Source organism: Choristoneura fumiferana, chromosome 18 (assembly GCF_025370935.1).
Source record: "Choristoneura fumiferana chromosome 18, NRCan_CFum_1, whole genome shotgun sequence".
Lineage (NCBI taxonomy): Eukaryota > Metazoa > Arthropoda > Insecta > Lepidoptera > Tortricidae > Choristoneura > Choristoneura fumiferana.
Window position 1 is genome coordinate 12,739,726 of NC_133489.1, and position 60,948 is coordinate 12,800,673.

At 37.5% G+C, this 60,948-nt stretch overlaps 5 protein-coding genes across 12 annotated transcripts in view; 4 read left to right on the top strand and 1 right to left on the bottom strand.

The window, feature by feature from the left end:
* LOC141438134 (uncharacterized) overlaps positions 1–4,807 on the top strand; it is a 25,083-nt gene extending 20,276 nt beyond the window's left edge. For all 7 annotated transcript variants that reach the window (XM_074101850.1, XM_074101846.1, XM_074101847.1 and 4 more), the window contains one exon: positions 1,126–4,807. In XM_074101850.1, the coding sequence (XP_073957951.1) occupies positions 1,126–1,355 (230 nt within the window). In that variant the 3' untranslated portion in view covers positions 1,356–4,807. The remainder of the gene's footprint in view (positions 1–1,125) is intronic.
* A 2,261-nt stretch (positions 4,808–7,068) lies between these two features.
* Positions 7,069–22,683, top strand: Ars2 (arsenic resistance protein 2). Of its 2 annotated transcripts, none has more exons than XM_074101606.1 (16): positions 7,069–7,380; positions 8,282–8,533; positions 9,901–10,086; positions 11,016–11,082; positions 11,275–11,473; positions 11,775–11,863; positions 12,313–12,466; positions 12,705–13,057; positions 13,271–13,411; positions 14,076–14,282; positions 15,413–15,700; positions 15,941–16,054; positions 16,149–16,292; positions 16,945–17,072; positions 17,561–17,668; positions 22,395–22,683. In XM_074101606.1, the coding sequence occupies exons 1-16, from the start codon at positions 7,241–7,243 to the stop codon at positions 22,471–22,473; spliced, it is 2,649 nt and encodes an 882-aa protein (XP_073957707.1). In that variant the 5' UTR covers positions 7,069–7,240; the 3' UTR covers positions 22,474–22,683. The 2 variants fall into 2 exon arrangements, with proteins under 2 accessions (XP_073957707.1, XP_073957708.1); XM_074101607.1 differs by lacking the exon at positions 22,395–22,683 and adding an exon at positions 20,618–21,581.
* A 5,362-nt stretch (positions 22,684–28,045) lies between these two features.
* On the top strand, positions 28,046–33,377 carry LOC141437729 (uncharacterized). Its single transcript, XM_074101219.1, has 3 exons — positions 28,046–28,186; positions 28,436–31,783; positions 32,846–33,377. The coding sequence occupies exons 1-3, from the start codon at positions 28,087–28,089 to the stop codon at positions 32,860–32,862; spliced, it is 3,465 nt and encodes a 1,154-aa protein (XP_073957320.1). The 5' UTR covers positions 28,046–28,086; the 3' UTR covers positions 32,863–33,377.
* An 11,735-nt stretch (positions 33,378–45,112) lies between these two features.
* On the top strand, positions 45,113–47,007 carry LOC141437788 (uncharacterized). Its single transcript, XM_074101300.1, has 2 exons — positions 45,113–45,219; positions 45,959–47,007. The coding sequence occupies exons 1-2, from the start codon at positions 45,180–45,182 to the stop codon at positions 46,498–46,500; spliced, it is 582 nt and encodes a 193-aa protein (XP_073957401.1). The 5' UTR covers positions 45,113–45,179; the 3' UTR covers positions 46,501–47,007.
* On the bottom strand, positions 46,529–60,247 carry LOC141437536 (uncharacterized). The gene is made up of 4 exons (XM_074100967.1): positions 60,137–60,247; positions 56,947–57,170; positions 55,686–55,765; positions 46,529–48,977 (listed from the first exon to the last, which is right to left on the bottom strand). The coding sequence occupies exons 1-4, from the start codon at positions 60,189–60,191 to the stop codon at positions 48,851–48,853; spliced, it is 486 nt and encodes a 161-aa protein (XP_073957068.1). The 5' UTR covers positions 60,192–60,247; the 3' UTR covers positions 46,529–48,850.
* Positions 60,248–60,948: the final 701 nt, after the last annotated feature.

A 60,948-nucleotide genomic window follows, 5' to 3' on the forward strand; every position in this document is an offset into this window, starting at 1 on the left:
ATACACACTGACATATTTCCGCCACATTGCAAAAAGTACGAGTATCTAGTAGCTTGGTATTTAATTCCAGAAACAATTTAGCATCTGCGAAACGAAATAAAGACGCGTGGTTTGCTAACTGTGACCTTTAGACTGCGTTTAAAAGGTTAAACGTGGCTTAAGTCACATTTTTTTTACTAAATAAATGTTTTTTTGTTGCGCAGTATCAAAGCTAAAGAATCTCATCTATGCCTAGGGAGAGAGATGTTCAACAATCACAGATATTTCATATGTTTTCCTACTAAGCGTCTGATTTATTATATCTTAAAAGTTGGTACCTAGTTCGGTAGCCGCATTTGACGAAATATGAAGTACCTAAATCACAGTGACCCCCATTTGGTCCCCCGTAACTGGGTTATGAATGTATTCAATTAGACTCAAACCTAACGGGAGTTTCTACTTAGTAAATCTATGTTAAAATAAATTATTACGTGATTATTACTTTTGACCTGACCACACTTTTATAAATGTTAAGATTACTTATTATTCACAGCTGTGTTATTAAGGCTTATCTCAGTACCTAATTGGGTGCTTAATTTGGGAGTAATTAAGGTTAATCAATTTGTAGATCCGTCGATATTCCGTAAATTAATTACGTCATACATAATGGATTCCTTGGTGATTAAGTACAGTCAATGTCATAAATAAGTGTTCATTTATGTACCTTGTCGCTTTCAGTCGTTAGGTACACAATTTCGTATAGCTTTTCAAACATGATGTTAAAGTGACAAGGTACAAAAGTGATCACTTATTTATGACGTTGACTGTACCTAAGTGACACAAGAAGAAATTGTTTACGAAATTATTTAAAATACTTTAAAATTACAGTATCTAACATATTTTAAAAAATAACTTACATTAGTAAATACCTACCTACCCAAGTAATAAAGTGAAGAAAATCTGGATAATAATTACCTACCTACTTGCTTCATTATATTTGCATATGGTAGGGTAGGCTCTACCACACATAATAACATAAAGCACATTGTACCAAGGTATCTATTTAGTTATTTGTTAGTAACTAAGTTATATAAATATTTTAACAATAGTTCACGTAATGAAAAACAAACGTACTTACTTCTACAGAATGCCCAGAAGATCAGTTTACCTGCACAGACGGCGAGTGCATAATCGGGCTTCGGTTCTGCGACGGCTTCGCCGACTGCCTGGACGGCAGCGACGAGCCTCGCGGTTGTGATGGCGGCTGCGGGAAGCACGAGCTGCAGTGCGGCAACCGCCGCTGCGTGCCGGCCGCAGTACGCTGCGACGGCCACGACAACTGCGGCGACGCCACTGATGAAATTAACTGTTCCTAAATGTCTATACTCGGGTTTTTTGTACATTAGAAATGAGGTAAACAATTTTGGCATGCCTAATGAAAAACGTTTTTCTACTTTAGTTCTCTTAAAAAACCGGATAAGTGCGTGCCGGACCACGCGTAACGTAGAGGGTACTAATATGTCGCAAATATTCAATACCTACCCTACCTAGGCTACCTACCTATTAAGTTTTGATTGACTCATTTACCACTTTAACGAGTTAAATTCGCTTGGCTATGTCGGTGACCCTCGTTCTTTTATGTAGGTATATCCTCATTTCTGATTCCATCCATCTCGTACAGAAACCCCGAGCACATTTAGCTTAGCCCTCTCCATAGCTCGCTGTCTCGCTGAGCTATGAGCCTACCTTAAGCCGAGTTTAGACTTCAAAAAAAATCGTGCAATTTGCATTACATTGCAGCGCTCGATTGACCACTACAAACTCGTTAGCTTTACGGCCTCGCAATGTAATGCAACTTGCACGATTTTTCTTGCAAGTCTAAACTCTGCTTAAGGCCTAAGTATTATAGTGAAGAACCTCGTCTCGAATTCATAATAATATGTCCACTGGCAACACACTGGTTGAAGACTTTCGCCCAAAAGACGTTGCGGAGTTTCCCAAACGAAACCGAGGTATTCGATGTTTATAGACGAGGGTGCCTGCATGTGGCAAGCTTGGTCGTGTAAGAAATTTGGCAATGTTGCAGGTTTTCTATGCAACTGTGAAAAACTGGACATAAGTATAAAGTAGAGAATCTACCGTACAATATATGCGTAGCTGTAAGCCTGGAGCGCAGTGTTTGACTGCTTTGTGGGAAAATTAGGAGTAGGACCAGCTAGTCCTGGCAGTAGCAATGTAAGGCAAACCTCATTCTGGCATCCCTAAAAATCAATCCGATAAGGTACCTAATCAAAATTGCCTATTCTACAAACAAATATGTACGAGCAGTATGGTCATAGTGATGAATCATTTTGTAGGCCTTAAATATCTTAATTCAGATTTTGACTACGTAGGTATGTCTGAATTAGAATCAATGGTTTCAAGAGTTTTATTCATTCATGGTTATTTTCTTTCATTTTCATTTATTTTTTTACAATGTACAAATGTTTGCGCCCTCGTGTGTCCCCCCATTAAGTACATAATTGTGACAGATATTTTTTATCTGTAAAATATGTCTATTCTATTTTTTTACCTACCTACCATAATTCATTGCTGCCATGATTCGCTGGTCAGACTAGTCGAGGTGGCTAACTCCCACCTTACTTGCAACCTAGATGTATTCCATCTACTAACCTAGGCTTGGGAGGAGCCTTCCGGCCCAGTCCGACCCTGGTACAGCGTTCAAGCTTGTCTGAACATTCAACAATACAAGCAATTACGCACGTCTTATAATTTATAACCCTTGAGTACTGAAACACCCTCACACACAAACATCACGCCTGTATTCCCAAATGGGGTAGGCAGAGCACACGAAACGTTACCGCTTCGGAGCCACTTTTAGCAATTTTATAGGTTTTATGTTTGACAAAAACGGTACAATAGTGACAGGTTGCTAGCCTGTCGCCTACGGACAGTGTTGAGTACTGAGGAGGTTGATATAAGGATATGACATGCATTTAAATACTACTCACCTTTCTTTTTTGTTTTAAAGTGTGTAGTGTTGAAAGGATACTTACCTAGTAGTTTTGTTAAACACGTACTAGGTCGACGAACGTTTGCGGTGGTTCAATAAATACTTATAGAGTTCTCAAATATAAATTTGTCACTGAAAGACTTGTTTTAATATCGTTATTGAAGAACACGCTTGATAATTATTATTTTAACACTTTTTATGCTAAAGACACTGATACGAGCAAAATAAAGTTATACACAGTTCTCGCGGAATGCGATATATATGTCGGCGGCCGATTGTAAAATCCGCCGGATCACGAAATTCCTAGGCATATCATGAAATGGCGCCATTTCATGATATGCCTAAAAGTTGGCCAGGCATATCACAATGTGCCTGGGAAACAATACGGCAGATCGATTAGAGCAACACATTCGTCGATATTCCTAGCTCTATACCGGGCACATCGTGATATGCCGAAAAAAAAAAATTTAGGTACGACGAGCGAAGCGAGGAGTGGTTAGTGGGTGGTTCTACTCGCAAGGGAATTTTCCGCGTCTCACCTTATTTTGTATAGTTTTTGTAGGCAAATTATATTGATTTACGATCGAAACTGTAGGTACAACTAAATCATCTTGCTCGCTAATCCTGCCGTGATCCAGCAGTGCTTGCTTGCTTGTTGTGTTTCGGCGTGGAGAGTAAGACAGCCGGTGAAATTACTGGCACTTAGGTATCCCATCTTAGGCCTCTAGGTTGACAACGCATCTGCAATACCCCTGGTGTTGCAGATATTTATGGGCGGTGGTGATCTCTTACCATCAGGAGACCCACTTGCTCGTTTGTCATCGAGTCGAATAAAAAAAAACTAAATGGTTTCTAGTATGACACTAAAAATTTGCTCACTCCTAAATATATATCTTTAAAAAATCGTACTTTAAAGTGCCAAATTCTCAGTCTCCTGGCATGTTGAATATTTATGTACGTAATATCTGCACTAAAGATTACTTACTTATTCTGTGACTAAAGTACCTAGAAATGTATAATATATATTAGTTTAAATGTACTTGTCTAATTAATTTTACCTTAAATGCGATATTTATTAAAAAAAAGTTCATTATAAGTATATAATATATACTATATAATATATGTATATATTTTTTGCCGCTCAGCAGAGCGGCAAAAAATCTGGCCCTCAAATTTATGCAAAATTGGTAGTTTTGTATAAAGGGAGGGCCAAATTTTGTGCCGCTGATTATACGAGGATTTTGTCTCGGTTTTTACCTTGCCTCAGTCTCCTGCCACATCTACATAAACACGTTAAAATCAGTTTGAATTACCGCGTCTAGCGCGTTGCTCTTCGGTCCGAATGAAAGATCGAAGTGAAGTTAGCTTACAACCACCACTCGCGCCCGTCTCGGCTCGCGATTGGCTTTGTCGCTTCGGCGAGTTGTGTGAGTGAGGTGTTGCTGGGGCCAGTCAGCTTAACAGCTGGCACATAATTATTTAAATCACGTTGTTTTCTACGAGTATATACTTTTTTTTGCATTCATAGGTCGTAAATTCGTTATATTAGAGTACATAATTGCATAATTTCAATATTAAATGTTGCATTGACGAGTTATTGGCTAAAAACTTAAAATAATCTCAGCCTGTTCTCAAGTCACCTGGAAACAATAGAAACCTTAGAGAATACAGAAAAAAATAAAAATTATTTTACTATGCTTGTAATAAGTACTAATTAGTGTCGTTTTAATGTGTACTTTACGACTTTTTCATTTTGTGATTATTTTGTGAAATGTGATCAAGGTCTTACAATAGAAATGTTCCATGGAAGACACTATTTTAATGCTATTAAACTATTTTTATTAATAAAACATATATTTATTTAATTAATTACAAAACGGCTTTTAAGTTCTTTTGTATCCATCAAAGGTATCCATACTCAAGTATCCTATTAATAGGCAAATAGTTAAACGTTGCGTTTTGAACGATATGACGGATGTTCCTTAGCTAATTCATGAAATGGCGCCATTTCACGATACAAGTATGGCTAGGAATTATTCGTGATTTGGCGGATTTTACGATATCGGCCGCCGACATACTATGCTATATATAGATATAGCAATAGTAATTGAATTCTCCGTTGACGACGTCGTGGGCAACATCTATATAATAGTGACAAATAATTGACCTAAGGGCTACTACGAAACTCGAAGTTCCTATCGCACCGTCCCTCTCGCTCGCGTATTATACAGCTTAAGTGTCAGAGGGACCGCACGACACGAACTTCGAGTTTCAAGTTTCGTAGTAGCCCTGCTGATTATTATAATAGAAAATGCGAGGAGGGCAGAAAAAGTTTAAGAAAAATACAACGAGAAAACACGAATCTAATCGAGAAACATATCCATACCTAGACGAAAATATGTAGAATCTTAAACTATAGTACATTGTTGTAGAGGCTGAAAAGTAAGCAATCATAAATAGATGAACGAGTTAGTTAAGTTAAATTCACCAAACATATTTAATTTATTCGACTCGAACGGAAATAATTATTGAATGTTAATTCAATTAACCAACATGACAAAAAAATAACTGGCAGCTTTCCACAAAAATTTTAGTGCCCTTGCAAGAACAAACTACATTATATTGTTTAATCTGTGGTATTTGTTCAGTGTCATTTTATGTAGGGTTGCCAGACGTATGAGGATTCTCGCACTTACATGCTAATTATGAAACTTTCCAACGCAAAGTAAAAGACATGGGGATGGACACTGTCTGTGATTCACAGTGACTGGAAAAACAATTAAAAGCTGGAGTTTTCAAACCATTGAAATATAATGTATATCCTGTATTATTTATTTATTTATCAATAATCCATTATTACAGCATTACAGTTAGAAAACTAATGCACTATAAAATTCAAATTATACACAAAAAATACAAAAATACATAAGAAAAACATACAAAAAAAAAATAAAAAATGCTAATTAGAGATTTTTGAACGTCGTCTTCGTCACTACCCTAAAACGACAGAACACCACACACTCCGGCCAGAAGTCGGAGCGCAGGAACATCTGCTGGTGCTTGGCAGGCACTTGGAGTCTAAATGAGCTGAAATTGCTAGCCCCTTGAGACATCGAGCGGGATGATGAACATTATTCTCTAGCTGGGCTCCCTGTAACCGGCGCTGTACCGCCTCGCGGACGTGCTCGAACACCTTCTCAGGCGTCGTCTTCTTGTCCATTATGGTGTGTAATAAAGAATATTTGTATTGTATTGTATAGAATAGAATATTATTAATTTTATGCTCGGGTTTATGATATTTTTTCTTTGTTTTTAAGACCGAAAACAAGCCTTAGGTAATAGTAATAGTCAGTGTCATATGACAGCCGGATGAACATAAAGCACATGTTTTTAATTCCTTTACAAAATTACATTGTACTGGAAAATAGTCAAACATTAAATAAAAAAATGACAAACTGCAATAAATAAAAATATCTTTCTACACCTACAAGTAAAATAACGCTTTAAAATGATTTTAATTACAAAATAGCAATTATTCATTATTCTAGTTACTTAGTAGATATTCGTCATTCAAATGAGCTCGCTATCGTCCTCATAGTATTTTGCATTTCCTTGAGTGCTAAATTAACTTTAAAGGCATTCAGTCGGCTGTTTTAGGGCTTGGTGAGTGGAGTGGACTCATCTAGATAATATTATTATGTAAGGCTCAAGTAGGGTTGCTAACCGTACTATAACCATGTACCTGCTATATTTTGACTCCTATGTGCTAACTATTATGCTGTTGGAAAAATATAGTAGGTACGCAGAAATGCTATATTTCGGTCAGTCCCTACACATACGAATACGATTAAGATTGGACATTATTATTATAGGTTAGGTACTAGTTTTCATTTCTGTTCAATATTTTCAGTTTTGTTAACGTACTACGTATATGTCTTTCAGTGAACCATAATGTTTATATCTTGGGCTGGAAAAAGTTGGCAGCCCCAGGCCTGAGGCTGAGTAAAAATCAAAGAGTATTTAACTAAAAATGTAGCGAAATACATATGCAAACATTATACGAGAAATCGGCAATTTATTTGGTACAGTCTGGCAACTCTAATCTGAGATGCAATATTTCCTTCGATTTTAGCACTTGCTTGAAGTTGCTTTGCTTGACAAGAAGCGTTGATTCAGTCAGCAGCAGGATTAGTTTATCTAAGCAAGTTGTTTTTAGGTAGTTGTATAACAACACTGGTGTATTAAATCATGGCGGACAGTGACGACGAGTATGATCGTAAGAGGCGCGATAAGTTTCGCGGTGAAAGAGGAACTGCTGAGGGAAGTAGCTACCGAAGCAGCGATCGGCGGGAAGAAAGAGGTCGCGGCCGCGAAGAGTGGTCTGAGAGGTAATATCCGTGTTAGAGGATGTGACACTTGTTACCATCATGTTACCATCTCACCATATCCTTACTTTTCAGATCCCAACCTCAAAATCATGAGCCTCCTAGAGTTCCTACCCAAACCCATAAACCCACCAAGCGTTGCTCAAACGTTCTAGTTATAAGGTACTTTTTTGGCGCATTTAGTATTTTCTACCAGTGCCAAGTTTACAGTTTTTAGTTGTTTACAATAATATCTACACCTGCTTATGTAAAAGAAAGGCTCAACCAAAGAAAAATTTACTTAGCAGTTCCGGTATCTAAACATTTTAATGTAATTAATGATAAATGTTATTTTTAATTAAATTTACATCTCAGTAGGTAAGCAATTAGCTAATAATAAGAACAATTAGGTACTAATTATATTTCCATTCACATTGAAATTTAAATTATTTACTATCCACCTGTCTGTACACAAAAGGATTTATTGCAATTAATCTGTAGAAATATATGAATTTTTAAATGTACAGTCCAAACCATTTATAACAACACTAGCTTTTGCCTGCGGTTCCGCCCGCGTGGTATTCAGTTATCGCGCGCTGTTCCCTCGGGAACTGTGCATTTTTCAGGATGAAAAACTCTCTGTGCCAAAAAACACGTCGATCTGTCGCTCCGTTACGGCATGAAAGACAGACAAACACACAGACATACAAATACACTTTCGCATTTATAAAATTATATATAGTATAGTATATAGTATGGAAACAGCAATATTTGGTTGTTATAACCAGTGTTACTTTGGTATATAAGATCATGTTGAGATTTTTTTTGGTTGTTATATCCAATATGTTCTTATAGCTGGTGTGACTATAAATGGTTTTGACTGTAATTAATATTAGTTTACTAATTGTGATTCTTGTATCAAAAGAGCTCGTGGAGGTCGATCTGGCCCAGACTACAGGGATTACCGTGGGGGAGCCAGCGCAACTAGAGGCTATTCACCAATCAGGGGTGAGGGACCACCGAACAAACGTGTCCGCCCTGACTGGCCTATGGAAGACAGGAGATATGGAGGAATGCCACATGACACGTATGGTTCTTATGGGTGGGCGCATGATCATTTTGGGCCTCACCCTGCTCACCAAGGATATGGCCAGCCCATGCCACCAGTACCAGCAAGGTAACTGAAATGATCTTTATGACTTGAGTGTTAGTAGTAGCATGGAGTGAACATTTTTATCAGGCAATCTGGTAAAAGAGTGAGAAATGGACCAAATTTATTTCCTTTTTTCTTTTTCTATTATTTGTAAAAAATGTCATGAATAAATGTTTTTCTTTCTTTCTTTCTTTCTTTCAAATGTGAATTAGGTATGGCTTTGGGTACAACTCCTCAGAGGTAGTGCATACAAGCATTGCTTTACTTGTCATCACTGTTGACAACTCTTTACAACTACACATTACTGGTATTGAGCTCATACACTTTTCCTCTTATGGCTATGTTAAAAGAAACAAGTGTTAATCTTATCACAACAATATCTACCTCGGAGATAAATATTAACCTATATTCTGCTTATGATGAATTATGTAACATTTTACTTTATCTTGAGCTTCATCTTATGGACAGAGACTATAAGCAGTAGAACCATATTCACATCATTGGCCTATATCTGGCTTTCTTCTTTCCTATTTTTTTCTCTTTCCCACATTATTTATAATCTGCCCTATAGTAGTCTGCCAATAAGAAGTCAATCCTGACACCTGTCATCCTGGTACGGACGGTTCCCTAACTTATGTATCCACTATTTCGTACTAGTTGCATAGAAAAGTGGATACTTATGTTAGGGCACCAACTGTATTAAATATGTAAATGTTTTTGTTTTTTGACATTATTATATGGGAGTGACAAGTGGCAGGATTGACTTCTTAGCGGCGGACTACTATAATTATAATAGTCTTTTGTCTTGTGGCACCAAGGCAGTCTATTCTGGGTTGTTGTGTGGGTTAGTTTTTATTCTAATATCAGTTTGGTTGGTCATACTGGGCCATTTAGATAGTAGGGCTCCCTCTGCTTTTTTCTATTCTCTGGCAAGCCTTATCCTTTCCTGACCCCATTGGCTTTGAAGCCTTTTCTGATTACAAGTTCTTGATTCTTTGCATTACAATTACGTGGCCATACCATCTAAAACAGCTTTAAATGAGTGTTTCTGTTATGGGGGCAACTTTATAACTCCCACTGACTGTCTAGTCACTGCTCTCTGGACCATCATAACATTTTTATTCCTGCTGTATGAAACTGTATTCCATATACAAAATTGTGACCTGCTCAAAAATTCCTAGTAATGGGTTCCAACTGTTGAACTTTAAGTTACTTGGGTCTACTTACTTGTTTTCTTTTCTTCCTTTCTATATATTTTTAATTTTTTTATTTCATTCTTTTTTGATGTTCATATGAAAATGGGCTCATTATTAGCTTTCATTTGATACCCAATTGGACTTATCAATTGCAAAAAAACAGGTCAAAATACCATATCTATATTATATTAACAGGGATGCTGTGCTCCCCATTGGCCCCACTGATGGCCCACCCACTATGATGACTTTTAAGGCGTTTCTGGCAGCCCAAGATGACTCGATTACAGTGGACGAAGCTAGCCTCAAGTACAATGAGTACAAGCTAGAGTTCCGAAGGCAACAGCTCAATGAGTTCTTTGTTGCTCACAAGGATGAAGAATGGTATGTCTCGTTTATTGTTCATCTTTTAAGTCTACAACTGAATTGGATGCAAAGAACCTTTTAGAATCACTTGTTGAAACCTTTTTGCATTTCTAGATCTGTCAATGTAAAAATATACTGTGCAATCATAAAAACATACTTTGCAGCATGTCTATGAGTCACTAGCAAATCTGCTGAGATTGTATTAATGATGTTTGTTTTTTATTTGTTTGCTAGCAATTAAAAGATTCTAAGCGTTAACACTTTTGTCTTTGCTAAGGCAATCAATTTACCATCCAGCAGCTGACCCAGATCAGTTAAGGCTTAGAATTTTTTAAGAGCCTTCTGCAAATGTTAACTTTAACTTTTTTCCCTACAGTCAACCGCGTAAACGCGTGGAATTGCTGGACAACGTTAAGAAAACTTTTTTGAAACTTTATACAAATGATAAAATCGTGTGTGTAGCTAGTTGATCTCGCGTTGACCTGTAGCGCGCAATGCTACAGGTTTCGTTTCAGTAGGGTATTAGGGCTAAAATATTCCACAGGTGTGGAACAGGTGAGACTGAAGATATTTTTTAAATTATTACTAAGCTCTTTAGTTACAATCATGGCCTGGATGAGCAAAACAGGTGTACTACAGTACAGAGGTATATTTTTTGAACATGACTTTCCTCCTAACTAACATTGTGTTTAGTTATTATATTTTGTCATTAGATATGACTGGTATTGTATGTATATGTATCTTAATTTACATTTAGTTAGTTGGACTGTCATTTAATTTAATGTTTTTGTGTAAGTTAAGTAGAAGTGAAATTGTAGTGAAAAATAAATTAAAATTTCCATTCGCTTCTACAAGGCTTAATTTGTGTATACGACGAGACTAGCAGATACATAGTCATGTTGTATATGCTCTAGTTTTATAACATGATGAAGTTTTTTTTTTATTAGGTTCAAGATCAAATATCATCCTGAAGAATCAGTAAAACGGAAAGAGGAGCAACTATGTGCTCTCAAAGTAAGCATGGAATAATATTTTAATTATTTTTGCTTTTGAAAACAGCTTGTATTTGTCATTTATTATTTTATTACTATCAATAATTACAGAAATTAATTTTTGTACACAGTAAAGCCTAAAAAAAAGAAAATTAAATCAAAAATCAATAACTAAGTTTTTTGATCTAACTTAATAGCAATTATTGTATTTTAGAACCGTCTCAATGTGTTCCTCGAGTTACTGGATGCGGGGGAACTGGACAAGGTGTCTGTGGATGTTGACAAGACAGATAAATTAATCCGGCTGCTGGATACAGTGGTCATTAAACTAGAAGGCGGCTCTGAAGAGGACATCAAAGCATTGGATCAGCCCCCACCACAAGAAATTGTACATTTAAATAATGATAAATCAGGTACAGTTAGTACTTTACCTATATCTATAATTTAACCGATACATATTTAACAGCTCTTGCCTGAAGCTTTGCCTGTGCTCAGCGGTTACTTTCACATTTCTGAAGTAAAAAGTGGTTACCCCTATATGTAAAAAAGCAAAAATATAAATTTGTTATTTTAGGATAACTTCAGAAGGTTACACTTTTAGGTTCAAACTCTTTGTAATATTCCAGTGTATTATCCCCTAAAGTTCCTACAGAGGTATTCCAGACAGCCTTTTTAGTATGAACAAAAAACTAAAAATCAAAATATTTCTTGCAGACAAGCGCGACGAGCAACCGGTCGTTATTGATGTTGACGCTGTGAAAGTCAAAGAAGAGAAGGACGACTCTGAGATAACAGAAGACAAGGTTTTTAATTCCACACCAAAACTTGCAAAATTTCACGTCACTGCAACAATCTAAATGCAGTGGCGGGGTAACTGTGGGGTGGAAGGGGTAGCCCGCCCCTCAAAGAGTCCATAAATTTTCTTCATCAAGATCAAAACCTGGACAAGGCTAATTATATCCCTAAAATATGCTTACATAAAATCGTATCGTATCGTTATTGTTCAAAGGTTAACTGGAAGAGATCCCTTTGAGGGATAAGTTCGCCTTTGTACATCTTATTATGCTGTGTTCTGTTATTTTCATGTGTTTTTATGTACAATAAAGAGTTTTACAATACAATACATCAACTATTAAGACTGGGGGTTCCTCGTTCAGCCGCCCTGGGCTCTGAACGACCTTAGTGCGCCACTGTATAAATGTTAGATGATTTAGATAGCTTGGATTCTAAATATATATTTATTTATTTTTAGGATAAGAAGGCGGAATCACCAAAACCGATCGCGCCGCTCTCGATGGAGATCGACCCGAATCTCCGCCAGCTGCAGGAACAAGCCAAACTGTTTTCGCGCTTCAACTCGGCGCCCGGCACGGAGCCGGATACTGAAGCTCCAGAGAAAGAACCCCGTAAGTTCTAACGATAGTGTTATTCTGTGGTTGTGTCTATTTGGTGTTATTATAGTTGTCAACAAAGAAACTGTCGTTTTTAACTAGACTAGCGTGAAATAAACCAATAAAAACAGTTTAATAGAATTATGCAGTTCCACGGCGAATAGCGAAAGTCGTCTAATTGTTTTTAAATACATATATGTATTTCGGAGAAGAAAATAATATGAATATATAAATTGAAATTATTACTTTCCAGCGCCACCAGGTTCTTCATCGAGCTCTTCTTCGTCCAGTTCTTCCTCGTCTAGTTCCGATGAAGATGGCGAAACGGCGCCAAGACGTAAATCTAAATCTAAATCGAAGTCCAAAACGCCAGACAAATCACCGAAGCGGCAGGAAAAATCTAAATCGCCGAGCCTCGACAAACCAGAAAACGGTTTAATAGAAACTATTAAAGAGAAAGACAAGGATTATAAGAGTGGAGATGAAAAAGCGGAGTCGGTGTCCGATGTCGTCGTTGAAAAAAAAGAGTCGAGAGCTCTTCATAAAACTACTTCTATTTTCTTAAGAAATCTCGCGCCCAGTATTACTAAAGCGGAAGTAGAGGCTGTAAGTTGCCTTTTCGTTATTTCAATGTTTAGAATTCCCATGCGAATATCACTTCTTATAATTTTGTATATTTTGCCACTAAAAGTGGCCGAAACGTAGTTTAATAAATCTTTTGTTACTAATCTGTTACAAAAAGCCCTCCTTTGCTAACTCTGCGCCAAACTTACTGAAGTTCTCATAAGGTATACTAAATCACTGGTGTTTACTTTGCAGATGTGCAAACGCTATGGCGGCTTCTTGCGCGTGGCACTCGCCGACCCGCTGCCCGAGAGGCGCTGGTTCCGCCGCGGTTGGGTCACCTTCCGGCGCGAGGTCAACATCAAAGATATCTGCTGGAACCTTAATAATATCAGGGTAAGATTTACTTTACATGACGCTTTGTTTTGGTCTGTCAAGACTGCCTTTAACCCTTTTCCAGGCCCCGCGAATCTAGGTACGCTACCACAAAATAAACCATAGTTTTATATTGTTTACCTATGGTGGATTAAATTAATAAGTTAATAACGAATCATATTTTTAACGACTTCAATTGATTTTGTACCATATTTACATTTTAGCACAGTCTAATATTTGTGTACATTTATGTGGTCGCTATATGCACTACGCCTGGAAAAGGGTTAATTTCTAATAGTAACTTTTATTTGACAGGAGAATTACTAAATTATATTCGATCTGAGCAAATTTTTATTCAGTTTCACTGCTTTATTTCAAATGGCCTTTCCCGTTTAATTTTTTTTACAGGGTTCAAAAAATCATAAGTGTTGTACTAGAAGATTTGAATGTAATCGGCTAGAATACCATTAAAAACATTATCAGTTTGATGATGTACCGCTAGCTTCCGTCAAGATGGAATTTATTTTGATTTTCGCTACTTCCGTATTAAAGTTTTCAACTTCTAGACTTTCAAACTGTTTAAATCGGAGAGATTTTTTACCTTATTTCTATTGTTAAAAAGACGGAAGTATCAATCCTCTTCTCTATACACTCTTTTTAAAAACAAATGATAATCTTTTACCAGCTTCGCGAGTGTGAGCTCGGCGCGATCGTGAATCGAGACTTGCAGCGGCGCATCCGAGCCGTCGCGGGCGTGACTCTGGAGAGGCCCGTACTGCGAGCCGACGCTCGGCTCGCCGCCCGGCTCGCGCACTTGCTCGACACTCGCACCAAGCTGTGGGACGCGCCCGCTGAAGACGGGGACAAGCCGGAAAACCAGACTACACCAGACGTAAGTGTTTTCAGGCTGCAAATAGAGAATTTGAGAAAACATACTGATGTACTTGATCATTGACGTATGATGAATTAATGAGCATTCTAGCTGAAGACTCACAAAATAAACAGGAGCGTTCTAGCATAGTAAAAGAGAACAAAGTAGGTTCACTACGAAGAAAGTACATCGCGCGGCTTAAATGTGTGCGCGCCGGCACGCACGCACCCGCCGCACGCACACACTGATAATTTAAGGAGGATTATCTTTTCTTTAGTCAAGGCTGCTCCGCCGTCGGCGCCGTACGTTTCGCTTTTAGCTCGCTTCGCGAGATGATCACCTTTTACGTTTGCGTACTCATACTTACATATTTTTTGTATTAGGTATAGTTGTAAATTAGTATTATATAAGTGCAGTGTGATAGTTTCGTGCAAGGACACATGAAAAAATAATAGATACCTTCCTACCTACAAACAATATAGTTATAGTATTATGTGTAGGAAACATGGGTATAGTATGTACACAGTAGCCATCACCACTTTGGCGAATTTATAAATAATCTTTTTAAATTTTGTATAATAATAATAATGATAGAGCGTCAAAGAATCTGGTTTCTCTAGACACAGATATTAGACAATTTTAAGTTAACTTACATACTAAAATTGTTTGCCGGTAGGTAATTAATTAATCTAAAATAGACATCGACAACCCTAAGCGTCCGTGCCGGAGTGGGCAGTTAAGTCTCCTAAAGCGTCGCAGTGTGCCTACTTGTTCTCTTTTACTATGGTCCTAGCGAACATTCTAGCTGCCGCGCTAAAGATATCGGCAGTAAGTCTGATTTTGCCCAACATTAAAATTGAACTTACTGCTTAGTCAGGTTTTGCCAAAAATACAAAAATCAGACTTACTGCCGATATCGATCGCGCGGCATCTAAAGAAACGACGGTAAATTTGCTTTGAGGTTTTGCCGAGCTGAGTAATTCTGTCTTTTTTCCGACGCCGTCTCTCTGCCCACACCTCCCGCATCAGTCATTGACAGTTTAAAAAAAAATACTTCCCTTTTTAAAATTATCCACACAGTGACAAGAGAGCTAAAGCGATTTTTTTTTTGTGAAGTGTATCGTAATTAACAATCCGTGTTATTCCAACAGAACTTCAGCCTCACATCAAAGAATCCGGTTCTGCACAAAATCACCGAACACTTGATCGAGGAAGCGTCGACCGAGGAAGAAGAGCTACTAGGCGTGGACGCGGCAGCCGAAACGAACGCGCACGAGCAACCAGACCCGGAATTAGTACGTGTACTGGACCGGCTGGTCTTGTACTTACGTGTTGTCCACTCTGTGGACTATTACAACCATTGCGAGTATCCGTATGAAGATGAGATGCCGAACCGCTGCGGCATTATGCATGCGCGCTCTGGACCGCCCGCTAATAAGGTAATTTGTTACCATAATACTGAGTTTTATGATAAAACTGACTATTGCCCGCGACTTCGTTTCCAAAGCTTTTTTAGTTACCATGGTCATTGAAAAGCTGAAGATCGACGGTTTTTCCGAGCTCAATAAGGGAATCATAGCAAGCTTATCGCCGAATAACATCAAAATACATCCCAATAATGTTGGGTTTTGTCATTTAACTGTACATGTTGATTCTAATGTGATGTTATGTTTATACAGCCAACACAACAAGAGGTGCAAGATTATATCAAGTCCTTTGAGGGGAAAATGTCTGCGTTCCTCCAAGATGTAAAGCCGCTCACAGATGAAGAATTGCAGAAACTTGGAATTAAGGTAATTAATTTCAAACTGCTTTCTCTGACTGAGCTCTGAACCTAATCACAGACCTAGTGTTAAAAAATGAGTAATACTCTTTTTGTCTGTTCAGGATCCTGACGCAGAAGTGGAGAAATTTGTCCAAGCCAATACTCAGGAGCTATCAAAAGACAAGTGGCTTTGCCCACTTAGCGGGAAGAAGTTCAAGGGACCGGATTTCATTAGGAAACACATCTTCAACAAGCATGCCGAGAAGGTACGCCTCGTTACAAATGAATATCGAAACCATATAAATAACCGATTCATTTAATTAGATCAGGTCACAAATGTGTTGTAATAATGGCACTTGGCACAGCCGACCGCGCCTTAAAAATACGTGACAAAATAAAAATACTTGTCCTATATTTTGTGATAATCTAACTGATCTGTTATATATTTATAAATTAAATTAAATTAAATTCACTCAGAAAACTACCCTATTATAATTTAATTTCAAAATAAGATAATTAATTATTGCTAGCTAACAGAGACATTAATTCAATTTGTTTGAAAAAGACAGGTGTACGTACAGACGCGAACAGGGATGGTTGAGCCACTTGACACTTCGTAATTTGGCTGTGTAGTGCTATTCTGGTTTATAAATGACTAATGACAACATTTACTTCGAGTATGTATAACACGGCTAAATCATGAACAGTCGTGAGTGACTCAACAATCCCGGTTCTCGATACATCGTGAGGGAGGATAGCCAAATACGATATCGCTGGAGTGCAACATTCAAACTTCGTATCTTGCCGTCCCGCTGACGCTAATATTATTTAGTACGAGGGTGAGAGGAATGGTGCGATACGAACTTCGAATTTCGTAGTAGCCCCTCAGTAGTACCTAATGCTGTATGATGTCTTTAGGTGGAGGAGGTGCGCCGCGAGGTTTCGTACTTCAATGCGTACGTGCGCGATGTGCGCCGCCCGCAGCAGCCCGAGCCGCCCGCGCGCGCCCCGCCTGCGCCTCACCAGCCCGCGCCGCAGCCCGCCCCGTTAGTACTGCCACTGTAGACAGTACACTCGAAGGCATAAATATCTATACAGCCATAGCGTCAAATGTGTATACATCGACTTTATGGTGTATAGTTATTTTAGACGTCTTGGTATCGTACATATATTTATTACCTTGACTGTACACTACACACACAAGACACTACACTACACTAGAGTATCTATACCAGGAGTGGCCAACCAATCGTTCAAAGTCTATCCGCCGAGAGTTGAAAGGTCGGAATAGCGACTGTCGCTTATCAATTATCGCATATTGTATGACGAGTGCCACTTGTCGCAGCGCGTACTGAGTGCTCAGCAAAATTACCTGAAGAACGATGAGAACGATATGCGCTGCTACACTACTCACGCCATACTAGTGTCTCTTACTCAGTGTCTCTATATCCTCATTCTCGCCTAACTTCGGTCAGCTTCGCGAGTAGGACGCTTTACGTTCGTATTCGTTTTATAACCAGCTTCCTGTTGACAGGTACGGCGGCGGCCCCGGCGGCGGCCCGGCGGCGCGCGGCTGGGGCTGGGGCGGCTGGGCCCCGCCCGCGCCCTACGCCCCGCGGCACCCGCGCTTCTCTAGACCCAGGTGACTTACCGTTACTATTTTGCTTCTCTTTTCAACCTCCTCATAGCCCACACCAGTGTTTTTCAACTGTGTCGCGATCTTCTGCGGGGTCGCGGGACCTCCTTAGGGGAATCCCAGTAAAATTCATATACGCGAGCTGTGACAGTGTTGTATTGCATAGTCAATATTCACAGTATAACGCAAAAAAACACAAATGATTAAAGTCGGTCGTCAAATATTTTTTTCACACCAAATGAGAATTTCTGTGACAGGCTAGTATCGTGAGGTACCGTCAACCAAATAAGTGGTCTATCAATTTTTAAACAAGTTCCTATTAAATGAATATGTCGCTAAAGTCGAACTTTCAAGTTGACAGACACGTCTATTGGCATTATTATTTTATGACATGCAAACGATTATCAACGGTTTGACAATGTTGACACTTGTGTTATGTTTGTGATTCCCGATTGGTTTAATAACTAAATGAGTCAATCGCAAGCAAGATTGTACATGTCAAACAGACCTCTCGATACTAACGCTAGGATGCGATTTGTAGCATTCGAACATGGCGAATGTAGACGATATCTAATTTTGGTATTTCTGCTTCTTTGGCTAGTTGAAGTATAATTTTGATAGTGTTTTATGCGGCGATTAACCTTAACACTGAACAGTGATCACAAAATTCTATATTGCTCTCGTGTCTGACATTTTTAATGCGCAAGTTGTCTCCGCGTGGTTTCTGGAATTTTACTATCAAGTTGCAAAAACTACAGTCACCGTACAACGTGAAGAAGAAGAATATATTTATCTTTAATTTAACTGACATTGGCCCAAGCCTTAAGGCCGCCATTGAGGGGAATAATAATAATAATAATAATACTAACGCTAGCGATATTTCGGCTGTCAAGAAACTCTCATTTGGTCGCACCACGATAAAGGTTGAAGAACACTGTCCTTCATATTCTAATGAACAAATCTACGAACGCGGCTCTTTGTGAACCAATTAAAAGTCTACTAAATCAAACCAAATAAATATATGTGCGAGGCGTATGCCAGCCAGGCTTATGGTCCAAGGTCGTAGGTCGTAGGTACTCGTAGGTTCACAGATTATACCGTTCGTAGATGTGAAAATCTAATGCCAATACATTTATTTTACTCATGTCTACCATGCTAAAATACTGTCATACATCACTTTATTTCGCTTAATCCGCACATATCAGACAACTACCGGGCTTTTGACACTCTTCGATAGGATACTAGCCCTTGCTTTACTTGTACCTGCTATTAGTATTCGCATGTTTTCAAAACCATACAAATTTATATGTGTTTACAAACACAATCAACTATTTTACCGACACTTTGGGCGTCTCCTGCGTTACTAAAATTGTCTCTGGCGTTACCAAAAAATCGTACTTCCAACAAGATATTTCGCGGTTTAACAGGTTGAACTTACGTAGGATGGCATGTATTCATGTACACCATCTATTAAATTACAGAAGAAGCATGTTTACTTACAAAAATCTGCAATTGTTTGAAAAATGTCGCGGACAGATTAGTGTCGGTAAAAAAGTTGATTGGCCCTGTGTTAGTTGAGCTTAAAAATTTAGGTTCACGATTACTTCGACCACATTCCTATTCATCTATTACCATAAGGCTCACTGTCGTGATCGTCTACTTCCTATTTTTAGGGTTCCGTACCCGAAGGGTAACAGAGGGAACCTATTAATGTCCGTTCACTGTCTGTCTGTCCCAGGGCTATATCTCAAAAACCGCAATAGATAGACAGTTGAAATGTTACATATGTATTTCTATTGCGGCTAAACAAATAATAAAAATCAAATTCAAAATGAATGGGTCCCAAACAACCAATATAAAATGATCTCACACTGCGTACATTTTACGTAGAAACAGGGATGTGAGCGAATTAAGAATTGGTCACATTACAATTACAAGAATTAGAAAGGGGACCTAATTGGAATGTGGAGGAGTTTATCCTGAGCCAAAATTTGTTTATTTCGTACCTACTCCGTCTACTCTACCTGCGACGCGCCAATCTTTTCTGATTATATTGACATGAATTTAAAATGACGTTATGTTTAAGTACAGGCTACATTAACTTATATATAACTCGTTTATCAACGGATGTTTAATTGTATTACACTCGTTAAAACGTCGTTAGAGCATCAATCCGTGTCATCAATGCGGAAGCTCGCAAGTTACTAATTTCCTCAAGTTGCTTTGTAAATTGTTACCGTGACATGATAATTAATAGCATATTTAAACGATATTTATTTACAAATAGCTCTTGGTCTTGGGGTCTACTGATCTTTACTCGTCTTAGGCAGTACAGACATGATTCTAACCGAAGATTTAACTTTATTGTGTAAATAGCATCCTCTTTAATTTTTTTAATAGAAATTACGATTATTATATTTGACACAAAAATTGTTAGAATCATGTTTACAGCAAGACAAATAAAGATCAATTTTGGATAAGTAAAGTTTTTTGAATATGCGCAGATTATATTTTTTATTGATAGTCTTGGTACTATAGAGGGAGTAACGGCAGCTTTTTAATTTTTATTCCTTATCGTTCAGAGTTTTTTTTTTGTAGTCGAGATGACATTTGCAGCGCTTAAATTACTAAGGCTGAAACTTATATAAAAAAGAAAAAAAGAGTTGTCCACTGTCAATCTTGTCATCATCAAATAAAACAAACCGTTAATTATTAACATCTTGTTTTTTCTATTTATCACAAAAAACCACTAAAAGATAGAGAATAAAAAATAAATAGCTGCTTTTCCTCGCTTAGGACCAGGACTATCGAAAAAAAAAATACTTAGCCAATTATTATTATGTAGGTGCGCTGCTTATTAATAACGATGCATGGCGTATTTTTTCGCTTATCTTAGCAAAATAACTTATCGATTTATTACGAGAACGATATTCAGTTTGACGGAATAATTTGCAGGGAAAACGTCGACCGCTCCCGCCCTATTATTACTTACAACGATCTTGACTTCCCGGACAGTGGCGATATATTCTAACTATTCTAAGTCTTGTCTTATACTTAACATATATTTGTGTATTACGCATTCCGACTTCCACGATGAAGTAATAATTTTCCATAATATTACTGGTACTGCGGCTACTGTGAGTTGATAAGAAAATTAAATCAAGTTCATAATGTAATGTTCGAAGTAATTTAATTCTTGAATTCCGTTAATTAGGATTGGTTGATCAGTTACCAGTTAGTTTTTGCTAAGCATCATAAAGCGGACGTCTTTAAATGACTATGATTAATGACTCAGAAAGTAATAATACTTACTTTTTAAGGATGAAACTGGAATGACACCTTGTTATATTTTTTTACGTAAAAAATGTTGTTGAGAAATATTATTGTAGCGACATGAAGTAATTAGTTTTCGCTTATTCAACCTACTATTAATTTCGTGACAATTTCCCTTTAGATATTGATTGATAATATGCATAGGTATATTTATAATATTGTTGTTGACAACTACTGAGTTCGTAATCGTTATTACAAATCAGGGTCCATCAAGTCAAATTCATAGGTCATACATCCCTGTGTCGTTATAATTTTTGCGATTACTGTAAAAAAAAAGTATTAAGGAAATTTATTCATAATTTATGCTATTTAATGGAGAAAAGAATTCAGAAATATTCAATCCCAATTGTATAACTTACCATCATAGGATGATGAAAATTTAAGTACAGTGCAAGTTTCTTGACATACAATTATTTTTTTACAATTTTACAAACATTAAAATGTATTAATGTTAATACAGCTAAATTTTGTATGAATCGGAACTTTTTATGTTAGTGAATTAAACAAGATAATGTAATAAATAATATGCGTACCTATTCTACAACATTTTGTATAAAAAGTCGAAATAAAAAAATTCTTAAAATATTATGTGTTGCATCTGTTTTCCTTCTACTTATTATCCCGTACTCTAAACAAAACTAATGTTAAGTTATTGCGACTAAACCCCGGGAAGCTGAGATTACTATCGGTCGTTCCTTAATAGGACTAAAATATTTATAAATTGGCTTATAGTATCAATAACATTCTTCGTGTTCTTTGTGGCGTACCTTTAGTGCAAATCGATTATCTTGCTGAACAACAAGTGCACAAGAATAATTATACAGCGGTAAAAATCTGAGCTTACTTTTAATGTCGTTACTTATGTTTGATTTTGTGTGCAAAGAGTTTAATAAAAAGGGCGGCGACACATAACATAACACAATCGATAATTCCACGACTGATCTTTTGTAGTAAAAATAGGACACCGTGAACCCAAGGAACAAAAATTAAAAATTGCTGTATGCGTGTCGTGGACGCACTAGCGGTAGCATAGATGAAACATAACGTAACCTTAATGTAGACTTGTTGCGTTCCTTATGTCTACCCTTAAAACGTAGCATTCTGTTGTTGATACAAAAAGATCAGCTGCGGGAGTAACTTTCTAGTATCCCCAAATGTGGCGCCTCCCTAACACTGCAAGTGGCTTGCTTCCTTGACACCCAGCTGCTTACAAGTAACGAAAGAGTTACAATCCTCTGAACCGTCCTCCGCCCATCGTCTGTAAAGCAGGCGCGCGTTGCGAACGGTTCTAAGGATAGCAGAGCGTTCGTTGCTAGAGACAAATACAGTCTGGCTAATCGCAAAGCAAGCCAACTGCCAGTTTCAAAGCCGTGGTTAACGATGTGGTTGCTTGTTAAAGGGGCGGCGGCGCGGACTACCGCCCAGTCATTCACTACCGCGACTTGGACGCCCCGCGCGAACCTGACGAGTTCGTTTAACATGGACCACCACTGCCCAAAGGACCTCAATACACATATTCTAATATTCTATTGGCAATAAAAATAGCTTAAAACATTCACTTAGTAGGTATTACTAATTTTATTTTTTCTTTCGTTTTGATTGTTTTGACTATACTATATTTAAGCTAAATATGTGATGACTCGAAGAAATATGCATATTTTATTAAAATACACACATATTCAAATAAAGTCGACTTTGATTCACCATAAAGTTCCATGCGAATCTCGATAAAGATCAAGCGTCCGCTAAGTAAATGTAAATTTATATTTGAGGAAAGTCACCACGGCCGTTCCACTATCTACCTATTTTAGTACGTGCTAATACTCGAGAATTCATGGTAATGTGCGTAGGCAACATAGCGGATGCTGAGTAAGCATCGTGCAGAGCAGACCTTTTGAACAAGTCGAGTTCAACTTAACCGTAATAACCTTGCAATATTCTTAGAAATCAAATTTCCAAGTAAGGATATTAATCCTCGTCTATCTGAAGCAGAACTTCAGTATGTTTTCGACTTTATTGTCAGATGTTACGCAACGCAAATGAATTAAAATATAGTTTTAGATATAGAGATGTAAATTATATACGAGACGCGAATTATAGTATGAAGCCTTGACCTCTAATACCATACCGTTCATGTATGACATAAGTACATCATAAAAATGCCTGTCGCATGTAGATTTTCAAAAGGACTGAATAAATAAATGATGACAATCGGGTGCTAAATCAATAAAACTAATGTTGTCATGTCTGTCACTAAACATAACTCGATCCTATTTGATTTCTAGACTTCGTGATTGATGAGTAGAGGTACGAGTAAATTTGTCTTAGGCCAAAATGTTTTCGGGTGCACTTGCCGGGATTTGAACCGCCCATCTCCTTCGAGAGGTTTGGTCGGGGTCGTTTTGGTGTACTCGGATTTATACGCACAGCACAATAAGCCAAGATATGTGGGTTAAAATACTAGGTAGGACGAAGTGGAATCACAATTCCTTGTAGTCCCATTAATCGAACCAAACGGAAAAAAGTTCATGTGGTCTGATCGGTAGGACAACGGCAGTAAGACCACGTGGCCAGAGGGCTATTGACGCTGTCACTTCTTTTTGAACGTTTGAATCGATCTGCCGTATTATTTCTCAGGAACATCGTGATATGCCTGGCCAACTTTTAGGCATATCATGAAATGGCGGCGTTTCGAGATATGTCTAGGAATTTCGTGATCTGGCGGATTTTACGATCGGCCGCCGACATATGCTTTGTGACATTCAATGATCATTCATGGATGTTTAAACCTTTGTGCCTGTAAAAACGCATCTAAATTAATGAGTCTGCGTTAATTTTGGATTTGCTATTTACGAATTTCAAAGGACTTCAAGGACTTACACGAATAAGTACTGCAGTTCACTAACGCACAACAAGAACTTGAAATCGAACTTGACATTAGTTTGTTAATTATTGATTGTATAATTGTATGATTTCCATGTAAACTTTTTTAGTTAGCACATCATACACCGGGTATACAGAATGTGTAGAGGCTGTACTATTAAAGTAGATTTTTTGATTAAGAAAGATCGAAGACTACGCTCTAGTTTGAGTTTTTTTTTAATAACTTAATGTGTAATTTAACCATAAAAGACTTGAACAAGATCGGTATTTGCCTTGCCGTGTAAGTCCATGCCAAGTTCATGACATGATTTATAAAAGTATGGATGATACATATATAGTTCGGAATTTATGGAAAATTAGTGGTAAGCATGTGGGCGGTACGTCACCCGGATGTGTGCTGGATGCAGTCTGCACGCCTGCGGTCGCACGACGCTCGCCATACACTGTCACGCTCTAAGATCACGGCCATACGGGCGTGGAACTACGTACAGGTAATACCATCTTTAAGGTACAGTAAATAAGATTTAGTAAGTATTATTCAATTGTTGTGATAGGTTGGGAATATTTATGTAAATAGATGTAGAGATATCCGGTCCTGGCAAAACCCGAACCGAATTAGTTGTTTAGTTCAAAGTCATTTACGGAGGCTCTACCTCCAGAAAGACACTTATTATTTCAATAAATCTGCCACCGGTTTGAAAATAAATGTTTTATCTTTGATGTTTCGTGGAATAAAACCGCAAAAACTCACTTGTTCTCTGACTTTGATATGTTTCCCAAAAAAGTTGCTATGGGCAAGCGACTTTAGAAAAGGGACACGTATTCATTTAACTCTAGATTAACTTCATATCACCTAAGAATAAAGCCGTCAAATGTATCAATCGATCATTTATTTGATAAACTAACACGTAGATTAACTGATGGATATGATTACTATTTTTTTTTACAAAAAAACAAAATACTTAGTTTAGGGGCTGTTTCACCATCCTTTGATTAGTGTTAACTGGCGGTTAGGTGTGATGCCGTCTCTATTTGTTTTGTTCGAATAGACTGAGACGGCATCACATTTAACCGTCGGTTAACGCTAATCAATGGATGGTGAAGCAGCCCCTTAAATAAATATAGCTAATACATGAGAAAATAGTAATAGTTTTAGTTGCTCATATTTATTGATAATCGCTCTGAGTGCGGCAGTTAAGTACTCATAACATTCGTAATGTTCGTACTAAAAGCTCTACTTTGAGAGTAGTACAATGGGCTATGACTAACATTCTGATTGAATGTCTGAACTATTTTGCCAAATGCACTATCACTTGTCCTCGCCACGCTCGCGGATTTTAGAACCAAGTTGGCGATTACATAGTCATGTAGTCATTCAGTTTTCCCTATTGTCATAGTCGTCATAGGCATCTGGGATCCAATCATGTAACTTTGTTTACTTTGAAATGCATATTCTTAACCATGTAAATAGGTACGGTCAGCTCGGACTTGGTATGGTGCCTACCTACCTCAACTCAGGACCTTAAGGGCCCTCGCCCACGGCGAATTTTTCTAGCGATGCTTCATAAACGCGCGACAGCATCGCTACAAAAAGTCGTTGTGTGCGAAGCTCTAAAGCTATAGATCAATAATATAAAAAACCGGCCAAGAGCGTGTCGGACACGCCCGAAATAGGGTTCCGTAGCCATTACGAAAAAATTAAGTAATATTTTTCTAAGAATTTCGTATTTTGTATGGAATATTCCAAGTTTAGGTATATTTTATACCTTAGGCTGCTATTTACTCTTAAACTACTAATAATTCTCAAGAAATAAACTACTAATAATTCTCAAAAAAATAATAATATGTTTCCTTGTAAGTTTAATATACTTACTACCATCCTGAATTTTTGCAAATTTTTCCACCCACCGGTTTAGATTTTAGAGGGGCGGGGATGCTCGATTTTAATTAATCAAATATTTTAAGATTTATGACGGTGGAAGCATTCTACACTTCCACTGAACGTAGATATAGTTTAGATATAGTTAGTGTTTAGTATTGTAACTAAGGGACCCCATACATCCCTGTATTTCTTTTATTATTATTTTTTGTATTTTTTTTTCTTTTATTGTATAATATAGTTTTTAAGTATTTTATTTGTAATTATATTTTTATGAAAAAATGACTTTCTGCCAACTTTCTTGCGGCGCATTCTTCTTGGCAATGATGGTCTTTCCGAAAGCGCTGGGAGTTTAAAAAATGACGTGTAAAAGTGCCCATTGCGGCCTATTTACTGAATAAATCATATGAATTTGAATTTGCACTTTAAAGTTGAATATTTTGCAAACAAATCACTGAATCGAAAAATCGTTTTAGCAACCCCCTAATGGTTTTAAAATACCCATCCAACGATACCCCACACTACAAGGTTGGAATAGAAAAAAAATCACCCCCACTGGCCACTACGTCTATGTTACTCTAAAAAATGTTTTGTTTTTTTTTATTGTACCATTTTGTCGGCATAGTTCACATATATATTCGTGCAAAATTACATCTTTCTAGCATTGATAGTCACTGAGCAAAGCCGCGGACGGATAGACAGACATGGCGAAACTATAAGGGTTCCGTTTTTGCCATTTTGGCTACGGAACCCTAATAGCTTAATTAATAACTTATTAGTTAACATCGTCTGTTTTACCTGTCGCATCAACATTAACATCCCAGCAGGTGGTTTTGTCCTTACATAAATTGGCTAGTTCGTACACTTAAAATTTATAAGTATCACTTATTATTGTTTGATTTGATGTATCAATTAATACTAATCACTTAAAATTAATGAGTCATGTACCAGCCCATCGGTTATATGCCATTCGTAAGTTTTGTAATGTTTTAATATCCGTTAAAATTTGTGGCTAATTAATTTAGGCCACTGATCAAGTAAGCAGTATTCACAAGTCGCAGGAACAAGCACCCCAATAAACTCTTAATTAATGTAGGTACAGGGTGAAATTTAGGACGTAATAAAATTTGTGTTTCATGCTCAGTTAATGCTGGGTAATATAGTAGTGCATTTACTCTTTTGTTGAAATAAGTGAAAAAAAATTGTGGTTTCTATACATTATTGAAATACGAAATCATGAACAATGTATGGAAACCGGAAATTTCCTCAGACTAAATTCAACAAAAGAGTTAATGCATAATATTACCCAGCAATAACTGAACACGAAACACTAATTCTGTATTACGTCCTAAATTTTACCCTGTATAAAAAGTGCCACTGACTTATCTCACCCCTTGGCAAAACTAAAACAAATGCCGCAATCACAACAATGGTCATTTAGCGGCAACACCAAGTTTTCCAACAGCGACGCCGTCACCGAATCAATCAGATAAGTTACGTACTATTGCTATGCTATGACAGGCTTACCGAGACGCATAGTGTCATTGACACCTTAGGCATACGAGTTAGTTATAACAAAGATAAAACCTGATATTTTTCCACCAATCTACCTCTACCTACCTACCTGCCTATGGAGCGAATTAGATAATTAGAGGCGGCAGTGATATTTATCCATTTACACGTTTTTGCGTGCGTTAGACTTCTTTTAAGTTTTCAAGTTACTATTCTCAGTTAGGTAAATTCACTGTACCTACTCGTACATTATTTAATTCCCGATGTATGAAAGTCATCCTTACTAATTGCTCGTTGTGCGGTTTTGTTTTAAAATAGATTAGCAAATTCGCACTCAGCCTGTCAATTAGCACCACCGACCGGTATCTAAGTATAGTGTTGTGAGGATTTAACACCTAAATTATGGAAAACCACGACAGGTACCTACTTAGACTACGCTAAAATAAGCTAGCTAAGTAGGCAGGTATATCAGTGATTTTTATTAGAAAAGATGTCTTGCTCCAACTTTCAATCGTATTTAACCACAAACTGCCAATGTTTTCCCGAAAACGTAACATACATGTACATATACGAGTAAGTGTAAACACTCGCGTAATACAATTTAGAACAGTGTACCTTAGCTTAGCACCCAATTGCCATGCACTGCGGCCCGCCGCTTCTAATGAATGCGGGAAACATGAGCACAACATTTGATTCGCGGTAAACGCCAACAGGTTTTTTGTTACCTTTATGTATAATGAACGACTGGCTATTTGTGTATCGCTTTATAAAGGCAGGCACTCAGAGAGGAGCTACATTGTAGTCGCGAAGCTTCACTATGATGGAGCTCACATGTGCCTTTGTGTTGACCCTTGCAAGTATTGTGGCAGCTAACCCTTACGGCGGATACGGCGTTAAGGGTGGCGCGGGAGCTAAAGGTTAGTTTAAATATTTAAGTATGTAGTTTTATCTATAACTTCTGACAATTATTTAGCTTTTTTAATAAATTTACCTACATAGACAGTATGATAGTATATTTCAAGAATACCTAATTGCATTAGGTTTTATAGCTAAAGCGACCCAACATTGTTTGAATAACATTTATCGCATTCCAAACTTCACTGTAGGTACTATATAATTATGTTTACAAATAAGATGTTTTAAAGTTGTTTTATTTTATTTTTAAGCCGACGCAAGTGCCGTGGCAGGCGCTTTTGCTGGTCTACCGAATATTCCTGCCGGTGGTGCATTTTCGGGAAGCTACTCTAAATCTTCATCGTCAAGCTTCGCATCTTCAAGTGCTGCTTCCAGTTCAAGCTCGTTCAGTTATAGCGGCAGCGGTATTATTGGACCCGGATGCACAACGGGGGGATGTCAAAAAGGCTCGGAGACCGGAATAGCGCCCAATAGTGGCTCTAATAATCCGGTATCAGGATTCCCACTATTGAATGGAGCGAACGCGGGAGCCATAGCAGCAGCAGGAGCATCGGCTGGCTCCTTTGCGGGTCAAACACCTTGCACCAGCGGTAGTTGCTCGAACCAAAAACCTTCAGGATGTCAAGGAGCTAACTGCGGCAATATAGACAAGTGCACCTCAGGCCAATGCGGCAATTCGCCCTCGGCACCGAGCACTGGGTCCAGCGATTACGGAAACAACGATATTCATGTAAATGTTGGAACTACCGACTCGAAAAAGGATGATGATTCCTCTCAATACGACAAGGCTGGGAGCTCCAAACCTTCAAATCCGGCCTGTACTGGTGGAAATTGTGGACCATTTAACGCAAATCCAGCTTACACACACGCTAGTGTAAAACCGGGTAATTTGAACTCGCCAAGTGGGTCGCAGAGCAGTGTTAACGTCCCGGCTACAACCTTAACAGCCCCTAAAGATTACACTAATCCAGGCACAGGGCGTTTACCTTTAAATAACGATGTACCAAATCAGAATACTTACCTGAGCCCTGCGATTGATGGCAAAAGCGATCCATGTGCCAATGGAAAATGTAACAACAATCAGCCACATGATTCCTACAACCCTTCGAACGGTAATTCATATTCCAGTAATTATTTGGGCTCTAACTTTCCAACGGAACAAAAGGATTTGTTAAGTGACAAATGTACTTCCGGTAATTGTAGTCCTAATTCATACAATAACGGGAATTCTAAGTCTCCAGGCTATTCACAAACACCCTCGAGCCCTGCGGGAAACTGTGCTTCTGGAAATTGCGGCCCTTATCCTGGAACTGCACCCAGCCCCACAGAGTCTAGCACCTATCCAGGATCTAAAGCCCCTGGATATTCACAATCACCTTCAAGCCCTGGCGGAAACTGTGCTTCTGGAAATTGCGGTCCTTATTCTGCAACTGCACCGAGCCCCACAGGCACTAGCAACTATCCAGGACCCAAATCTCCTGGATATCCGCAATCACCTTCAAGCCCTGGAGGAAACTGTGCTTCTGGAAATTGCGGCCCTTATCCTGCGACTGCAACTAGCCCCACAGGCTCTAGCACCTATCCAGGATCCAAACTCCCTGGATATTCTCAATCACCCTCAGGCTCTGGAGGAAACTGTGCTTCTGGAGATTGCGGCCCTTATCCTGCGACTGGAACTAGCCCCACAGGCTCTAGCACCTATCCAGGATCCAAACTCCCTGGATATTCTCAATCACCCTCAGGCTCTGGAGGAAACTGTGCTTCTGGAAATTGCGGCCCTTATCCTGCGACTGCACCTAGCCCCACAGGCTCTACCGCATATTCAGGATCCAAACTCCCTGGATATTCTCAATCACCTTCAGGCTCTGGAGGAAACTGTGCTTCTGGAAATTGCGTCCCTTATCCTGCGACTGCACCTAGCCCCACAGGATCTAGCACCTATCCAGGATCCAAACTCCCTGGATATTCTCAATCACCCTCAGGCTCTACAGGAAACTGTGCTTCTGGAAATTGCGGCCCTAATCCTGGAACTGCGCCCAGCCTCTCTGGCCCTAGCAACTATCCGGGATCCAAACTCCCTGGATATTCGCAACTACCCTCAAGCCCTGGGGGAAATTGTGCTTCTGGAAATTGCGGTTCGTATCCCTCAACTGTACCAAGCCCTACAGGCTCTAGCACCTATCCAGAATCCAAATACCCAGGCTATTCACCAATACCTTCAAACCCGGGACAAAACTGTGCTTCTGGAAATTGTGGTAGTTATCCCTCATCGGCACCAAACCCTACGGGTTCCAGCCCCTATCCGGGATCCAACACCCCAGGCTACTCGCAAAAACCTTCGAGTTCCGGAGGAAACTGTGCTTCTGGAAATTGTGGAAATTACCCCTCGCCTGCAACTACTTCTACTGGTAGCACTAGTGCCGGTTCTGCTGCTTACCCAGGGTCGAAAATCCCTATTTATTCGCAAGGAACATCACCGACGTTCGGAGCAACGGGACCAACTGCTCCCACAAACTGTGGGTCCTCTAACTGTCTTACAAGTGCAGAACCTTTTAAACCAAGTATAACATTTACACCTCCACATACTGGACCAGCGTCTCCTGGACACTATGGCTCTGCTGCTGGTGCCAACGCTCAAGCCGGAGCTGTGGGAGTTTTCAAACCATCTAATGGCAACTACCCCTCTGATGAAAATAAACTGCCTCCCTACACCGGCGGCTTTGGAGGTCCATCTGGGATTTTAAAACCCCAAGATTACTCACTACCCTCCAAGCCGACTTATCCAACAGGACAACACTCAACAAACCAACCAGCACATTCTGGAATCAGTGCATTCCCGTCTACCGCTCAAGGTGTTGCACCATCGGTGTCTCCTATATCAAATAATAAACCAGGCTCCTGCTCATCAGGAAACTGCGGATCTCATCCTGGTCAATCTTCGCCTTCTTATGGGTCAGGCAACTCAATCAAGGGTGGCGCCGGAGCCAACGCTGGAGCAATCGCATCAGCTAGTGCGAATGCAGTTGCATACTCTGGGGGGTTCGGTGGTCCACCAGGACTTCTCAAACCTTATGACGATGGAAAACTTGGAAGCAGCGGACTTCCTAGCTCTGCTGGCAAGCCAAGTGCGGGGTATCAAAATGCAGTTCAACCGGGCAGTCACGGAAGTAGCCCAAGCGCCAATTCATCTCCGTATGGTGGTTCTGGTAGTGCTGGATATGGGCCACACGCTGGTGCAACTGGAAGTCAAAATCATTCCCCTTACGGAAAATCCTTAAATGCAGCAGGAAGTGGTTCACAGGCCGCAGGTGCGTACGCTGCCGCTGCTGCTGGAGCAACAGCGGGGGCTTCTAACGGTGGAAGCCATGACGTTAGCAGTGGCAATTCTGGTGGATGCGGGGGAGGCTGCAGTGGCGGCGCTGGTGGGAATCACGGAGCTGGTCATAACTTCGGAGCTGGTAACGCCGTCGCGGGTGCGTCTGCCAAGAGTGTTGCCGGAGCAATTACTGGCGCAAGCGCTGGTTCATATGGCAACGCGGGAAGCTTTGCAAGCAGTTCTGCTAGCGCACATGCCTCATCAGGATTTCCGACTAAAGGAGGTTAGTAGTCATAGTAGCAACAATCACTGTTCAACTTTGTAAATAATTCAAATCTCTACAGTCAAATGATATTTAAAACTGGCAGTTTAGATACAATATGTACCTATACGGTGACGGAAAATAACCAACTTTGACCATAAGAAATGTTTGTTAAGAAATATTTGTGGAAGCTTAAAGAATTCATTAAAATTAAATTACAATTAACTTATCGGTTGCTCGGAACTGCCTGCCTGAAAATTTAAATAATAATAAAATACTAAGACATATTATTATACCTATGTGAAATATTTGAAAATAAGTTTACAAGTTCATGTGATCAAAAAATACCCTTCTGAAACTGTATTTTCATACAGGTGGAATAACCTACACTATAAGATACATACTGTTCACTTTGATAGAATTAGGAGAATTGGCAAAAAGGAAGGCCTACCAATACTTTAAAAACAATATTAATTAAGAAAAAAATCTGAAAATAGTTTCCATTTTTATAGTTTTGTTTGCTTGATGACTGAAAATGGACAACCTTTTGAGGAAAAGTCATATTTTTATAAACATTTCCGTTTTATTTTCCGTTGTCCACTTATTAGAAAAAAAAACTGACGCCATTTCAACACAAAAAATAAGTCATATTGTGTTTAAATATATACAAAACCTTAAGGTAAAGGTGATAAAAAGTCAGATAATCTTTGTTGTTGGATCCAATAGAAAAGTTACAAAATTACGATTTTTTTCCTCACAAGATTTCGTGACGTTTTCCTGACATCAAGAAATTTTGGATGTTTCATGCAGTTTATGTTTTATGATCTCGTCCTTAGTGTTAATAATTTCTTGACAAAACTGATTTCTTGTCAATTTCATATGATGGGACAACTTTTTGAGAAATACTCATAGAGTAAGTACAAAATGCTACAGTACCATCACCGTGCAAGCCAGACTTGCACTTGTGTGGCTTTTAGGGTTCAGTACCTCAGTCGGGAAAACGGTTCCCTTATAGGATCACTTAGTTGTCTGTCTGTTTTTTTTAGGTAATTAAAGTTTAAATTTGTTCTTCACTTGTTTCAGGTTACGGCAGAAGATAACATGGAATTTCATCGCAATTAAAGGCAGCAAACAAGACACTTTTCCAATAATTGGTAAAACTTGTCGATGCGGAAAACATAAGACTAATTTTATTTTGTCGTGATTATGACAATGCTTAGGACTTAGGTATGTTTGATTATGTAAATTAAGCAAATTAAGGCATACCTATTGTGATACTGTATTTGTAAAATTGATTTTGGAGCTGTTTATAGGTAGCCTACTGGGATGGATAATTCTGTATTTAATTAAAATTATAAAAAATCGTCTGATTAAAAAAAAAGTGAAAATAAAAGGATGTTTAAACATTACACGTAACCCTTACTTATTTAGTTCAGGCGTTGTGGGCTCAAGTGCTATTTTTTTAATAAACAGCCTTACTGAGGTGACGACCACGTGAGATTCTAAGTACCTACGATTTACCTAATTAATCTTATTAGTTTAAGTTACTGAACAGTAGTAAGGTTATTTGGCCATTGTAATAGTACCTAATTTAAATAAATTATTTTATACTGAATGTTTGTTTTATTCTAATTGCAATAGTTAAAACTAAGCTAACTTCCAGATTATGGTATTTGGCATGATGTGTATATTTTCGGCACACAACCCAGAGAAAAAAGACGATAGTTACCTACCTTTAAGCACCGAGTGCAGAAAGGGAGAAAGAGATGTTAAATCAAATATAGGTACTTACGGTCAAAGTAAATACTTAGGTACTAGGCTTTACACCTACACATTTTATTTCTGAGAGAATACGTTATTAAAATGTATGGGGACCCGTATCTTGCTCTATAAATAGGTAATACCTCATTGTATGGCTGTCTGTCATTGGACAATGCCTACTAAATAGCAACGATACAAAGAGTATATAACAAAACAAGTACCCAGTTGTGGGATGTAGGCATGTATGTATACAGAGTGGAAACAAGAGGTATCCCATTTAGGCCTCTAGGTTGGCAACGCGTCCGCAATACCCCTGGTGTTGCAGATGTTTATGGGCGGTGGTGATCTCTTACCATCAGGAGACCCACTTGCTCGTTTGCCATACAGTCGAATAAAAAAATATATGGGGGCCCTAGAGGACCTTAAACAGCCTTATATCCTATAGTTAGCTCATTTTACTTAAATGAGACATTATTTTATTTTTTAAAGCGAAGAAAAGTGCTTTCAAGGATTTTCTAAAATATTTTTTCCCTCCAGGTCCCATCCATTTTTCCACCTTTTATAGGCTACTAGAGGTAAGGCTATTAGTTAGGTAAGTAAGCAAATAAGTAGAGCAAACAAAGAACAAAAAGAGCAATTTTTTATAGGACATCATTCTAAAAGCTTAACGTTATCGAGTGGAAACAATTTACATTAGCAAAGGTCAGTTTTTTGTCTCCCAAAATTATTATTCACGCGCGAAAGAAAAAACCCAGTGCGGGTCCGACACGATGGGATTTTCAATTTGCACATTCAAGACGTCACGTCATTATCAACCTCGCAATCTTATTTTGAGTTCAATGACTACTGACTTCCTCTTACGTGTACTTAACTATTAACTTCCGCAAAGATTTTTCGGGTTCTTTCTGTGACGGAACCTATTCCTACTGTCACTTCACTGTCTGTATGTTGCTATATGACCTATCTCAAGATCCGTAATAAATAGACAGCAGAAATTTACACAATACAAAAACAAATAATAAAAATTAAATTATAAACAAATTTGGAGTTGATATAAAAATAATACATAAAGACTCCAAAAAACCAATCATATTAAAAATATTTATAAATATTTTTCTACCAGTCTGTAGTCGGTGCCTCAGCACGAGCCAGCAGGAGTGATTGAAGCCTAATATATATAAGTATAGTGAGTAAGTGAGGTAGACGACTATAGGGTCCACTCCTCCTGGCTTGTGCTGAGGCACCGACTTCAGACTGGTAGAAAAATATTTTTATGGTTTTTTGTAGTCGGTTAAATTTTTTCATAAATATTTTTTTTATTATCAGGGGAAACCGAGGTGAGTTGTAAGTGACAGGAGACAGTTGTGACATCGTCGATTTTTGGGAACAAGCAAGCAACAGCGCATGTTTGACAGCTCGAGACTTAAATTAAAAAACGCGCGCTATTTGTAGCAGTTAATAAGTTCTAAAAAATCGTCGTTGTCACTACTTTCCTCTGTCACAGCTATCCTCGGTCCCTTTTTGAACCTAGCGGTTACGATCGTGCGGGTGAATTACATTTGAATTTGAATTAAAAAAAAAAAACTGTTTATTATAAATCAGAATACAATTTTTTTTATAATTACTTAGCTAATAATCTTTATTATTTAAGATTTTATAACTAAGGAGTGCAAAGGGCGGGCGAGTCCTCATCTATAATTAAAATATAATGTTCACATATGTTTGACGTGGATTGTACATAAAGTCCATTGTCGTAACTCTTTTTATACTCGGCTGGGTTCGAAAGGGATAGTACCTTTATATCAACGTTATGACCCCTTACAAAGTGTTGCGAAGATAACGTGGCTGCAAAAAACATGCTGTAAATTAAAATAGTAAGTAAGGCGTAAGTAGTTTTACAACAAAGTAAACATAATGTAAGTATGTTAAAAGTAGCCTCGGGTAATGAATTGACACACGACACTTACCTTCATTACATCATTATCACATCACGATAAGTTAGTTCAATTACAGTGATTGCTCTCATCAGGTCTAATGGTCTAGGAGCTGAAAATCCCGACTTGGTTCGTAAATCAAATCACCTGTCACATATATCTTCTGATACAATCATCTACTTACTGCTCTCATCCATTGTTCACTTCTCATAAGGACATCACGGATGCTGTTCAATAAATATTCATCAAAGGAGCCACCTAACCGCCCAACATACTCGTAAGTTAGGTAGATATATAATATTATATGAGCAGCTTGAATCGGTTAAAGCGAACATGCATTGTTATAGCATTTGATGCATACTGATCGACGATGCGCTTAGCTCATCGATAAAAGAAGTATTTCTTTTAAGTTTCCAACGTAAAAATCGTTCTACAAAATACCTATAATTAAAAGAACTTCTTTATTTTACCAGTTTTGTAATTATATTATAAAACTTAATTGATCCATTTTAATTTTTTGCCGCCTCCAAAGGCAAAGGCACTGAATATGGATACCTAATTAATTTTGTGGCTTGGTTAGTAAAAATTTTGTATTGAAAAGTCTTGGTAGTTTTTGATTTATGCTATCACCAATCAATACGAGTAAAAATCAAAGAGATAAAATTTATGGTCTCTATCCACTAGGTACACCGTATCATGCCATGACCGTAACAGGACCGTGACACGCGACGGTTACAGACGGTACGTGCTAGTGCAATAGTGGGCATAGTCTCATCTTCTATCTTCTATCTATATAAATAAAAATGAATCGTAAAATGTGTTGCTAAGCGCAAAACTCGGGAACGACTGGTCTGATTTCGCTAATTCTTTTTTTGCTGTGTTCGTTCGTTACTATCAGGAGAAGGTTTTTATGGAAGAAAATACAGAAAAAATACAACGGGGGCGAAGCCGCGGGCAACAGCTAGTAGAGAATATATTTTTCCTTGCGGGGCTACTACGAAACTCGATGTTCGTGTCGGGCGGTCCCTCTGACACTTATACTATTTAATACGATAGCGAGAGGGACGGTACGATACGAACTTCGATTGTCGAACTTCGGAGTAGGCCCTCTGACACGTTGCTATTACGGTCATTTATATTAAACGGTGTAATGGGTAGGACCTTTTAGCAGTAATTACACTGAGTCGTTCGCCGCATGCTGCATGCGGCGACCGCAAAAATGTAAAGAACACGGTAGTCGGCCGCATTCGGCGAGCGACAGTTGCCACTGTTACTAATGTAAAGGCGACGGTCGTTCGCCGAAGTAGTTTGAAAGAAGTTCGGCGACCGCATTAGGTGAACGACGCAGTGTAATTGCCGCTTTATAGATATCTAGTAAATTCCCGAAAAATTTGGTAACTTGTAAATACTATAGTTAGGAAAAGGGTATAACTTTGAATTAAATAGTATAAATTCCGCTTATTTTCTGTACCGTGGGAATTTCAACAACTCTTTATTCTAGGTCAGGGCTGAGCTTTGATTATATAGCCAGTCAATGAGTTATGACTTTTCAATTTATAATATTATGTTTAAGAATAAATAAATGGTTAAAATCAGGCTATGGCGTTATTTACTAAACAATGGCAAAGCCCAAAGGAAGGGTTATGATTTTTTATCCAATCATTTCACGGGCTATTTAGAAAAGTAATTATTTCATACCTAGTTTTAATTTGGGCGATATGTTATCACTACTTGCACATACCGTGTAGGCAGTCCACATTGTTTACAACGTTTCCGCTGCTTTGAGGACAACGCCTTTTCTGTTTGTTGGAAGGGCTGACTAATAAAGTTGGTCACTCCTTCTTCACCCACTCACAAAATCCACAAAGGATCGTCATGAACGTGTCTGTATGTCTATCTATCGCATTGTTTGTAAAACCTATTTAATTGCTATACCTATTACAGAGTAGGTATACCGGTCAAGGAAACTGAATCACGTACCAGGGTGGAACCTTGTCATATCCAATTTCGCTGTGATTTCTTTGGCAAGTGTATGGAATGTCAAAGTGACATTAGTAGCACAAAAGTTCCACCCTGGTACAATTTACTTGTCTGTACAGTCAGCATCAAAAGTAGCTGTTTACTTTTGTACTTTGTCGTTTACAGCTACGTATTTAGCGCCATACAAGATTGACAAATGTGTTAATGTGACAGAGTAACCAGCTACTTTTGATGCTGACTGTACCTACTGTACGTTCACAAAATGAAGTAATCAACGAGTCTGTTTTAATGCATCATCATAGAAACTATGCCGCCAATATACAAAGCGACAAAGATGAACGTGGCATAAAGTAGAACTAACGCTATTTTTTATTATTTTTTGACAAATATTATAATTGTCATTCCGAGTTTGAGGTTTGTAAGCTTATATTATTGAGATACTTACAAAGGCATCAAAATAATATGGTTCTTGTAGGATTTCCGTAAATTTTAATTTAATTTTAAATTGTTGTTGTAGTGGCAATAGGAATAATATACATTAAGTAATAAGTATGTATAATTTTTAGCTATCTCTCTATTAGGTTTTTGAGATATAGGCCTATTTGACAGACAGTCGGATAAACAGAAGGGTCCTTCCGGGACGGAACGCTAAAAAGTCAAAAATGCTCTACATCGACATTACTTTAGTTAATTTATTGAACTTCAAATTAAATTAAAGTAGCTTTAGGACGCTTAAGTGTGCACCTAAATACATATCTAAATTTAGTTAATGACTCGAGATTGGAAGCTTGATAAACCGTTGGTATTCCTTTTTGTTTCTTCGGTGTCATGAGGTCGTTATTCAAGCTGGGAGTCGCAGAGCCCTGTCGTAACTCCAGGGGAAATAAAGCTATAAATTGTAGGATGGCCTCTTGGTTTTTAATTGGGGTTTAATTAAACAGTGACACAATTTTTAACGAGGTATTCTTTAAAGGCATTTGCATTGCTTACTTTATGTACGTGATTACTAGTGTACGAGGGGTACGAGAACTCAAGATGATACTTATATCCGGGTCAATGTGCCGCGCTCTTTCATATAAATGGTTTGATTCTGTGACAGAAATGCTACCGTCTCATCCGTAATTTAACGTTTGAAACAATGGCCGCTGAAAACTTATGCCCTGTTTACATGTTTCCAGTATAGTATAACACTGCGGTGCTCGATCGATCTCGTGTAACTAAATAGTTAGGATCGCGACCCCGCAGTATATCAATACTGGAACGATTTACTTGGTTAATGTAAACAGGCTCTTAAAACGGCATTTTTTCAGAAGTAAACTCATACGTTACCTAATCACAAATCAACAAAAATCGTCAAAGAACTCAATGTTTCACACTATTCACATTAATAAAAATGTTTTATGGATTTGTCATTTGTAATTAATATACTAATTTATAAATGCGAAAAGTAACTCTGTCTGTCTGTCTGTCTGTCGTTACGCTTTCACGCCTAAACGCTGACCGATTTGGATGAAATTGTAAGAGATAGAATAGACCTGGGAAGAACATAGCTATCTTTTATTGCAAAAAAAAGGTTTTGAGGGTTGAAATAGATGAAAGTTAAATGGTGGAAGTTCGTCGCCGTGAAGATAAAACCTTGAAACTGGCATTTAGAAATAAGAAATAAATCGATATTTGAGCTTTTTTGAAATTCGACCTGTGAGGGGATGAATAGGGGTTCAAAGTTATATGGAAGGTCGTCATTTCGAAGATAAATCGATGAGTCTTATTAAACTAGAAATTTGGGCACGTGATAAGATAAATAGATGTTTGTTCGCGCGTTTTTAAAATTCTCCCGGTGAGGGGTGGAAGGATGAAAGTTTATTGAAGATCGTCATTGTTGAAGATAAATCGATGGTTCTTTGTGAAACTTGCATTTGGACATTATAAGAAATAATAGAATTTGTTCACAAATTTTTACGGCGAATGTTAGCAAGAGATGATGCATTGTTAGCAGTGCCCTTTAAGCTCAAGCAAATGTGCAATGTGGGTCATTACAGATGTACATACATAGACAGTCAGACATACGAGATAGGGATCTTGACAGACAGACGGACGTACGGACAGCAAAGTGATCTATAGGGTTCCATTTTTTCCTTTTGAGCTACGGAACCAAAAATTTTTTCGGCGCTTTAAATTTCGTATTATGGGGATGAAAGTTTTAAGGAATTCCAAACATTTACTATTGTATGTTTGTGGGAAATATGTGTACTATGCTTAGTCAAAACCGTTAATTATAATCCTCCCTCCTCTTACAATAAAGGACGTAAGATGTAAGAGTTCACTATGAAGAATCTAAAAATTAGTCCTAGGGTAGAAACACTCGGTGCTAAATGTGGCTCCAAAAATATTTATGTTTTACCATGGAAATGGGTGGATGGGGAACTAGTTTATATTTATACAATGTATTAAAACGGTTATTTCAGTAAACTGTAAGTTTCTATGTGCTATTATTCAACAGGTATCGTAAAAATCAATACTTCACATTCTTATTATGCGGACGAAAAATTAATAAATTATAATTTAACTATACTTAATCTCGGACAGCAGGGGAATCACTACATAATTTTTTCTTACTAAGGGGGTTGTGCCATGAAAAAGATTAAAAAATGCTGACCTGATATAAGTGGGTGACAGGTAGAAATAACTAACGAGGTTGACATTACTCGACCGGCACCGTAATGGTAGTCCGCAGCGTCCTCCCAAACCTTGAACTCTATAATTTGGTTTCATTGTGCCTCTAGGTCTTTACTTGCCCGAGGTGAAGATTTATTGAAAAATTCAACTTGTTATTTGGGAAGGTTATGTATTATTCACATCTCTAAGTTATGAGTGATGTTGTTGAATAGAACTGAATGAAACGCTGCATTCTAAGTAAATTATTTTGATTGTGGGTTTCGCAGTATTTTAATATTTAAAAACCGGCCAAGAGCGTGTCGGACACGCCCAAAATAGGGTTCCGTAGCCATTACGAAAAAATTAAGTAACATTTTTCTAAGGATTTCGTATTTTATACGGCATCTTCAAAGTTGAGGTATATTTGAAAAAATTCAGGATGGTAGGAAGTATATTAAACTTTCAAGGAAAATATAACGGCTAAGTTTGCTTGAGAATTATTATTAGTTTAAGAGTAAATAGCAGCCTAAGGTATAATACCTAAACTTGGATGATTCCGTATAAAATACGAAATACGTAGAAAAATATTACTCAATTTTTTCGTAATGGCTACGGAACCCTATTTTGGGCGTGTCCGACACGCGTCTTGGCCGGTTTTAAAATTATTAAGCGGTACCCCTGGTGTTGCAGATGTTTATGGGCGGTGGTGATCTCTTACCATCAGGAGACCCACTTGCTCGTTTGCCATCCAGCCAAATAAAAATAAAAAAGTTATCGTATAGAACTCTATAAGTTAGGTTAGGCTTCTTTTTTAACAATTCTGAACTATTAATGGATTTAGAGAAAAAAGATTTATGAAAAACAATGCATTATGACAAACATTACATTATGAATTGCGACAATTATGAGAGTCGATATGAACCCCATACATACACACATAATTAATGACATTAATGATGACATTATTGATGATTGAATTATGATACTCAATTCTCTTCGGTTAAAAATATGAAGGTATTTTTAAGAAATAGCAATCATAAATAATAAGAGTACAATTGAGAAATGTACCTACTACCTACTATAATAAAAGGTTAGGTACCATCAGCCAAATATGTGGTCTACCACCCTAAAGTTGATAATTGTTTGCATGTCATAAAACAATAATGCCAATAGACGTGTCTGTCAACTTGAAAGTTCGACTTTAGCGACTTATTCATTTGATAGGAACTTGTTTAAACATTGATCGACCACTAATTTGGCTGATGTACAAAGGCCATACAAATTGCGGGAGATTCAAACCCCATAGGGTAGGTACTTCCAGTTGTCCTAGAAACATGAAATTTAGTACAATCCGTGAGCTCTTAGAAAAACCTTCGGGTTTCGGGGGAAATCGGAAGGATTCGTTAGCAGAAAATGACAATTGTCTTATTGACTTAGTAACAATCCATCACGCGAAGAGTGCACTCGTTGTGTTTTCATTGATTTATATAGAGCAGTTAAAACCACCACTTACATATTTACTTAGTTTGTTATTTTTCGGAAATTGATTTCCATGGCGAGTCAACTTTAACAGGGTATTAACTGTAAATAGCCAATCACGGGAAATTGTTTATACTCGTAATGTATGTAAATATTTTGCAAAGAAGCTGAAAGTTTTAAGAAAAGTGTTGATCGTAAATATTTTAATACGGTTCAAGACCGAGTTATAGAAGCAACGGGGATTTCGAAAAGTACATTAAAAAAATATTAAATGAAAGCAGACCAAAAAAATTCATTTGACATACCCAAGAGAAGTAGATACAGTATAACAACAGCTCTATAACACCTACTTCCAAATAAAAGTAGAGTGTTAAGGCGGGGTGTTCTTAATTTAAATTAACGATGTAAGGATTCGAAAATTCTGATTTTGTTTTATTTGTATCATGACAAAAATCTATTATATTAAAATTAGAAAAAGAAAGAAGCGTAATATTTACAGTAAGGTTTATTTTGTACTGATGGTTATTCTTTACTTAACTTTTTACTGTAACTTTGAAAAGTTTTGCAAGTTTATAACAGAACAGAACCGCATATCACGATCGCGTGTCATCGTCAATACCGGAAGCATGCTTCTAAAATCCGAACGTGTTTTTAAGAGCTCACGGAGTGAAGGTATGAAGGTAAATCTCATAAGCATAACGCAACCAAGAAGAAAAGTCTGAAAGTCTCTGTGGAAAATCTTAAATTTTTATGTAAGTTTGTCGGTATTCAATTTAAAATGACCCAACGCTGCATACATTTTGCGTAGGAGCAGGGCTCTGCTAATACTGAATACTCATGGATACGTGGATAATGGAACCGTCCATGCGCGAGTCCGAGTGGCCAGTTTTTTGTTTTGAAAGTACCGACCTCAAAAAGGTACATGCTGTATTGATGTATGACAGCAATCGATAGGGTCAATCACATGACTATATGCATAGCGCGACCCGCTTTTTGCCTACCTTAGCTTCAATAAAAGTGACAAGATTTATCGACGTATTTACATTACGTCACGCAAATAGCATCTCTTATATTCATTTTGATCGCCTCCATACCATAAATCGAAGGTACTTGTTGCAATTACCATTGTTTTATATTAACCTTTATAAATATCTGCTCAATAATTCATATATCATAATTATCTACATATTTACATAATTTCAGACGAAGCTTTGCTATTTGCTATATGTGTCGTCATTTATTTTGCTTCGCTGGCAAGACGAGTGGCTTAAAGTCTTGACCCAATGCTGCTGGCCACTTTCCCTATTGCCATAATCAACTTTAAACTTAAGCTGGTCAGATTAAGAGATAAGTTAGGGATTAAAAGAAACGCTTAGTAATCTCATAGAGATGGCATTGTGTTAGAAAGACAACAGATCGAAGTTCAATTTAAGGAACTCCGCAGTCAAAATAGCAAAAACAGAACACATAGAGCTTCGCCGTGTCGGTCTGTTTCTCATCTGTCCACGGCTTAGCTCAGAGACTTGGTACTATACTTAGTAATAGTGGATCAAAATTTTCACTTTTAATTTTGAAAATTTACCGCTTAATTACGGAGCTCTACATTGCACGTATCCCGACACGCAATTATTTGTTTTATTCCTTAGGAACCTCTGACACGTGTTTTTGATATGCATTTTTTTTAAGTATTTCTAAAATCTCTCTCTTATTTTTAGGCCATAACAATGCAAACTATTTAACGGTTACCTTTGGTTTCTTGTAGTTAATAGTTATATTTTTGCTTCTCATGAGCGCCTATTCTGCGGCTTCTTTGGTCTGCGGGTTTCTGCGTGAGTATCGTGTAAGCTCGCTTGAGCAAAGGTTTCGTAAAACGCTTCTTCGGACAATGCCGCGACAACTGCCGAAGACAAATACTTGTTATCTTATGAATAATGCCGATTATGTTGGGTAAACATGCGTACGAGTGCATTTTTCACAAAAATGCCTTATCATCTACAGGCTGTAGATTAAAGCGGACAGCGGTTTATTTCCCTCGTGCCTAAAATACCACGGCACATTCCCAGAATACCACATTTTTCAAAATATTTACTACATTACATTTACCACATTTCTATGTAGCTTACCAGATTCTCGTTGCACCATGTTACAAAATCGAAGATTACTCAATTTTTTGGTGGAATGTCTTATTTTGGACACCTGTACAATTGGAATGTAATAAATAGGTAATGTTGTATGTTGAAAAATATGGTATTTTGGAAACGGTATTTTTGGCACAAGCGGTTTATTTTACTACAGAAGTAGAAATTATACGCCTTTTTACCGCCGAAGCAAAAAGGGATCTTGGGGGGAAATGCATCAATGACTGTCTGTCTGGCTGTCACATCGTAGCTCTCAAACGAATGGACCAATTTCGATTCGTATTTTTACGTAAAAGCTAAATTCTTTGCGGTGGTTTCTAGCTGTTTCATTAAAATCAGTTCAGCTGTTTTTGAGATGCATAAAGTTTGAAATGACAATGACGATATTTTTCAGCTTTCTTAAAATAAAAAATAGGTATTCGTGTGTAATTTCACCGTCTATTTAATTGCTGGACCCCAATGACGTCTTTTCAGCTCAGAAAAGAAAACTTAGACCTAAGTACTTAGCGATCGTAAAAGTCTCTTTACATTCTCTGGGTACATCCGCATGAAAGTAGAAATATCCGATCATGCAGTTTACCAGCGGGTGTTTTATGGTCGAACCCTATAACGAGGAGATTTGAGGGTAGAATTTTGTGCAGAAACGGATTTCTTGTTCCTGTCAATCATACCGAAGCGCGATGGTAGCCTGCCCAGGATAAAAGATAAACATTGTAGGCCAGCAGGGCTTGATTTCGCTATGGACTAAGAAGGAAGCAGCTACATGGTGCGCGTGTAAGATAGGTAGGTATTATTTTGAAAATAATCCAACAATCTGACGAGAAAACCATCAGTTTTTAATGACAAGCTTAAAAAAATGAAGACGAAGAACTGAAGGATTTAAGTACTTCAATGTAAAAAAGGCAGACTTACCTATAGATAGATGCACCCCTGAAATTTTTGACATCATTTTAAAACCTCATGTTTTAAAGATTACCAACCAGCTTACAGCTTTGTAAGACTTAATATATTTCCGATAATTCAAACCCAAAGTCAAAGTTAAAATATCACTTATTCAATTTATACCACGCAATTATTAATATCAATAAATCTACAACGGGTACAGTGATTCCCTCACGCAATCCCCATAAAATTTTGTAATTCCACCGCGTTTTCTCTCCGCTTTCACGAGGTTATGTATTCCGTCTTCAGCTGCACGTTGAAATTACACGACTGTTTTGTGGTGAATATTAGGAGTTTTGCATTTACATGCAGATTCGGCACGGCCTGTGCATGCGCACCGTACGACGCACGAGTCACCTAGTTGTCGCGCCTATTGTCCGCGCCGCTGGGTGAGCCACCATTACCTCACACTATCAATATTGGGTTACAAGAATTAACCTCAAGGTCCCCTTTTGGGAACAAACAGAAGAGGTATAAATACAAAGACGGCCAACAATACCAAGCAGTCGACGTCGAAACTCGTGCAAAATGTATGCGCCCCGTGTCCTCCTCTTGTGTTGTGTTGCGGGTACGTCAAGTGAACATTTAGGTGGATGATTTAGTGGTGGTAGTGGTGACTGCTTATAATCGTAAAATGGGTTCGATTCCCTCAAAAATATTATAGAATGTGCAAAAAATATATTTTAGGTGTTTTGTTGTGAAAAAGTGAATTTTTTCGGTGTTCTTGTCGAAGCAAATACTAATTTTACCGTGAACATCATCTATACAAATATTGTGTTAGATTCCCGTTATGATACGTATTTAAAGATTGTCTTTGATTTGAATTGTTTTAATTATTTAATGTTTGAAAAGCTTGAAACAGACTTCGAACAATATTTTGTTCCAGCATCTAATATTTATAAAATTTTATTTACATTGAAAAGAAAAGAATACATATCAATTAAAATAAAACTATCCTAAACGTAAAATACCTACATAAAAAAGACAAATAATAATAACAATGTAAACTAAAACAAATTAAAATAAATAATGCTATCCTTGCCTAAAATATTGTACCTAATTACCTATTGCGTTTATAATTTTCAATCTTTTTGGTTTGCATATTTGAAGTGTAGATCAGATAATTCGTGTTAATATCTATATTTAGTTAGTTCCGCAAAGGGTTCAAACATGTACGTTTTCATGCGGTCAAATTAGTATTATTTTAAAGCACAAAATAAATAATTTTAATTAAGTAGGTACATACACATTTTGTAATAATGAAAAAAACTTGATCTGTAGTTAAAGTAATGTTTTTTTTGTTTTAGGTAACGCTTTAGGCTACTACCCCCAAAGAGATGCACCCTACAACCTCGGCCCCAATGACCCGTATTCAGTAGCCGTCAACCCGAACCTCATCCCTGAGCCATCACAAAGGCTCTTCTGGAACAAACTCGGGAACAACGGGCAAGGAAGCAACCAGGTCGGGGGCACCGGCTTGTGGGCCATGTTCACCAACAAATTCCCATTTCTTGGGAACATGTTTGGTCGGATGGAGCTGCCTAACCAATACGGACCGCCTCAGTTCAACTCGAACCAGTACGATTACTATAGCGCCCAAGGATACCAGAGTCAGCCGCAGTACAACCAAGTTCCACCTCAATTCTATCAAGGGCAGCAGTTCTATCAGCAGCAATTCCCTCGGAACTTCGCTCCTGCTGGTCGCGACGTGGCTCTGACTGATGATGCAGTTATAGTGACTCCACCGCACGTGCCGATAGCGCCCGCGCCAGTGCCGGCGCCAGAACCAGCTCCTGGTGGCTACCAGTATAATAAGCCTCAATACAGGCTCGAACTGCCCCATAAATAATTGTAACCAAATAGTTTTTTCAACCGGGTTTCTTCGGCGTTTCGACTACCCCTGTTTTTGTCTATAGTAAAAGCTTCTATGTGAGTCTGTTACTCAAATTAATTGTAATAAGTGATGTACAATTTATTGGGAGGGTAAAAACTCTACATTCGAAACGCCGAAGTTTGACCACGCTCCCTGTTGTAGCTTTTTGAAACGTTGCGGGCTTAATTAATAGACTAAAGACTTGGTGCCTTACGAGAAAAGTGGTGCAATGTTGCGCAAAATTGTACGGGTATTAGTAAATTTAGAAGAGGCTCTCTTCAGTATTAGGTAAAGTACTTTGAGTACACTGCCTTACATGATATGATTTGAATTAAACATACTTTTAAGCCTTTTTAACAACACTAATGATTTAGAAGCCGTTTCTTTCACGGTTTATCTGATTTTTAGTTAGATAATAATAGTATTTTATAATATTTTATAAGACTACTTATATATAATATACCAAACAATGTTGAAAATAAATTTTTAGTATTAATTGAACTCCCATCCTGATTTAAACATAAGCTTAAATTTATTTAGTGTAAAAATATATTTCACTTTTACACTAAAATATATTGAAACTACATTAGTTACTTTTAAACTAAGATATCTGGGCCCGATTGCATAACAAAGTACAAGCTAATACTATTAGCGATTTTGTATTGAAATTCACTAATACTATTAGCTTGTACTTTATTATGCAATTGGGCCCTGGTATACGAGGCGTGGCCTATAATAAGAGCAAAAAATTAAAACATAGATCGTCCTCGTCAAACTGAACAACATTAGTTCAGCGACATTTAAAAATAATGGAGTCTTTGAAATTTCCCTTTTTCATACAAATTAAATACTGCTATCAATGTACGCCATCATAGAACACAACTGACGTCGCCTGTCACGCTACAAACATCAAGTATTTTGCTATACATTGCTTCTTCGAATAAACTTAAAAGTGTAATAATTTTAACAGTCGCTGAACGAATGTTGTTCAGTTGGACGAGTATGATCTATGTTTTAATTATTTGCTCGTATTAAAGGCCACACCCGGTATGTATTTAATAATTATGAACTAAATCACACCATGTTACAAAATATAATATAATTAGCGTTTCTGAATAGTTAACAACGTCCGCAGGTATTCAATTGTCTGCAGAAGAATAAGATTTTATAGTTTCTTACATACATCAACTTTAATTATCCCAATTAACGTTTTCTGTAGTACAGAGAAACAACATAAGTAGTAAGAGGTTAATCACATATTAAACAGTTGCGATAATTACAAGCTTGACTAAGATTAAGTTACTTAATTGGCTATCCGAAAAATGTTTTGTAATTAATGCAGACACTGTTTAATTAATAACGTTAAGGAAGTCAAATTCTTTCTAAAGCAAACATAAGTCAAATTCTGTTAAATAAATAAAAATCGAACAGTTTTCACCAGAGAAGACACTGGACATAGGTAGATTAAAAAAAAAACAAACAATAACAATTATATTTCTGTACCTAAGTATGCATAAAAAATCCTACTTACATAACTTCGAAATAAGTAAACAATAATAAGTACACCAAACGTTTTCGTGCTGTGATTAATTACATTAGAACACCTATGAATAAAATAAACAGGAAGGAATGAAAAGTCATATTTGAAAACTGAGCTAAGTACCTACCAACGATCTCAATGATTTTTTTAAATACCAACATAGGCCATTAATAGGTAATAGGCTAGTTTCCTACGAAAATCTAATTACTAGTCCGTCAGAAAATATAAGACACATATTTTTCTTTCGTCAATCTAAAAAAAAAGAAGATGTATCCAGTTGTTCCGCATTACGTCACGCCGTGCGACACTTTTTAGCACGTCGTGACGTCACGCACGCCACTCACGAACTTTGACGCGCTTCGTCTTTGTAATTTTTTGTATATTTGATTATAAAATACGTATCCTATATTTTCTGATTAATCTAACTGGCGGACTGAGTAGAATACCCAGTATTCTCCAACCATTCAAACTATAGAACAGGAAAATCATAGAAGGACGAATATTCGAGCGTTTCAACCGTCCCATTTTTCTGGACACTTTTCTGTAAAAATGGCCTAATATTCTGATAGTTTTTTTAGTTATCTGGAAGAAATACAGGAACTCTTACAATTAATAGAAAACGACATCAAAATCTACAGCCGATTCGTAAAAAAAAAATGAGCAAGAAAGCGTTTGGTTTTCGTTGTGCGATGGGGTCAATTGGACCTGCTTTTATCGTTACGTTATCATGACGTCATTGGACTTTGATGAATGGCGTTAGACGCAGGTAACAATGGTGAAGACACATTAGTTATCCACCGAGGTATACTGGTCGTAGTAGCCGTTGCCCAGGCCGTCGACCCCGACGGAGGAACTGGCGGAGACGGAGTGGCCGCCCTGGATCGTGCCTGCTAACCGACGAAACTGCCCGGCTCTGCGATCATTATAAAATATTTTTGGTAATTTTGTAGCATTTCTACCATGGGGTGATTTATGAAAGCACGTCTGTGAAAATACCATGGTGGTGAGAAATTTTGCTTAATTAGAAATGTATAACAAATAGAAGAAAATAACAGCTCTAAATAATTTTGTTATGTACCTATGTACTTAGTCTAAAAAATTGCCCTATGGCCGATTTCCTATAATGTAGATTTAGATCTGAGTAATGATGCGGGTTTAAGGGTTCCGTAGTCAAAATGGCAAAACGGAACCCTTGTAGTTTCGCCATTCGCGTCTGTCTGTCCGTCCACGGCTTTGCTCAGGGACTATCAATGCCAGAAAGCTGTAATTTTGCACGAATATATATGTAAACTATGCCGACAAAATGCTACAATAAAAAAAAATTGGTTAGGGTACCTCCCATAGACGTAAAGCCGGGGTGATTTTTTTTCTCATCCAACCCTATAGTGTGGGGTATTGTTGGATAGGTCTTTTGAAACCATTAAAGGGTTTGCTAAGACGATTTTTCGATTCAGTGACTTGTTTGCGAAATACTCAACTTTAAAGTGCAAATTTTCATTAAAATCGAGCGTCCCCCGCCCCCCCCCTCTAAAATCTAAACCGTTGGATGGAAAAAATTGAAAAATTCAGGATGGCAGTAAACTTACAAGGAAAACTATAACGGCTAAGTTTGCTTGAGAATTATTATAGCAGCAGCAGAATAGCAGCCTAAGGTATAAAATGTACCTAAACTTGGAAGATTCCGTATAAAATACGAAATCCTTAGATTTTTTTATTTTTATTTTTACGTAATGGTTACGGAACCCTATTTTAGGCGTGTCCGACACGCTCTTAGCCGGTTTTTTCCTGTCTGATACTATGTATTGCCTCTAATACTGGTCCTTAGCTTTAGACTCAAGTCTAAGTTTTGGTCTATCTATTATCCATAAATAATTCTAGATATCTGCAAAGTACGAAACCTTCGGTGCATAAGTCTGACTCACACTTGTAATTTTTTTTCATTAATAGTAGTTAACTAGTTACTAAATAAAATTACCTAACTTATTTAGACTTTAAACACAAACACGCACACACACAAACATCACACCTGTATTCCCAAATGCGGTAGGCAGAGCACACGAAACGTTACCGTTTCGGAGCCACTTTTAGCAATTTTAGGTTTTAAGTTTGACAAAAACGGTACAATAGTGACAGGTTGCTAGCCTGTCGCCTACGGTATACCTTAACCTATATCCTCAGTCGCCTCTTACGACTCTTTAGACTTAAACACCTCGCAGAATAATACTCGTATCCAATCATATAGTTATCTATATCAATCACAGTTAAACATAGTCTCGGGTGAATTTATGAGTGAAAATTGCTAAAGTTTTAAACAAAATACAAATCATTACTAAGGTAAGTACCTGGTACCAATCGGAAATTTATTGTGAAATTAAGAAAATACCTAATTAATTGAAATATCCAATTAATTTTACCTATTCAAGTTTATTGAAGCCTAATGACCGCTTTGACTCTTTAACGATGTCTTGCCCTGCGAAACTTTTCATTGAAGGGAACTCTTGGTGCTTATCTAAGTATAATTAATTAATTTAGTTATCATTCGGAAGGTCTGTCAATGAACTATAATCGCGTTGGTAATTGGTTGGTAAATGAAAGTAAAAGGTTTGATTAATTTTAAGTAATTTAGTCTGCGAAGAATTTTATCGTTATCATACTAAAAAGAACTATGCAATTTGCAGAGATTTAAACTTTATACCGGGTGTGGCCTGTAATATAAGCAAATAATTAAAACATAGATCATTCTCCTCAAACTGAATAACATTAGTTCAGCGACTTTTAAAAATAATTATTTTTTTAATTTTTATTACACTTTTAAGTTTATTCGAAGAAGCAATGTAAAGCAAAATGCTTGATGTTTGAAGCGTGACAGGTGACAGGTGACGTCAGTTGTGTTCTAGGATGGCGTACATTGATAGCAGTATTTAATGAAAAAAGGACCACAGGGGCCACACCCGGTATATCCATCCCAGGATCTCAAACTCTTCACACTAAGTTTCATCAAAATCGGTTCAGCAGTTGAAGCGCGAAGAGGAAGAGGCAGACAGCCAAAACTACTTCGGCATTAATAGTACTTCCTCTGCAAAGACTACGTTTATCGCGAGCTCGAAGAATCTTTACAATTATCCAGGACGAAAATTATTCTTTACTGATGACTTTACCGGATAATCGATCATCTCAAGCTTTAGACCCCGGTTTTAGAAGCAACTCCACAACGTAACAAACAAACATAACTACTTAAATACTTAATTTAGCATTTATAATATTAGTAAGGGAGTAAGCATGAACTTAAGTAATGTTAGGAACCCTCAGTTCCCAAGCTAGACATAATATACAGTTTTATTTTAATTTGACCATGAAATGTATCACATTAAAAGTATGCCATACAATAGCCATGTATTTTGTTTTATATTTCGTCCACACTATGATTTCATTAAAATCTCTCAAGGCCGTCGCCCATCCCGCCAATTACATCAAAGCGTTTCCTAAACTTGAATTACAAGAAATTGTTTTAAAAAACCAGCACCGTGAGTGTTTTTTGTCCACTTTTTTGCGCGTCCGTAAGTATGGGAGGCTAATAGTTTCGCAGATCACATGACGTGACCTCTGTGCGTACAATCGTTGGTCCAGTATGCCACTACACCTACCTACTAGTATCTTCTAGTTGTAAGTTGTCACAGAATAGGTAATAGTGTACATTTATTGCACCTTTGAAATTACAATTAAACTGAAATAATTCTAAATTTTCTCATTTTAAAATTCAACCAGATTGTGTTTTATTTAAAGTACCTATATTTTGGAAATGTGAATGTCGGCAGCCGATCGTAAAATCCGCCAGATCACGATATTCCTAGGCATATGGTGATATGACGCCATTTCATGATTTGGCTAGTATAAGAAGATCATGAAATTCTTAGGCATATCATGCAACGCCGCCATATCGGTTCTGGCACTTCGCCGGCCGCTACCGCGGCATGCTCGCTTCGCTCGCTCGGCTCATGCGTTGTGGTCATAATTCATGCCAACCACTCCTCGCTTCGCTCGTCGTACCTAAATTTTTCTTTTTTTCGGCATATCACGATGTGCCCGGTATAGCCTCCTAAGTCCTCGCGTACTTTATAAAGGATCAATCAACACTAAGAATAACGGCTGAATGTACTTTATAAAGTACAAATTGTTAATTGAATAAAGGATTCTAAGAATTTTGAAATAATGTCCTAAATAACAAAGCAGGTCAACCACGTCTAGGTCTTAAGCACTAAGTTTGTTAAAAAATGTCAGGACTCAGGAGGATAGAGCTAGGAACATCTAATCGATCTAGTGTTTCACATCGTGATAATTATGCCTGGCCAACTTTTAGGCATATCATGAAATGGCGCCATTTCAAGATATTACTAGGAATTTCGTGATCTGGCGGATTTTATGATCGGCCGCCGACATGAATATTTCGAATTGTTTCAGTTTAATTTTAAAGGTGCGTTATGTCCATTATCGGAAAAAATCTCTGCTGAGCCCTTTACCTCTCTTCACAAATGATGTTTTATCTTTTTCTCTCATTGTATTTTGTTGTAATATATTTGGCTTTGTGAATAAATATTCTTTTTTTTATTTAAAAGAAACACAAAATAGAAATTCCAAAATTCGTTGTAATAATTTTAAAATGTTTTTTATTGTATGTCTTTTTTGTGTTTTTTTGTATGCATAATTGAATTTTACAGCGAATTTTATAAATAAATAAATTTGTGTATCACATTTCGATTCTGAAAGTAATTGAAACTTGGATTCTCAAAAAGTTTTTGTAGCCGCATTTATAAAAATGGTCTTTTCCTTTTCATATATGGGTCAGTCCTGCTGGTAATAAGCGGTATAGGTAGTTTGAATCTTATTGAAAGTTCGCACGGTAAAATATTAATAAGAGCGGGGCATAGGCAACATAGGAACCGGTGGTAGTTTTTTTGACATTCATAAGTGCTTGTTATAGCCTAAATTGAATAAAGATATTTTGACTTTGACTTTGAACATGTTATCCCTATGCCCCGCAGGCAAAAATCTAGACCAAAATACGCGATCGAGGTAAAATACGACTATTATAGAGGCTTATATAAAAAAAATACCCTCCTAAGCCAAAACGCGGTACTTATCTAAAAAAAATCACACCTATTTTTTTTTCAGCAACTTAATAATTTACTTTTTATTTTTTTTACAATTATTATGTTCTTTATTTTTTTTCATTCTTAGGATTAGGTTTTTATAATAGTTATAAAAAGTTAAATACAGAAAAGTACATACAAAATAAAAATATTATAAAAACCTAACCTAGTTTGCCGCCGGTAACGGGGAGAGCCCAAGCTACCGGTGGTCAGGGCCGCAGAGTGAGGAACCTCCGGACGATGCGTGCCGTAGTCAAAGTACCATATACGGGACTTATCACGCTATTTTTACACAAGTAATATTTACTTCGACGTTTCGGTAACGTTACAGTTGCCGTGGTCACGAGTAGACTGAAGTGTGGGGTGTCAAGTCTGCCTAGCAGCGCGAGTTCTTCGAAACCCGCACTTGATCCTAATAGTACCGTACTTATGTAAAAATAGCGTGATAAGTCCGTATATCGATACCTCCTACGTATACTGGTATAAGTGACAAATTTCTGATTTTTAGTTTTTTGCAATTTTGTGATTAATATTTCCTTATTTACCTACCACAAAAAATTTGCACGGATATTCCTATTAGTTTTGGAAATAAAGTGACGTATATGAATGCATCTAACACCGTTTTGCTAATCGGTACAACGTATACTGAGGCAAACCGACATGCACCACTATACGCGGCACCGATATTGTCGCGGGCCGGGGAAGTCCAGTGTAACTGGCAGTTGCCTCAGTGTACGCGCTAGCCGTCGCTGCGTGCGGACCGTTTAAACTGTTCTACGAACACATAATTTGAGTGTATATTATAATACGGCACCTCAAGAGTCTACAATGCCGTATCGAAGAGCAAGTTGCTGGTGAATAATCCTATCTACTAAGTTATGTCTGTGCAAATACTCACCGTTAGCAAGATGAGATAATATCCGAGATCTCTGTTGATCTCTGTTGTTCGACTCTGATGACCTTTTCGTGATCTACCTCCTAGGATTTCTTCGGCATGTATTGGATGTCAACATAACATTGGTAGTACAACGGTTACCCAGTACCAGTACGTGATTCAGTTTCCTCGCTATACCTACATTTACGCTGCTTAATATAACATTGCAGTATTACATTGCATTTCTGGTAGTTGATCATCCCCTAAAAGAAGGCGAAGGCATGCATGTTTAATTAAATGAGAACAGTAATTTAATATACTACAGTTGATAAAAAAAATCCTGTACTATACTGTACCCATATTAGGGCTACTGATACTAATACGATATAAGTGGGAAAACATCGAAATTAGAAAGTCTTCTTGCGACTCCACTTCCATGCAAAACTTTTTTTTTCGATCACAGTATTTTCTACTTGGATCATATTAGTAATTAGTAGCCTAATGTGGTTTAAAGTATAGTACAGGTTTTAATACCCCCTATACACATTTTTTTATACACACCTAAAAATGGTACCTGCTATGTATATGGCGAAAACGGTAAACGTATGAAGTTATAGAAGTTTCCCAAGACTCAAAAACAGACACAAATTTAAATCTATTGTCAAGAAGACATTAATATATAGGCTTATTATTAAAATTAATGATTATATCATGGATAGGGAAATTTGGAAATAATTCCGATCTGCATTGGCGAGTGCTTACTCCAAATAAGCGAATTAAAAAAGTTTATATGTATTATGCTAATACTTGTGTTGTTTAGATAAACACTAATATGATTGTAAATTGTTACAAAATATACTTTTATGTGCCAAACTCATACATCAGAGGTTTTTTCGAACCGTGGTAGATTTTTTTGAATTCTAAGGCAATCGTTTACAATCTAAATTAAATAAAGATATCTTGACTTTGGACTCAAAATTTCAAGTCAAGCTTGGCTTAAGCAAAGTAATGCTAATCTGATCGCGATGAAGGGTTCCATACCATCTATATGTCAAAGCGAAGATATGCTCGCCATCTACGATAGCGATTAAAACATTTAGTTTGGTTTTTCGAACTCATATTTCTACCTGAAGGTTATACGCCCTCTAAAAAGCTCGATGTAAATCGTTGAATTCAGCCGTGAATCATCCATGTCATGCGAGATGGTTGTTATTGTTATATGAGCAACTTGGTTGCCGCCAAAACCTGTCGTATAATTGGTGAGCGTATACACCTGAAAAACTTTTCTCCTAATTTATATTGTGTGTCCTCTTACTGCTACTCATTAAAGTTCTGAATTATTAACGGTCTTTCTCGATTTGTATTTGTGTGCTTGTTTCGACAATGGAGGCCAAGACGATCTGATGACGAGCCGTGCTTCGCCCATACTACATCTTCAAATCCGAATATACAACTTCATTAGATTAGCAAAAACCCCAAAAAGATACATTTGTCATGGGGCCCCTTAAAGTTTATTCTGTTCTATTTTTTTATTTATATATTTTTAGAGAAAGTACAGTAGTTAATGATTTCATGGATCGTTTTTTGTTTGCTTACTGACCGATTGGGGACCGTTAGTCGGCCGGCGCCCGCGCCGCCGCCGGTGCCGATTACGGCTGCTCCACACGTCGATTCAATGCTCTACTTCGTAAAAGCTCATTTGTGCATATCAATGATTATTCCTCAGAATAAGCAATGGCCGCCGGCCAAGAGGTATTTCGAGAATTTCCGTTGCTTAAGACTACATAAGTATCTACATTAGTTCTGACTGTTAGGCCGAGGAAATGTTGTTAGTCGGTTCTAAATACTTTAGGTACACTAATCGCTGAATTTTCTGAATAGACTGATTGGTATTTCACTAACAATAATATTTATTTAAATTAATTGCCTTTGCTTAGAGACTCGTTTTAATTAAAAGTGAATGTTAGTATTGAATGTTAGTATATTCTTAAAAAATTAAATATTTCATTTCATCAGTCGTGATGGACGTTACGTTAAGAACTCAATTAAAGTTATTTTTATTAATTAAAGAATCGTGATTCAGATTAGCTTCTTACGAGAATCATCAAGGGCTTCCTTTGCAATCAGTGAATGAATATTACATGGTATCATGATATTACCTTTACGATGATTGTATTGACGATTTGTTATGGAGTTTGTGTGGTGAGTTCCATTATGTGAGTTAATCTGGCATCAGATTAAAAATAATGTACAGTAACGGTTACGGTGAATTTAAATTTTCTATAAAATATAACCATTACTAAATCAGTTATAAAAATAAATACATAGTAAATAGTATAATACATACATGCATTTTGTTAAATTATACGTCACGTGTAATATATGTAGCTCCCTCTACATTTCACGATAAAATAGGTCAGAGTTAAAAGTGTTATGAAATAGGTACATAACAGCTGTTTATACAGATGTACCGACATGCGAATGCTCTCTTTACTTCCATTCTGCGATAATTTGTGTATATTTAGGTTATACTTACGTGGAATTAAAATTTGTAGCAAATTTATTCTCACATAAAATACCTACCACAAACATTAATTCACGGAGATCGCAATAGGATCGATTTAAGGTAGTTTTTACCGTAACTCAACTAAGTTTAGTGACATTATACTCGCAAGTCCATATCAATATTAAGTTACTCGTTAACCTGTAAATCCTACTAGGCAGTGATAGTTTTCCTTTTAAATTCATAACAGGTATATAGTGTATACTACCATCATGATTTTTACAGATTTTGAAAACCCGCGAATTAGCTTATGGAGGGGAGGGATGGACACTTGCCTCTAACAAAAATTAGCACTTTAAAGCTTATATTTTACGAAGCGACAGTATAAATAAAAAGGTTCTAATACATAACAATACTTACAAGCGTTAGCATTGGCATTGGCATTTGCGCTAGCCCCGCCGCCATTGTATCCCGGCCAGTTGGGGTTGAAGGAGCGGCGCAGGCGGCGCAGCGGCACCGGCGCGGACGCATGCCCCGCCGAGTCGATCGTGTAATACGCCCGCGGGACGTAGTACTCGCCCTCTGGAATGTTAAAGACACAGGTTCAATCGACCAAGAAAGTGCTTTATCTGTTTTGAGTTCTTCAGATAGTAAAAAGCCTATTTAGCCGTAAGATACGGTTTAGAGGGGGAGGCGCACTTGGCTCTAACAAAAGTTAGCTCTTTAAAGCTTACTTAATATTTTGCGAACGAATGCAGATCTTTATTGCATTGATGATTACTTTCGGTTTAATTCGGTATTTGTCAACTCGGATGCGCGGATGAAGACTGCAGATGTAACTTAAATTTGTGGTCCTCCTGTGTATCGGTTGTCAATCGCGAGTATTGACTCTGTGTCGTAGCAGGTACTTAACTATTGTTTGTAGCTCATATGGTCACATACTTAGTGGGCTTGTACCATGTTGGTCCCCTTATCTACAAATAGTAACTGTTACTTGTTTTTGTAGCACAAGTAGTACCCAGAAGCTTTTACACTTTGGACCTGTTTCACCACTACAGACTAATATTATTTCACAGATACTAATGCTGTCTCTATTAGTTTTCTCCGAATAAACAGAGACAGCAGTATCACATTTACTTGTCATAGATATGAAATTTATCAATGAGTGATGAAATAGGCCCTTAGCCTAGTAAACGAATTCCTTGGTCGACATACAAATAGAGTCCCACATTTGACCACTTTCTTCTTTACTATCATCAAGTTTGTGTATCATGTGTCATGTTTGTTGTGTGTTGTATCATGTATGATGTAAAGCGCTCACTTGGAGACAAGTTAAGTTTACCTATAACTACTACGCTACGCGGGATCTAGTGCCTACTCGTCCTCAGGAATGTCAGGTAAAGTATGATGAATAACAGTATGCGCATTGTTCCGTTGTGGGAAGCGAGGCGCAGTTTGTGCTTTACGTCATTCTTACAACTCTTACAACTACAGCTATACTTCGTTTATCTTAGTATTAGAAAAAGGACAAAAAAATCTTGACGAGTATTTTTGCGGAAAACGTTTTAAAAAAAAATAGTATTACTTATGAAACTAAAAGAAAGTAAATGACCGTAATATGGTCATATGGGACATACTACGTCCTTGCTATATAATTGTTACACATTTGCTGTGACTTATTTTACAAAAATGTTTTTCAATAAAAAAACACGTCAAGATCGCTTAAAACAAGCTTCAAAGGCGATTCAATGAGCTTTATCTACTTACTATTTATATGGTGGTTGCCGGGAAAATATAAACAAAAATTTAAGTTTTACGCCCTTAGATGCCGCAAAAAATAAAAAAAAAATCTTAGTTGGTCCTCGATATCCTGTTAATTAATTGTCGATTAAGTATAGGTACCTATATATGTTTACATTCCAACGTCTTTATTCGATCATCTTGAATTGCGATGGTCACGACAGGTTAAGGTCGATGTTTCAGAATTAAGTATAAAAGATGTATTACGTCTTGTTAGTGATGATCTCAGCCTTGTGAGTGACTCGAACTTCGCAGCGAGTCTCGTTTTTTACGCGTTCATGTTCAATTGAAATATTATACACGGCAATCTCTTAAGTATTCATGGACTGACAACAGGGAACCTCAAGGTTCGTTTTCCTGCGACGATCCCGCGTTTAATATTTATACGTAAGAAGTAGTTTTATTGCCAAAGAAAAGAATATAATTATTACTGTGGGAAATCCTGTCTGATAAAAACTAAGCAGGTACAAAAAAGCGTTGGACACACAAAATGCAGCCTGACACCTACTCTACCTCTACCATGTCGAATTCTGAATAATGTCAGCTTAGTCACATCCCTTACACAAGTTTTTTCCGAATCAATATATGACGCCTAATAAAGTCGTCATTAAACATAACTGTCGTCATTAAACATAACTGACCACCATTAGACTACTCTGTCCAGAGTTTAGCGACTTAGAGAAGAATACCTAGATGTACTTATCCGACAAAACAGGTTCAATACCTACCTATCTAAATTTGGCTCTACTTACTATTACCTATTTGTTAGTTAAAAAACTCTTCTTTTACATTTAAGTACTGCACAATAGGGTTATCGTTTCGAGCTTTCAAAAAGTATTTTTTTTTACAGACCTCTAAGAATAAGAGGAGGGCTTGAGTTGTAGTCCCCACGCAGGACTGGATTGAGAACTTCATAGTTACCAATGAATTTCTTCACAGGTGTATGCTGGTTTCCTCACGGTGTTTTTCTTCAGCGTTAAACTCATGGTAAACTTAACATCGCAAAATGAATTTCGAAAAAACTTAGAAGAAGAAGACTCTCTGCTTGAGAGACCATTAGGTCAAACCACTGTTATCTTATCACGAACTTTACGTCAAGGAGGTAATAAATCATAAATAAATAGATAAAACCGAATTGAGAACCTCCCCATTTTTAAGGTCAGTTAAAAACGATTGCTGAAATGTTTGAGCTCTCAATTCTTATAGCACGGTGAGTCATTCTCGTCTTGCGTACGAAATCACCTACCCTATTACAAATGTATTTATTTGTCTTTGTACACTCACCTTCAAAATGTCGAAGAGAGTTTGAATAAGTGTCTACTTAAATCGCGTTCTTGATGTAGAGTCATATTTTACATACTTTTGAAAACTCTGGCAGCTTTCATGGATTTGGTGGTGAGAGTAAGTTCTACTCCCAAATTTAGTGACATCATCAATAAGTAGGTACACATCAAAAAAATGATAGTGATATGCAATAAGAAACGTTAATAAATTCTCGTGAGCACTAAATATCGAATATTTAAATTTTTCATATAACTACTGTCTTTTAATGTAACTTTATTAGTGTCTCATTAAATTTGACGTTAATTCGGTATTCAAAAAAAATTAATGCTATATTAATAAGTGCAATTAAATCTTAAAAACCTGATCAGATCTTCGATAACAGTAGACAAAGATGCTTAAAAAATCTAAAAAACAATGTCGCATCGAATGGCGGCAAAAAGTGTCAAGTCAAAGAGGGCACTAACCTGCGAGTACAACGGCCAGCACCGCCGAGAGTAAAAACAAGGTTACCCGCTGCATGATTACACGTCAAGCCCGAACGGATGCTGTGGAAGCACTGACTGCCAGACCCGCTGCCTCACATTTATATAGGTATTCTACTTTATTGCTTGACTTGGCTGCGTCCGCGTGCATTTGTGCATGCCAAACACGCCCGCTATATCGTAACGGTTAGCTGCGAAAAGCTATCGTAAAATTGAATTGGTATTAGTAAAGCTCCCGAGATGTAATTTGGAGACTACACCTGTCTGCAGACCTACATTTTGGCATCTAGCTGTATTGTGAGCACAAAAAGACGACCTATATCTAACCTATTTTATTTTCGAATTGGAAACGACAATAGGTAAATAAGATCATGTTTTATCAGCAAATAAAAAGTAGAACCGTAACCGATAGTTATTTTCCCGGATAACGGATACCTATAATCTTAGAGCTGTAAGCCTATAAATGTCGTGCTATAAGGCCGGGTTGCGAAAACCAAAAATTTGTACTGAATTCACCTTTAGTTATTCTTACGTATACCTGACAAATATATTCAAATATTTTTGTTTTCTTAGAAATTATTTGATTTTTTTTCGAGTCTGTTAAAATCACACCACATTTCGAACATTTTGCTTAGAAGCAGGGCTCTGCTAGCACTAGATGAAGTTAGGCCGTTTAAAGTAAGTACCTATACTTTTTAGGTATACCTACTTAAAAAGTTGTACGAAACGGCCGGTTTTCTATTTTTTCAACAATATTACATTCTTCCCGCCCATTGCCGAACCTCACAGCAGGG

Bases quoted from the DNA above. Each gene is read 5' to 3' on its own strand.
- LOC141437788 (XM_074101300.1), top strand. From the start codon at position 45,180: ATGTATGCGCCCCGTGTCCTCCTCTTGTGTTGTGTTGCGG. The intron at 45,220-45,958 runs GTACGTCAAGTG...TTTTTGTTTTAG, and splicing joins CCTCTTGTGTTGTGTTGCGG to GTAACGCTTTAGGCTACTAC.
- Ars2 (XM_074101606.1), top strand. From the start codon at position 7,241: ATGGCGGACAGTGACGACGAGTATGATCGTAAGAGGCGCGATAAGTTT. The intron at 13,412-14,075 runs GTAAGATTTACT...ATCTTTTACCAG, and splicing joins GGAACCTTAATAATATCAGG to CTTCGCGAGTGTGAGCTCGG. The intron at 17,669-22,394 runs GTGACTTACCGT...TGCTTGTTAAAG, and splicing joins CCGCGCTTCTCTAGACCCAG to GGGCGGCGGCGCGGACTACC.
- LOC141437729 (XM_074101219.1), top strand. From the start codon at position 28,087: ATGATGGAGCTCACATGTGCCTTTGTGTTGACCCTTGCAAGTATTGTG. The intron at 28,187-28,435 runs GTTAGTTTAAAT...TTTATTTTTAAG, and splicing joins GGGTGGCGCGGGAGCTAAAG to CCGACGCAAGTGCCGTGGCA.
- LOC141437536 (XM_074100967.1), bottom strand. From the start codon at position 60,191: ATGCAGCGGGTAACCTTGTTTTTACTCTCGGCGGTGCTGGCCGTTGTA. The intron at 57,171-60,136 runs GTTAGTGCCCTC...TTAACATTCCAG, and splicing joins GCTGGCCGTTGTACTCGCAG to AGGGCGAGTACTACGTCCCG. The intron at 55,766-56,946 runs TAAAGTGCTAAT...TTTACGAAGTAG, and splicing joins GCTTCGTAAAATATAAGCTT to AGCATTGAATCGACGTGTGG.